We start from the raw sequence: 72,089 nt of genomic DNA, 5'->3' as shown, positions 1-72,089 counted from the left end.
TCCTGACATCTGACTCAGATGTTCAGGCACTGGGTTTAGATGAGATTTCAGGAAAGTGCAGAGTCCGAGCCTGACACATTCAATATGCCATCTCATCCAAAATAGACAGAACAGACAGCTTTAGCTTTTTGCTAAAGCTCTGTTGCAAGGGAATAGTTTGTTTGCCAGCTGTAAAATCCTGTCTCTGTGGAAGAGGAGTGTGTGCCAGGTTATTACTTAACATAGTTATTTTCCCTTCTGTTCACAAATCCGAGGTAAATGATAGAAAGGACCAACAGCCTGGGTTTATTTTGTCTTCCTTTAGCTTTTCTAATGAGCAAGACAATGAAATGTTACTTTTTAGTTTGAATTGTTTTGAAGTAAAATAGAGGGTCAGTCAGTATTGGTATGCCTTACCATTTAACAAGAGACATGAGCTATCCATGTATTCCATATGCATCTACTCCAAATGTGCAGTTGTTTATTCCACAGTTTTCCAAGTGCCTTTTTTTCAGCAATATGTTCTTGAAAGGAGATATCCCTCTTGATGCTGAAGCTAAATCTCAAGGTTATACAGAAAACAATAGATTCATTCTCCATTAAAAAGAAAATTAAAAGTTTTTAACTTGAAAAACATTAAGTTGTGTAAGCACAAAAAAATATTATTAGTTGTAGGCATATTAGAAATAACATCAGGAAACACAAGTTTAGGCTTGTTAGCATACTGGAAGATAGTTTATAGTTTAGGCTTGTTAGCATACCGGAACAGAAATATCTATGAGGATGCTTGACAATTCTGTCACATAAGAATTTACATGGTATCTCACTTAATTTCTGTCTTCATTTCTTAAGTGTCCTAACTGGCTACTTTCAGAGATGATGCCTTCCAGATTAGTGGGCTTGACTTGGCTTCTGTTTCTGATTTTGCTCTTCATTAAGTATAATCCAAAGCCAGTCTGCATCCTGTTTTGTGGTTTCAGGTGAGGTTTTATTCAAATTCATAGTCTTTACAATATAAAAATCCCCAATATCGTTGACAACAGATTCAGGAAAAAGCTCTTATATACTAACGATGTTTACTAGTGAGGCTGCAAACCACTGTGACTAGCTAGGAAAATTGGTTTTGGTTTAGGTCATATCCAGAATTGTGCTTGAGATGCCTGTTTCAACAGAAGCTGAACAGAATCTCTCTATAGCCCCTCAGCTCACAAGCTGTTATGTTCTTCCCAGTTGCTTGTCTTTCATTTGTTTCCAGATTTGGATTTTTCACATCAGCTCCTGTTAGACAAGAATTAAATCCCAGTAGATACACTGGAATGCTTTTGGCCTGATTCCTAAAAACATTGAATGGCCTATACCTGTGTTGATGCCGCAGGTTAAAATCATTTAAGTGGAATTAAGGTAGTATCCCGAGTGTTTCACATAGAATTTTACCTTTTTGCGACTAGTAGCTCATAAACCATAAGTAACAAAATATAGTGAGTGATTTCTAAACAGAAAAGAATCAATATACCCTGGGTATGAATAATGTAGGCATGAAATTCTGTATTAAATGATCTCACATGCAGAATCCAATCACTCTTTGAAAAGCTTAAAATCTCTCCCTTGAGTAAATGCCTAGCATGTGTTTAGCCTGAACTCCATCATTCTTAAGTCTTGTTATCCTTTAGTCAGTCACAACAATTCATGAGTTAGTTCTCTTGTCCCACACATCTGCATGAAGCACTGTAAGCCTGAATTTCAAGCATAACATTTAAGAGCTGCTTTCAATACCAATGGCGTATAAGGTTAGAATAAAAGTGTAAAAATACAGGATGGAAGGGTCCTTTATGTCTCTTTCTTTCTTGGTGGCAACAAACAAGCTTAGTTCACTTATTTAATGGTTAAGTAAAAGTTATTGCAAAAATACTCAAAGGGGTGGCCGCTGTGACTGTGTAGAAAACAAACGCCTTGAATCTCCTTAAAGCACTGTTCTCCTATAATCTTGAGTGGGTAACTACAGCCTTTTGTGGGAGACGGTAATCTCAAGAAGTTAGCCATTTCTGACATTAATGATCATCCTATCTTTTTTTTCTTGAAGTCTTCACTGGTTTTGTGTTTGCTTTTAAACACCTTCCATCTCAATTTAATTGTAGTTACAATTAAATGATAACAAAAGTAAGAATAGAGCAGTTATTGAGGAAAGTTAATGGAGTTTAGTTAATTGAAATGAAAATGCATGGATAAAGAAAAAGCAAACTAACATACCAATTTTGCTTAATTAATGAGATTTCCAGATGAAGGAAGCACAGTTTGAATTTAGGACATATATTTTTGCAATAAAAATATAATAGTATATTTCCTTCTTACAGATAAAATGAATCTTTATATGGAGTTGCTTAATCCAGGAGTGTTTGTGGTGATTAACTATCCATCTATTAACTTCTTCGGGACATGGTTTAGTGGTGATCATGGCAATGATAGGTTAATGCTTGAACTCAATGATTCTAGGGATCTTTTCCAACATAAAAAAATCATAGATAGTTCCGTGATAATAATGCTTGACTATGCCTTTGAATTAATTTTATGATAAGTATTTTATTTAAGAGAGAAATTAATTTTAAGCACAGGATAATATTCTCAGTACTAACTGGTTTCCTTACAGGTCTGTGAGCACACAGACAAAGGTATAAATAGGCACTTCTAATGTTTGTCATCCCCCACTGGTAAACCATATGTTTGGATTTTACACAGAGTCAGGATAAAAAAAGATAGAATGGATTTATTTATTTGCTTTCCCTTACTAATTAGAGACAGTGAATGCATCACCTCTGAACTCCATGAGAGATGAGAGACTACATTCTACATATTAGTTGAGTCCTGATCTGCTGAAGTGCTATTTCTGACAGCATTTCTGTCAACAGCTTCCAGGCAGCCTGTAGTAAATTATTGGACACCTGGCCACTGGGTTGTGTAAATTTTCTGTGCCATCATTTCACCTCAGGCTATAAGCAATTATTGGCAAACTCAAAAAAACTTTTTTTTTTTCCTTTTCTATTTGCACTACTTCTAGTTTAATTGGGCTCTAGATCTCTCTTTCACTTACGAGATGTTTGTAGGTTACATCTAAGTTGTGTTTTGAATGATGTGTTTTGGTTTATACTCAGGAGTGTAGCTCTATTACATCATCAGATGGTTAAGTATTGCTCATGTACTGGTCTTGTGTAGCATCTGTAATTTTTTGCTGAAGAGTTCACAAAAGCAGAAAGAAGTAACCATTATTCATGCCAAAGCTAATCATATTTTCAGAGTTCACACATAATTTTCTTGAACATATTTTTGATAAATGAATAATATGTCATCCTAAGAAGAGACTTTCCAGAACTTATCTCTTAGTTCACGCAAAAGCACATAATTTTCTTCTCATAAATCAGGAATTTTCATGATAGTACACTGTGCTGTGAGGAAGTGTGTGAAAGTTATATAAACTAGCACATAAAACTTCCTTGTAATCTGCCTTGAAAAACCATGCACAGCAGTTGGCATAATTCTATCAGTAGGAGGTATCAAAAACACAAAGGCCAGGAGTATGACTATAAATTTTTTTACAGAGGACTGAACTTATGTGTATTACATCACTGTTCAAACCACAATGAAAGTAGAAACATCTGAGTCACTAATAAGTTTTGAGCAAGCTGAAGAGACACGGGGGAAATTGCTGTGCTGAGGTATGAAGATAGAGCTTGGATTGTGAGGAAGGCAAATGTAGATATTGTCGGTGTTCTGGTGAGGCTGGTGAAAGGATTTGCTGTGTTATTAAAGTATTGTTAGCATATTAGACAGCAGGGATGGAATGCCAAAGCTGGACATACACTGAGGTTCTGTCAGCATTGGTTTTTCTTTGACTCCAGGCATGAGGAAAAAAGGAAAAAAATATTAGCCTGTTGTGTCCTATGAGAAGGAGAAAAGGGTGATTCATATTACCTTCTGGTTGTTGGTCTTACTCATCCCCATTATGTTTCTTATAAAGTCTAAAATTATAACCTTGAAAATATTGTAAAATAGTTACTTGGGATGACTATGGAGATAGTATTTCAGGAGATTTTACTTTACTTCATAGTAGAAGCAAGTAATACAGAATCAGCTGCATATCATAGACAGCAGGGACTCAGGTATCATGCTCTTTAGCTATAGTTTATCAAACAATTTCTCTGGAAGAAGTTAAGCCACAGAAATTTAGTATTTTTCCGATTTTCTAGAATGTGCCTTATAAAGCAGCTTAGATCACCAGAGGGTCTCTGTAGACACTCACCTCAATGACAGGGAGGGATTTTAGTATAAATATTCAAGTCTTCAAATACTATAGAAGGAAAAAAGGAGAATGCTGAGATCTGTAGGCAGCTCTCCCAGTTTCCCAGGTAGGAGGTGAAAACTTCCATCTCAGAATCAGGAGCATTCCCTGTAACACATTTCTTGATAACCTCATCAGCAGCCCAGTCTTGAACTTGAGCTCTGCTAGCTTGACAAGCATTTACACTTAATGTTGCTGCTGTTTGCATTACACAGCCATTACAGGACTCTGTTGTACTTGACACAGCCTTGTACAATTTTGGTCGATGGCCAAAATTTTCTAACAGGTCCACAGAATTAGTAAAAAATAGACCTGGTAAAAACAGTGCTTCATCTTTTCCCATCCCTTTATGGCCAGACCATCTTTAAATGATCTTTACTGGTGCTTTTTTAACCTATTTTCAGGCACTTCAGGTGATTTCTACAGCATCCAAAGCAATTTGTTCTAGTGCATTACTACCTTTATTGTTAAAAAGGTTTTCCTGACATCTAAACTGAATCTTTCTTGCTGTCATTTAGGAGCACTATTTCTTGCTCTGTGCATGATAAAGTGTAAATTGTTCCTTTCCTCTCTGCAGCAGTCTTTTATGTTTTTAAAGGCTACTGTCAGTTGCCTCTACAACCTTGTCTCCCCTTGATTTCAAATAACCATGGCAAATTTTTTTCTTGGTTTTGATGTTTTCTAAACCTTTGATCATTCACTGGATTGTGCCCAACTGGTCAATATGTTTCATGAATTGAGGTGCCTAAAACTGAGCAATGATCTTAAGATACAGCTACACTGCTGTTTGTACATACTTTTTATCAGTTTATGTGCCCTTTCTAAAAATGTCAATGTTTGAGTCATAGTCATGTTGTAATCCATTTTACCAGAAAGATTTTTTCTGTAGCACTGCTGCCAAATGAGACGTTTCATAGCTTGTAATTATTCTACAGACTGCTCATATCAAAATAAAAATATTTATATTTGTCTTTACTAAATTTAATCTTATTTTTTCAGGTCTTTTCTTTAGTTTATCAAGGTCCAGTTCACTTCTAACCATTAACCTGTTCTTTTGAAGTTTCATTTTGCTTCACTGCAGCAGCCAGTACTCGAGTCAGTAGGCACTTGTACAAGATCAATACATATGTTTTTCCATTTGATAGTGATCTCAGTTACAAGTTTTCTAGCCCGCTTCTAGGAGTTGTATCTAGAACACTTGTCCCCAAGTTGTTTACAAGAACCATCATATTAACACATGGTAATGGTAATGAATATCTGTTGCTTCTTTCCTTCTCATGTGTCCTATTTCTCTATTACAGCAAGAAATCAGATTTCTTTGATATGGTTTCTTCTCAATAAATATTTGTTGATTGATAAACATCTTTTTTTTCTTATTGACACTTGTTTGTTCCTACATTTTCCTGAAAAATTAAAGTTACGTATTTATAATTCAGTTTTCACAGACCCTACTTTGCTCCAGCGGAATCCTATTTTGTTTTCATTAGTCATCCAGTATCACCATATTCCAATAACTCTTTAGAGTAATCACTACAGTATATTGCTTAGGTCACCTCTTTAAAATTATTTTAACCGTTATCCTATATAATTTAAAGTCTCTGACTTTCATAGGTGTTCACTAAACCCTTTCCTGCTTCTAGGTTAAAGTAGTATCTTTTTTGTCATTAACAGAACTTGCATCAGTTACCCAATTGCAGATCACATTCATTCTTAGACAACATTGAGGCAAGGAATGTCATCCATCTGTTCACATTCTTTATGCCATTTACAAATAAATTTCCATCTTGGTTTAACTATGGCAAGACATTTTCCTGCAGCATATATTACCTTTCCCACATCATTTCCCCTTATCCCTTTGTTGCCTCTCTTGTTACTTTTTATGTCTCCTACTAGCTTGGTCTTTTTTGTGCCTTGTACCTCCTGATTTCGTTCCTTTGTGATATTACTCTGTCATCTTCCCCTTGAATCTGACCTTCTTGTTTCTTCTTTCTATATACTTCCCACTTAAGTCTCGAGGTCCAAGAAGAACCCATTTTTTAGCCAGGCTGATATCCTATTCTACTCCTATGCTTCCTTTTTAATAAATGGTGTTTCTGCTTCTTTGTTTGCCTCAACCTTATGTCTTAAACTTGCTCTCTATAGTATCCTAAATGCTTAATATGTAAGACAAAAGAATTCTGCCTTCTTGGAAATGTCACAACTTACAGAAGTAAAAAATGCTTTATGAGAACATCCATAATATGTTCTTGTACCTGTTGAATGAATCTTAGTCAAGGAAAATCATGTCATAAAAGCATAATTTTCAGTTCTTGTTCTTACTGGATCAGTCATAAAATTCTTTACCTCAATGATAAAACTTTAATATTACAGCCCAAATTATTGATAAAGCAGTATATATAAATATTTATATACTGAACAAAACTTAAGCACCATAAATGCAACTTTAAAATACCTCTTTAAAAGTTCTGTTTTCCTTGACAGAATTTATAGCATCTTCTTGACATGGAATACACATAGCTACTATCCCATAAATATTAAATTCAATGCTTATTCAGAGAATCCAATTGTACAGCTATGAATGTCACTACAGCATTCCCTCCAGTGTGAATCAGGTGCCACAAAGGAAGGCGCTCAGAGTCAATTATAAGACCTATACCATGGGTTTAATACATATGGAATTCTGGGTCTCTTCTTGAATATATTCAGATAGCTCAGTGGCAAATCTCTCTGTCTGTTGGATTCTGAGGATAAATTTAATAGATTTTAAATAATTAATATATATTACAGGTGACAAGAATTAAGAATTGGTAACTCACTTTCAGGAAATGTTCTGGATATCCCAAGAGCTAATAAAACATTACCTTTCTTTTTGAAGTTCTGACTCTAGGAGCTCTTAATGGAATATTTTAAGGCCATGATAAATGCATTAACAGAAATAAGGCATAAATACTGTGTGATTCTCATATTGCTGCTGTTCTCTTAGCATATTGTATATTGGCATTTAAAGGCTGTATGACCAGAATCTGAATAATTTCAACTAAAACACGATGCCCGGTAAAACCAAGTTTAGAGAGGTCTCAAAAATTATTTTTAGTGCTGTCCTTAAAAGGAGAAAATAATCTGTACCAGATGGGGTCATCTCAAGTAGCTCTCAATATACTTGCCATTAATTCTAGTAAATTAAAAAGTAATACTATATGCTTTAATATATAGTGAGCCTTGATAAGGCAGAGCTCTTTCTTGCATCTCCTTCTATCTGTTGTTAAAATGGTAAAGAATAAGTTAATGAAGCAACTAGTCACAAAACCTAGGTCTTGTCTGAAAAACAGATTTGCTGAAGAAGGTGTGCAGGAGAGATTTAGTTTCAGCTGTATAGTTTAAACAAATAGGAGGAAAGACTTAAAAATTCCACGGCATGTGGTATTTGCTTGCCTTTGAACTTAGAGTGTAACTCACAAAGGATAGGAACAGTTTTGAGACATTTCTGATAAGCAGAGCTGGTTTTAGGAAGGCAGGGCAGCTGGCTCCTGTTCACCAAAGGTGACAGATAAGGAGCCAGCCACTGGTGAGTTAGACTGAAAGACCCAGGGCTTGTGCCAACTTGTACCAGAGAAACCTAAGACACATAGACCCAATACATGACATAAAACCAAAAATAAGCTATGGAAGGTCAGGGGCATTGACAACACCCTGCAAGGGACGTGCTGCTTACCTGGAGGAGAACTGGAATCAAATCCAGGGAAATAATATTTGAGGTTGCCAGAGAAAGTCTGGGTTAAATCAAGTTTGAGTCAAGGCCCTCCAAAATTGCTGTCCTTACAGGAGTCATTCTGCAAGTCTTTGCAAATAAAAAGCTATGCTGAGGAATAATTAGCCACACTCTGCTGCCACCATATTCAATTTATAACAGTCACTGCAAAGTCAGCAACTTGGAGCACAGGAAAAATATATGTAGGAGATTTCATGTCTCTGGGTTTCAGAGAGCTGATAAAGCTTGAAATAATCTTTCACAGAAAAAAGAGCTCGGTGTTGGAGACATTCATAGGCTGTATTCAGCTAAAGGAAAGGTAAGTACAGGCCATTTCTTTTCAGAACTGCACAAATCATTTGGCAGTCATGAGGAAATTCAGTTATACACAAAATATGATTGTGATTATATTTCAATCTTTTCCTACTGTAAGGCAAAAAGAAAGGTCTTGTTTTCAGGTAAGATGTCAGAGGTTGCAGATTAAGTCACTTGTTGTGAAATAGTAAAAGGTCAAGACAGCACTTCAATTTCTTTAAGTTGTAATTCTCGCTGCCTCAATTTCACATATAACAAATCTTTTCTCCTTTCTATTACCTATTACACAGCACTTGCCATACAAGTCACCCCAAATTACTCCATCACCACAAGTTCAGATGTGTTGCACCATCGAGACAGAACAGACACAAGGCTGAGGCTGCTTGCTGGGTTGTGTTGCATGACTGATGGATGATTTTGCAAGATCTCATTGAGACTCAAGTCACTGTGGAGCTTCTGTGTCCTCTCCCACACCCTGACTGCTATGCTGCCTTAATATTTAGCTTTTTTAAATGTTCCTTATCCTTCAGCCAGAATTTAAGAAAACGCAAGATACCTGACATATGCATTTGTTACTGGTATTCTTTTACTAATAATGGTTTTTCTTGGGCATTTCTTGTTGAAAGTGAAGGGAGACGACCCATCTTTGTTGATCAGCATCGACTCCGAATTTATTGATCCAAAGGCACGTTTTTATAACCGTGTTAATTAAGATCATGCATATTGCAAAACTCGAGCTCACGATAGGCTACCGAGCAAACATTAACCCCTCCCTTTGTTTTCAATACCTGTGGTTTGTTTATTGAAACCAAGATTTTTGTTCTCACCCTGATATGAAGGGTTCTCAACCTCCATGTCTGTTCCCAAGGACAGAATGTTTACCTGTTATGAGAAGACTGTCTGAGAATCCTGCTGTTTATAAAATGTGCCTGAGAACCTAATTATTTACAGAAACGGGCTTGAGAACTGCTGCTTTACAGCTGCCTTTTACTTTTCCATCAGCTGTATATTTTCATGGCCTCTTTCTTTAAGCCATGTCTGAGCAAAATTCTCCAACAATTTCTATGTCACTTTTCTAGAAGTATTTGCTATGCAACATGGAAATATCCAGCCTTGTATTTCCTTCAGCAAGAACATAGGAATTATTTATTTAATCAGAGGGAATAGACAAAAAGATCTTCTTTTTAAGGTGGGGACAGAAAGGAAAAGATTGAATAAAGAAAGGAATTTCAGTATCGAGAAGTGCAGCTGCTCTCTGACCATATCTAATCTGTTATTCAGAAAAAGAGCTTTTTTTGTAGGTTGACAGCACTGGGACACAAATAAAAGAGGACACTTTAGAAGTAAATGACAGGAAGAGCTTAAACTGTAATAGTCCGTCACTTGGATCTTTAACTGCAGAAGGAAGCAAGTTATCCAGATTAGCTTAGTCAAGAAATTGGTGGCACTGCTAGAAAACATCTTGGATTGCATCACTGCTACTTAAGCCTGGCTGACAACAGAATATTCACTGAACAAGATGTCTTAACTTTAAGGAAATTGCAGTCTTTAACAGCCACAGACAACCTGACTGAATCACTTAAATGAAATGCCAATGAAGGGTAGTGACAGAGAAAGGTGTTTGAGTACCTAGTAATCTAATCAGTTAATACTCAATTTATTTGCAGAATCAAATAGCACGCTAATGCAGAGAGGTAGAAGCCTAGGCATTTTTTTCTCCTTTGTGACCAAAGAAATAAAGAAAGAAAGGTTTGTCATCAAAAACCCTTCAACTTTCTGGTAGAAAAATTAATCACCAGGACCTTTTCCAACTTACTGAGTACCGTACTTGAAAGTCTCACTTTATTCTGTGTTGCTGACTAATCTTGCATTCATAATAGATGACTCCTCAGGTGATGATCCTCAATATCAAGTACATCAAGAAAAATACCATCGGACCAGAAGGAATTTTTTGATCATCTAGATGTATCAAGATCACCCCAATCTAGTTGAGGCTTAAGGTCTTTCCTAAAAGGTCTTTCCTTTCCTTTTCTCCTTCTCACTGAGTTAACAACACTATATGTACTGCCATCCCGCATGTTCACATATTTGAAGCAGTGTCTCTATATAGGACACCAAGTGTATGACTGACTTTTGAAGAAAACGTGCCAATCCTTCTTGCTGAACGTGGTCTTTTGTCTTGGTTCTAGAATTCAGGCCAAGGCCCTGTATTGGACAGTATGTCCAATGTCCTTGATCCTTTACCAAGATCCATTTTATATAGCACTGACAAAACATATCCAACTTCATGTAAAAACAACCACATTTTTTCTACCTTAAATCTCTTTCCTTTGATCAGTGATGTTCCATATGTAAGTTTCAATTTATTCATAGCCAGCCTATGCTTTTTAGATTTATCATGTTCTATCTTGAATAACTTCAAAGCAAAATTTTTTTAAGACCTCAATTTTTTTCTATGGTAAAGAATGGAAAGCCAAACTATTGAGCCTATCTGCAGATTTGCTCATTTTTGTCTGGATTATAACTATGTTCATGTTCGATTTCATCAACTGTATATTCACACATAAGCAAACCTTCTTTTTCCAAAATCTCTCATTTCTGGAAATGAAAAGCAAAGAATCAATTGAGATTTTGCCAAACCCTTTAATAATTTTATATCACAAACATTTCTCTCTAAAATTGTCACTGAGTCAAATAATTTAGAGAAAGAAATTATTTTTAAAATATCTTAATATATGGGAAAGTATTATTTTTTAAAGAAAAAAATACCCAAACAAAGAAAACTTTTAAAATCTGGATATTTAGATGGATAGAAAAGTAATATTTTTGGTTGGTGTAATACATAGTAAGTAATGTGTCCTTTTAGTTCAGCCAATTAACTAGAAAATTTGAAATCTTTTGGTAAATACAAGAGATGAAGCTACATAAATCAACAGTGAATGAAAAACCTTTTAAATTTTGCTATTAAGATAACACAGTACTTGAATCTGAAATCCTGTTATTGAATTTGCTATTGAAGTCTCCATATTAATTAACCTTCAGTTATTGCTGGTCCTTTCGTGCATTATAAAAACAGGAGAATCTTGTTTTTGTCTTACTCCATTTTCAATTATGAATACTTACACAGAGGGCAATAATTTATGTTTTTCTTGTCCTCTCCTAATTTGTATTTGCATTTAGAGTTCATGTCATTGTAGGATATTCTGCACAAGGTAAGATATTTTCAGGCTGTTACTCAGGAGCATATTAATTATGAACATCTATGGTTTTATAAAATTGTCTGATAGCCTTATGATAAATGACTAGTTCTTCCTGAAAATGCACCTCCTCTAAGGTCACCAAGTTCACTTCAAATCTTTAGAAACAGAAAGGATACAGCATGCTGTTGAGAAGCAGTGGTAAAACGTGTGTATCCAAAGGACATGATTTAGAGATCTTTGTGAAAGAGTCATAAACAGTGATCTTGGTCTATGGTTTGGAGATGTACCAGCATTTCCTATCCAGTGTATGTATAAGCAGTAGCATACAGGGAGATCAGCAGCAAAAGGAATAGCCAGTGAGAGACAGCTTGGAGTGGTTTATGATATGCTGATGATACAGGTTGGCTGGAAGTCATCTAACACCAACAGGCCATGGTGCAGCTGTACTGCAGTGACTGAGAAACAGCTGAGATTGGACTGTAGCTAGAAATGTCAGGGAAAACATTGGTGTGACTCTGGAATGTGAAACCAGGGAAGTCTCTGGAGGAAGCAGCAGAGATGTAAAAGATCCTCCTTTTGAGTTTGTTACTCAAAAACTCTGGTTTGTTCGAGGCTGGTTTACAAGCTTTTGATTTTAGCAGTTAGATAGGAGCCCAAGGAATTTTTCTTGCCTGATCTTGAGTGTTGTGGTAAAAGAATCATTGTTCTTTTATCCCTTTAGGGTTAGACTTGGGAAATTAAGCACACATGAGACTTAATTAAAGTCTAGGCAGAACCTAACATTTATTTTCTTGCGACTTTTCTTATTTTTAAAGATTATGAAAGAAACTAAGAAAACCAGCAAACAAAGAAAACATTTTACAAGACCTGAGTCTTATTAAGAGCAGTTATGTCTGCTCATACTGTAGTTAGAGTCTGAAATGCATGCTGTAGCATGCCAGGACCAATTTCTTTATAATCTGCAGTAGATGATTCCTGATTCTGACCTCTAATAGGGTATGTACCTGTTAAAGGTTGTGCCCATCTCACATGCTGAGATATACTGTGCCTCCCAGAGCATTCATGCCCAAGATTTTTTTTCAATGAATACTGGGACAGAGTGTGTGATAACTGGTGGAGGTGGACAGAGAATGAAAAAGGGAACACAAAAATTAGAACATCCTTAATTAGTTAACTTCTAGCTAACATGTTCCCATTGAAGACACAGGTGAGGTAGAGGAAACCACAGACAACACAATATCCATCATGCATTGCTAAAACCTCTTCCATTGTTTGCAGTTAGATCTTGTTTTTTACCTTCCATGAACTAAACTGTTCGTGAAAAAGAGTGGATGGTCTTATCAGTGTTTCTCATTTGTGCTGACATAGAAATCCATGTATTTGGAGGATCATTGAGTACTGTAGGACAGTTTTAAGAGAAGAACTGGTAGTATAAACTCAAAGGCGACATTACTGCAGAATTCCAAAACCCCTTTGGTTGAAGGCTTGAAGTAGGACAGCCACTTAATACCAACATGTATCTAATAGCAACAGCTTTGTATTATGTCTTTGCTTCAGGTTATGGAGGCCTGGACCCAATAACCTGAGATTGCTCTTGATTTAGTGCTTGTTTTGAATTGGAAAAGTCTTTTATCTTCTGATAATTCTGCCAGTTCTTCCTGGAGGTAGAACCTGTAGAACATGGTAGCCCAAACTTCTTACATGACCCTATCCTCACAACAGACTCACTGGGAAAGGACTTGCCATGAGCTCATAAATCTCAGGTGAATTAGGTTCTTCCAATACATTCAGTATATATCCTTAATTTCTGATATTTCTGAGGTGTGCATATGTTCAGCAGAAAGTGTCTTCTTATCTGGAGTTTTCTGTGTTTTAAACAGTATTGTGCCTTTTTTTTTTTTTTTTTTTTTTTGCTGAATACTTCACCTAAATAATTAATTTGAAGCTGCATAGCAGAATATTCCTTTGTTCTTAACTTTCCAATAACCAAGTGAAAAACAGATGCCAGTCTATAAAAGGCTATTTGGTTTATTTTCTTTTTCTTAGCCTTTTTTAAAATATTTCATATGTTATATTAGAAAAACATTATATTTCCAAGAAAAATAATTAAATAGGTTAATTTAAAAGTAGTCATTTAGAGTGGAGAAAAGCAGACTACATTTTTCTGATTAATTTTCTCTGCATTTGTATTCTACAGCCAAAAATAAATTATTAAAGTACAATGTGGACCTCCTTACATCAATATACACCCTTCTTATTTTCTTTGCATATAAGGAGATGTCATAGTCTTATAACACAAACTGATTTAAGACCTTTAGGTAAGGTCTCTGTATTTCCAGTAATTGTCAAAAGTTAAAATGTTACAAATTTTTAGGAAAGCCTTTAATAAATATTAGGAAAATATTCATATATGTGCCCACATGTTGAGTACTGGATGCAGTTCTGCTCTTTCATTCTCAGTAAGGATATTCTAAACCTGAAAATGGAAGAGGAATGAAGATAAAGGAGAAGTTATGACAAGTAACAAGGAATGATATCACTTACAATGAATGACAAAGCAAAGATTTACTCTGATTAAGTAAATACTGGTTTTGTAACTTTTCTCCAATTTACTAATTTCTCTGCTTTGCTACTTTTGCATGTCTAGGAATTTTACTTTAAAAGGCTAATAATTATATATTGATAATTATATTTACTGCTTGGTTGCTCAATACTCACCTATTTAGCAGTGGCAAAATTGATGAAACATATAGTTCAGAAAAATTGGTTTGAAAGGAAAATGTATAATACAAACCCAAATCCATAATTTTATTTAATTTATTTTATATAATAAAGATATGAATAATATATTAGGGCACTGAGACATTATGATAATCTACATTGATGTCTGACTAGACTTTCAGTCAAATTCTAAATCCAAATGCAGTTGCATTTATTTATCTTCCTCTTTCCTGGAAGCCATCAAGGACTTTGTGCTTTTTGGCGTCTTTGAGAGAAGATTTCACAAAATATTAAATATCCATAATGTTAGTTTTCCACATAAAATTTTCCCAGCCTAAATGTTAGGCTCAGACATTGGAATGGGATCATCATATGGTCTTCTCAGACTGGTAAATATGGGAAAGAATTACGGAGAAAATTTTATTCTTCAGTGAAACAAGGAGATCTCTTTCCTTCTTTTCCTATATATTTATGGCACAGACATACCACATAATCAAGAGTTTGATGAGTTTCCAGGGATCTAATAAAATATAGTACAATTACATTGCAATCAAAACACCTGAATAAAAGAAAACATTCGAATATTACCCATGAAGTTGTGTTCTGTGTTTAAAGTGAAAAAAGATCTTAGAATTTCAGGGAGATTTGATTAGTTATGTTTTGGGTTGATTTGAAAAAGTTTTGTTCACCTGTCACTCTTCAAATTCATGAGATTGTTCAACTGTTTTGCACAATGAAGCATATAATTAGCACTAAAATTGACTTTACAATTGCTTTTCAGAATTCTCCTGTTTAACATAATGTGCATAAGGAAAAAGGGAAAAAAAAAGCCCCTATGAACTAAGTAAAAATAGAGGAGAAAGATCCATGAGGAAAGGAAATATACCTTTGCTAAGTTGGCTGAAACAATTGGAAGAATTAAGCTGTTTGAAAGACACGGTAGAATTCAATGAAGAAATATGCCATCATACTTGTTCAGTTTTGTTTCTTGTTTTCTTCCCCACTCTTTCATCCTTGCTTCAGGAGATAAAAATTTCTTCAGAAATGTTGCCCTCCTCACATGCCTTGCTCCTTTCTGTTACCACAGCATTACTTCTGCAAGTAACACCTGCTTCCCAATACAATGCAGAGAAACTAGGAAATTAAAGAAACAAAAGCTTATGGTTTGCATACATCCTTTTTTCCAGAATGGATCTATTTGTAAGGCATTTGAAAGGACTTCTTTAACTCATATTCTGACTCCTACCCTGGGTCTCCTCTTGCACCAACACACTTGTAGTTGTCTTTGGAATTTATCATTTTTGATGTTCCAATTCTTGACAACTCTTTTAGTGGTGACTTTTATTGTCGTGCCTTAATCCCTGATTTGTACCTGTTGACAACAGAAGCAGATTTGATTAGGAAATTCAAAATTGTGTTATTTCCTGAAAGGTGAAATCTCCTACTGTGTTCTCTGCAACATCTTATTTACTTTTTCATTTGTTTGACATTAAAGTAAACATTGTGGTATAAATAGTAATGCTTTCTTATCACAGAAGATCTGTAACAGCAGTTTAGCAACTGCTTATATAAGAAATCTGAATTGTAGCCTGAACATAGAAAAATCCCATTTTTCATGAATAACATAAATACATTTTCAGTCAAGGCTGTCTATTTATCAGTAAAATATTTTGAATTGTTTATACACTCTTTTTTGTTTCAGTACAAGCTTGAAAAAATGTTACAGAATCAGAAAGAAAACAGTATGTTATTAGTAGTGAGAATTTATTTTAAAGCAGATTATTCTAAGAAGCTTTGTCATGCTCTGTCAATGTTATTCCTGTATCCATAAAACTTTCTCTTGTCTAAACATTTATAGTACCATGAGAAAAGTAATTTTTATTGTTTTTTCTGTATGTCTTGAACAAAATCATGTTTTATTAGGGGCTGGTGGGCCTTTCTTTTTCCTTGCTCTTGTTTAAATGGTATGTAGTTTTTGATTTGCATTTTTTTCTCAGCATCATTTTTAGAACGGAGGTAGGATTTTTTTCTGCAGTACAGCATCTTGGCAAGCAAGAAGTTACACAGTTCTCACATCAAGCCATCTGGTATGAGGGAAATTTATTTATTTTATTGTCTTTGTTTAAAAAATAAAGACAGTTATTTTTTAAATAAAAACAATAAAATAAATAAAGACTGTCCAGTTGTCCAGCCCACCAGCTCCACTGTCCCCTGAAACTTTCTTTTGTACTATGGATTGGCATTTCTAAAGTTTTTATTCTTCACATCTGGAAAAAAACCTTCAAACATCATTCAGTCACCATATGCCTTGCCAGTGACAAGACTGATAGATTGGTAAGTAAATTGTGTGGTTTCCAGTTATCTAAAAGGCACAGTGCCTGGTTCTAAATCAAACCACCACACCTCAGTGCTGGCACAGTTAATGGCTGCACTGCCAATCGCTGCAGGAAGAGAATTCTGATGCGCAGAGACTGGAGAAAGTTGAGTACTCTTGAAGCTTACTTTCTCTTACTTTTATTTTATAAGTTGAAACAGCATGGGAATTTCATTACAATGCAATAAATGTACCACAATCTCAGTTTAATTATTCACATAGAATATACATGGGCTATTTTGGAGGAAAAGCCATTTGTCTATACTCTATTTTCAATGTATTTTCAAAGTTCTCTAAATAAAAAGTTATAAAGTCTCAAATGTATCTCTTTGCAAATGCAGGTGAAAATAAATCTTATGTCTGAGTACGTGATATTCCAGACCATTACTCAGACTTCTCCTTAATCCCATTCTCTGGGTGGAGGAACACTTGCTTTCCAAAATATTATCTTCAGAAGAATCACAGTTTGAGGAAGAGGTCACAGAATTGTCACATATTTTCCCTAACAGGTGGATGAAGAGGGCTTGGATCTGTTTGCACTCTGGCTTCCCATCCTGATATTGTAAACCTCCATTTCATTCATCTGTTGTTACTGAAACATGAATAATCAATGAATAAGGTGGAAACAGGTCTTCTAGAAACTGAATCATCCTAGTAAATAAAAATAACTTTTTCTCCTTCCAGCGCAGCCAATGATGTGAGCAGAACAGTGAGCATCTCCTACTATTTAGCTAAAACACATCCCATAAAACAAGTCACTTGTAAATGAAACAAATAATTATTTGTGACCAGTAGAGGCAGGTAGTTCTTTAACACATACACATTCACTGACAATTTTGTTGCTGTATCAAGTAGCACAGCAAATTAAAACTCAGCCAGCAACTACAGTATGGCCATGTATTGAGAAAACTGCCACAGAGTTTCCAACTGATAGCTTATCCAATCTAATATCCGATTTCTAGAGGTTAGTACTAAAAGCTTTATAGGAAGCCATAACCAATGATGCATGAACATATGCCCCCACATCACATTTCCTTCAAAATCTAATAAACTTGGATATAAACCTTTAGACATAAGAGTTGATATTTTTTGATGTTCTACTTTTAAATTTTGCATCTCAGTGTAATCTAGCCATCCATTGAGTGTGCCCTTTGGGAGACTAGATAAGAATCTTATCAATCACAAACTCCCTGGAAAATCTGTATTGTGAGAAATAATCAAACAAAACTCCTATGTTTTACAGAATAGTTTTCCTTTTATTCTCATACTTCTGTTAAACTCAATTGTCTTAGATATGTAAGAAGCTACTATACTGAATGTCCTTTTTCTAAGAAAATGTTCATTGCCTTTTCTTTTTTTTGTCCCCATCTATGGGATAAAACAATATTTTTGGGAAGCAAGCATTAATTCTAATTCCAACGTTGTCTTTGAAGGAAGTACATTGTCACTAACACTGTAGTGATTATGTAACAATATCATATCTTCATAACTATTAAATTTAAACTCATTTTGCTAAGGACTCCTTAATAATATAATCTATAAAACCTACAGCTGCAGCACATAAATTCAGATGTTTTTCACACTGGAGATCTCTGAATATCGTTCCACGGCCATTCAAATATAGTGCATATAGGGTACTCTTGTTTGAATTAAAGGCTATCTGAAACTCATTAACTTTTCTTGCAGAACTTTTTGCAAAATAGTTTTTTAATATGCCCAAGAATGTGGGCATCAACCACATCAAACCTGTTGTGAGCCCCAAATAACTGATTATTTTTGAGAAATAGTCAAAAGAGGTTAATTGCAAGATATTAATATAGTTCGGTTTTAATCTAACGTTGACAAAAAATATAAGGCTTGCTGAAGAAATCTATGTAGCTGCCAAAGAAGAGATCTTGATGTATTAAGGAACTTGTGATTAGGCAGTTAAGTTGAGGAGACTGCTAATACAAAGACATGTCTATTTATCACTGGCAGGGGGAGAAGACTGATTCCCCATAGGAAGAGTTTTGAGAACAAAATATTTAATAGAGCTAGAGATTGGAAGATTTTCAAGACAAATCCAGCAATAAAGCCTAATAAGCTTTTCTAAGAAATAAAATAGGGTATGTTCAAAGCCTGAACCCCATGGTTAACACCATGTAAATGAAGAATCTTAGCCACAGGAGAAGATTAAAATGTGTGAGTGAAATATGTATGTCAGGTCAAGTGTACAGATGACCAAACTGTTGAATTTCAAGTGGATCAGGAAACTGAAATACAAGGTGTTAAAACAGTGTTATAATTGATTCTTTTTAGGTAAAAATTAGTAGAACAGAACATTAACTACTGATATTACCACGAAAGCAAAATCTGTGCATTGGACAAAGTCTGAGTGATTTATAAATAAATACTGGTTTCTTGATTACTGATGTCTAGGAATTAAAATTAATCTTGATCCTCCCAATAAACTGTCCCCAAAATAATAAATTCTCAATCTTTGTCTTCACTTGTAAAATATCATAAGTGTTAGCAGAGTCTGTAACACCTCATTTAATGTTTTAAGAGCATATGAAACAGAAAATGAAATGCTGCAGGTATACCGTGTTCAAAGGGCTTGACCCCATTGCACTTACAGTAAATCAAGAGGAATGCCTTTCAAATTATCAGCTGAATTGGTTTTAAGCAATATGAGATCAGAGTCATGTCTCTCTTATTAAAAGAGAAACCTTTTTTACACTACATGATACTGGAACAAGTTCAGCAATTACCACATCTCAGCACTGTAAGCAAGGGAGAGGTAAATTAGACATTGGTTAAAATAGAATGCCACAGAAGACAGGAAAATATATCTTGAAGCACGTAGAAGGAAAGAAAATAAGAAATTGATAAAGTAACACAAAAGATGGATTATAAGGAAAAAAGAAGTCTCAGTAGAGACATATGAAAGAAAATATTGAAAGAGAGGAATAAATATCCTCTCTTGGATGGATGTGATATAAAATTAATATCAAATTGGCCTGAGGTCAGATCTAAGCATCAAAGCAGGTGTTCATTATCCACCCATAGCATCTGAAAATTTATCATCAAGGGCATCTGGTGCAGACTCTCCCTGCTACAACTGGTCTGTGATCAAATGGTTTGCTAGCTCCAAGAGCATGCCAGAGCCTTTCATCTCCATCTCGTGTCATGCTGCTTCTTGTCTTTGCATCAAAGGATGTCATGCCCAAACATCCAACTTCTCATATCTTTCTAATGCCAGGAATATCCCTGATAAAATAAAGGAATAGATAAAAATAATACTAAAATCTTTCCTGTGACAGTATTACCTGGGGTAATGGCATACTGGGAAAAATAAGAGCACTCTACTGGCATGATTAGAAAGTAGAGAGTGACTGGGGAGAAGAGAGTCTCAAAAATCACATGGAGAGCAGCACTACAAATCCTGTAGTCTTCAGAAAGAAGAGGCAGAGGGAAGGGAAAAGGAAAGCTTTGCTTGTTCTGAATTTTAGAAAAGTACCCAATTTTCTTCATGTGAGAATTCAGCAGTTATTGATTCATTGACTATAAGTGCAGAACTCAAAAAATACGAAGTGCTGAGATTATGAAATGGAAGCAGGATAAAAGCTAACAATCCCACAGCTGGAGAAGGGTGAATGGGGAAAAAGGTTCAGCAAAGAGTCACAGGATGAAGTTCAATGACAAGAGGATCAAAGAGTACTCCTAAAAAATGTAGAAAATAAATATTTTGTCAGTGAAATCATTCTTGAGTAATAGAATAAGGAATTAATGAATAAGTAAATGCAATTATGTGGAAAGAAAACAATAGAATATGATATAGAGCAGACACAAAAGGATAAACAAGAAAATGAAAATTAAAAGAAGCTGAACTGATAAAAGAAGGATATGAAAAATGGAGCTTAAATCAACCAACAGAGAGATAAAGCTCAAATGCTAAAGAAAATTTTTAATTTTTGTATCCTGTGAGGCTATCAAACTATATAATCTCTTGAAGATGATAAATCACCAATATATACATGACTCTCATAAATTCAGGTTTTATGTCTTTATGGTAACTTGCTTTGTAGCAAGACTGTCCATTATTAATGATTTTGTATGTAAGTTTTTTAAATTTAACATCAAGCTGAAGTATCTTTGCACTTTGTCTTTAAGACAATAGCAAAATCCAGACTAGTGAAGTACAAACATAGATCTACCGTATGAGTTATTTCTTTCTTAATCATTACATCTTGTAACCACTGATTTGTTTCCTTGTAAATCAAAATATGAACATTTATCTTTAAAAAAAAATACCCATTTGGGCTGCAGATGATCTGCTTATCAAATGCAAGTTCTTTATTTTCAAACATTGCTGCCACATATCCAAAAAAGAATTGAAATGAATACCTGTGAAATGCTTTGGGAAACAATTAAGGGATGTACAAACATAAACAAATAGATCCCAAGATTAGTCCACCGATCAGTATTTAATTTTTAACATCTAATCATCATATAATCAGATGACATAATTAGAATGAATCTTTCTGACGTTAAAATCCTGTCCAAATACATAATTGATAATCATGCAATCATATGTCTGTGGGGAGTATTTCTTTCTATTCTGTTAAATGGGTAATTTTATATTTTATTGCACATCTTGACTATTGACGTCCATTCTACATTTCCAGCCTAGATAATGCAGTTAGGTACAATATTAGTCATATATCCTATTGTTTTCATACTATTAGGCAATTATCCACAGTATTTTCTGACAAGCAGTTTCACTAATTATCTGTGGTACAAACAGCATACATATTTTTATTTTTATTAAATTGAATGTGATTTTATTTAGTTTGGACTAGTTCTATTCTAGTATTCAATGCCAATGCAACATAGGTAACAAGAATCCTATGTAAATTAAACCACAAAATGTCTAGAAATTCTCTAATTATACATATTCTACATACATCTTTAAATATTATATATATTTATAAATTTCTATGTATTTTCTAATTTATATATATTCTATATACTATATTTAGACATAGACTATCAATTTTATAATTTATTAAATCTGCAAATTTTTAATAACTAAAAGCTTTGCAAAAGTTAGAGAATATAGCAGTCTGCAGCAATGGTGTTCTCATAACATATATACACATATGTGAACACACACAGATAGAATACATGTATAAAGAGATATAGTTGGCACATATATGCATATATAGTATCTATAATACTATATATTATGTATACATGATATGCAATTGGAGGGGTTAGCAGACACACTCCTCTGTTTTCAAATGGCTCCTGGGAAATTACTATGGCTATTATAATAGCTTGCCCCTAGAAAATGAAAAGCAGATAGAAATCTTCTACCATTTTATGGTAACATTACATATACACATGTGTATAGATGTATGCACAAGTATACAATGCATGAATATAAACTTGGACCTCTTAAACACATACTATGCATGAAAAAATAAATAGGCTACTGGATATGATCATCATTTCCAGTTATCTCATCCTCCTTGCTTTGATAGAACTTACCCAGTCAGTGCTGTGCTCATAAATTTTAGTTATAAAGCAGCTCCCACAGCAAACGTATTAGAAGAAAAGATCAAAATTCAGAATGTTACAATTAGGCTTGATTTAAACATCTCAGTTTAACGGGATCATAGCTCAAAACAACTAAACCATTTAATGAAGCCTACAGGGAATTTGCACTATGCATTGCATGTAAAACCTTTCTATCTGACATACATGCAGTAAATGATATATAAAAGGAAAAAACATTCAATAAAAATATATAATCTCTATTTTATTCTCCCTCAGAGTCCAAGGCCTTACAAGTTAATCCTGGTTTCATTCTGTCCATTTTACACTTTTCTCCATCTGACATCCAGATATAAAGGTTTTGCTAAGTGTTAATCGTGAGATCCACAGAATAATAAAGGAAACTCCTGGATCATTCTCCAAGTCTAAGTGTGCAGTGCCATGGATGTGCTGTGTCAATTTTATTCCTATATCCCCTGCGTACCACAAAAAATTTTGCTAGAGAAAAAACCTTGCCACATGAGGAAAGCGAAGGGAGAATGAGCACACATCCGACTGATGAGCATTAATCTCAGATTTATTGATCCAGCTTACACACTTTTATAGTAGTGTCAATTAAGCTCATACATATTGCAAAACCCGAGCTCATCGTTGGTTACAGATTACACACCAACCCCTCCTTTGTTGTTAATACCTGTGGTTTCTTGTTGACACTAATACTTGTTTTCCTCATCCTGCTGTTGACTTGTTATTGAGCACTCTCAAGGACTCCATGTTTTCCACCATGTTTTTCTCATCACTTAGCCAAGGACACAGTGTTTATTGTTTTTAAGGAAAAAGCCTGAGAACTTGCTGCTTACAGCTGCCTTTTACTTCTTAACCAGCTGTATATGATAATGGCCTTTTTCTATAAGCCACGTCTGAACAAAACTCTCCAACAGCCACACACACTGAACGTTCATTCTCATTCTGAACGTCCTCATATGACCTTAAGTAACAAGTACTGATGAAAAAATTATTTTAAATATGTTTCCTTTCAAAGTCTAAAGAAACCCACCAGAGGGTAATAAAGAATGGAAATGAGAATTCAAATATTTTTTAATAATAAAAGCCTTATTTGATCACTGAAATTATGTCCAAATAATACCTTCAAGCATTACTTCACCTGTGGGAAATATAGCAAACATTATTTTGAAAGCAGTTAATTTTGTGACAAAACCAGCTTGCATAAAACTGTACTCATGCCAGTACTGCTGCATCTGCTTATCCTTGAAAGTACACTTTTCAAATTAATCCCCAGCAAAGGACTTGGATTTCCTCTTTTGTTTTCTTCAAATCAAGCATTTAGCTTGATTTTTTTGGGTTCTGCTTTATTGCATTCTATACAACAGTATTGTAATATTGCTGCTTTTCTGCAAGAACTAATGTGCTTTTTCTTTTTTTCCTTCTTTTGTTTTTTATTCAAAACCAGCTTGTATAAAGTGTAACGTAGTTATAAGTTACATGTCCTGTTTTATCTAAGTGGAATAGATTTATTAGTTACATGAACATGGATTCAATAATGTCACTGGTAAATGAGCCCTGGCAGAGGTTGCCTGGACAGGCTGTAGAGTCTCTGTCCTTGGAGATACTCAAAACCAGATGGGATGTCCTTCTCTGGGTGAGCAAAGGGACTGGAGCAATCTCCAGAGGTGCCTTCCCACCTCAGCCCTTCTGTGATACTGTGAACTCTACCCCAGCTTTCCTTTTGTGCCAAAAAACCCGCAGGCTCCCTGCTGCAGCAGGCTCACTGGGCAGCTCTTGTGTGGCTGTTACAAACACAACTGAGAACCATCCAAAACCATCAGCAATATGAAAATGGTAGGAAGAAAAAAGGCAATGAGAGGGAGTGAAAGCATGCATATATTGATTTTACAGCTGAAATCCTCAGTACAAAGTATTCATACTTTTCAAAATTCTACAGAACTATGCTTACTATAACAGCAGCCTGTGCTCAATATCCAGACACCTGATTTGAGAGGGTGAATACTCCTCTGCTACTTTACACAGGGCTTCTTAGCCTTCTGGAGACTGTGCTATCGTGCAGATAAAACAAATTCATTCTTTTCAGATGAAGAAATTCCCTTTGTGCCCCCTTTTCTAGCAAGAGAAAGGCTGAATGAGAAAACACTGCAGCAAATTAGAGAAGAGGCAGCCCTGCAGCCCACTGACATCAACATTAAGTGGAGGCTGAGTGTGAAAAATAAACAGCAGCCTTCCCAAGAGATATAAAGAAAAAGTACGGAGACATGGAGACACAGCTAAAAGAATTTTAAATAATTACAGCATAATAGTTCAGAGTCCTCAGTGAAAGTGAAAAGCCTGTTTTGCTGGGTGGTATATGAACTTGTACAAATATACATCTCCTACTTCAAAGTGTCCTGTTTATGAAAAGCACTGCACTTATGACAAGTACCAGATCTGAAATACGTTCTTTCTCCTCTTATCTTTTCTCAGTCTTTTTCTGGAATAAATGGACAGATCTCTGAAGAAGAAAGAAAAGTACACCTATAAACCAAGCACCCTGGTAAAAAATCACGTTGTACAGAAAACCATTTTCCCCTTTTATGATGTCTGGGATGGCTGCATGTATAGTACAAAATCACTTATCTTCTGCTTGGCTTCATTTGAATTGAAAGGTAGAAGGAGAGATTTTTCCCACTCTGTTGGGTTTAGCTGCCTCTAAGAGTGCAAGTGCTGGAAATGGGCATGGTAATTTAAATACATCAGAAATAAGAGGCTAATGTTTTCTTAGCATATTTCTTGTAAGGACAGTATGTTTACATCAGAACACAGTTCTCTGCCCATGTGTGTGCATATATCCTGACAAGTAGCATTGCAGATATGGAATGCTCAGCGAATCCTTAGAACATAAAGGAAGTAGTCTAGGTGTGTGATTTTAATCTGTAACAGAATTTGTCTGAGTGTACAAGCATTGCCCAAAAAGACATGAGAGAATTATTGAGTCTCTAAAATAACTGGCTTCAAGAGAGCACATAACCCACACAAGTGTAGGGTGAGAGGAAATCTGAGATCATAGAGACCACTCTTTGCCCTGCTCTCCATCACACCTCCATAGGAAGTGCTGTTGGATGATCCCTGACAGGCATTTCTCTAAACTGTTCTTGACAACCCTCACTTCGCTACATACCCACATACATTTTCTTACAGCCAAAACAAATCCAATGCCAGTGAATTATGACTCCATCTATGGGGGAGATAAGGATCTCCCAGTTTTGATTACAATGCCTTCTTAATCCCAGAATTAAAAATTAAAATCTAAATGCTAAGAAAATTCAGCAAAGATCTTGTTAAGCTGTAGTGAGAATGGTTTAACAGGACTAAAAGGTATCCAGGATGCCGCTGTATGATGCAGAAACAGCAGTAACATGCACAGATGTGTCAATTGTGCCAGAAGCAATGTCAGCGAATGTGAGAATTAAACAATTTCCTTCTAAGGACATACAAGGCAGGAGGCCGATGAGGCCACTTTGCTTAGAGAAATGGAGACAGAACACAATTTCCACTTGAATTCTTTACTAAGAGAATAAAGTGCCCTTTCTACTCTTATTGACAGGCAAGTTTCTCCCAGAAGGTAGCTGCCACATCATCTTTCCTGGGCTTTGGCTTAGGTCTTAGTTGCCAGGTGTCTCAAAACTGAAGGCTATCCCTAAGATAACAACATGAAAATCAGATTCTCTTGGCTTACTTTGGTTTATTTTGCACTACTACAGTAAGCCAAAGAGTGCTTCAGAAATCTTCCCAAAAGAAAGGACTCCTTCAATAATATGAAATAATCAGAGAATACTCATTACTAAATACTTTCCTGAAAAGGAAAGATCCTCAACAAATTCCATACTCCAATCTTTTCATTAAATAAGAAAAGACAGCTTTTTGTCACACTTACTGATAAAGGAGAGCTTTGAAGATGAAATAGTAAAGTAGTAAAAGTTCTACTACTAAAGTAATTATGTAGGACAGATCTCACAACCACAAGAAGATCCAGAGCACATTCATTGCCTATGCAGATCATTCTTATTTCAGTGAGTTGATTCAGCACTGGAAATTAATTATTTTAGGTATTAAGTTATTGTAAATCCTTTAGGTGAATGAAAAATTAAGATTAATCCCTTACAATGAAAGAAAACATTTTATCTGATCTACCTATATTGGACTGGTTTTTAGTTTTGAAGATATTTTCACTCGACCTTTGTAGCTCATATTTTGTCTTACAGGATAAGTATAGGTACAGTCAGATGGAACCTTTAAATGTTCAGCAAACCAAGACTAGACTACAATACTGCAGTACAGAATTTTCAGCTTGTTTAACTGCAGTGAGCAAGTGAACAGGATGTACCACTCATTAACATGCATGGAAAATCCCAGTTTTGGAGCTGAGTAAAATTAATTTCACAATTTTATCAGATTACTTTGTGTGAAGTTCACATTTTCTAAACTCACCAAGGATAACCATATGCATGTTTTGGTTAGCACAATTACACCAGAAGAAGGATGCTTTACCAATTTTTAATATTCGTGCACCAAATATTAGGTATAAAATTTAGATTTTATTCCTATGTATTACCAACAACTGTAGTTGTTAGCTAACAATATGCCTCACAACAGAACCAGTATGTTAATGAAATATATCTCTAGACCTGTGGTGACAAGATCTCTTGTCACCACAGTTTATTTTTCCAAATGAACAGTCTAGTTGGTAATCAAAACACTAGAAAGTAATAAGAATACTTTTAGTATATGCCCTCCATGGGATCATCAAAAATGGGATAATTTTTCTTATTACAGCATTAGTGTAATTATTACAGATCTGTCCATTCGTCCTTATGCTGTGAAAATGAACATCTATGTCCTTGAAAACTTGAGATTAAGGCCCTGACAAACAGGAATTGCCCTTTCATAGGCCTAAGCAATAGATCCTCCCTTAAACTAAGGAGCATTAAGGTACTTTGTCAAGGTAAGGGATGGATTCCTTCCTAGTGCACACATTTTACAGGCCTTTCACTTTGCTGGAGTGGATTAACTGTGAAGAAAAATGCAGTCAGCTGAAGTCATTGGGTGTGAGCAATTTTGTGTGAATAAATATTTCTTGTCAAAAAATAAGCACTGATACTTTTTCTTTCACAGCATATAAAGGTGGTGAAATTATTATATCCATTTCCCTGACCATGCAGTTACACTATTGATTTTCTTGTTTTCTATCAAAGAATTGGTCAAATTTATTATGAAGCAATATTTCCTTTGAAGAAATGGACTACATAAGCCAGCAAGTTTTTCCAGTGTGGGATTTGCACTAAAAATACTGGTTAACACAAAAGCTCTGAAAATAGTGGGGGTGAGGAGCACTTTGTCAGAAGAGAGCTGAGAACACCATGACACAGAGCTCCTTTATGTTTCCATCTGGCTCCAATGACATGCCTTTGCTCATTATTTTCTGCACGTGAGCACAGCAAATTAGGCAATACACAGAAAGTATGAACCTTACCTCAAACATTGTGCAGCTCAGAAGAGAAATATCAAATACATAATAATAATTTTCCATTTAAGTTGATGCTTTAGGTGCTAGAATATATCCAAGTTATTATTAAGATCATTACGTTATTTTTAAGACTACTTTGAGATATCTATATTGCTATTAATATCCATGTCCATACTTCGCTATTCCAGGGGCTGTTGCAGAGCTATATAGCAAATACCTCAATACTATTTAGCAAAAGAAGACAAAATGAGTGATTATGTATGCATTTTCCTGTTATCATTATATTGGAAAGGTTCCATATTGCTAGAGCTTTGTACCTCCTTAATGTTTCTTGCAGACAGCTCCTCTAGGCACTGATTCATCCTCACAGCAGCCACTGACTCCAGCTCTCCTCAGTCAACCAATCCACTCTGTTATAACACTCTTATTGGCTTCAGGTGTGACCATTTAACATCAGGCCTGCTCCTAATCTTTAGTCAGTGGCTCAGCTGCAGCTCTTTAAGGGATAAGATTACTTTCCTTACTACCTTTATTTACCTATATTCTATTCCCCTACATTTTCCAACTGTGAATGGTTCAAAGTGCTTAATACTGGCAAGATGGCAATATAGTTTTTCAGCAGTTAAATATTATTGTTCTTACTTCAAAACTGGTGCAATCCAGGGCACACTAACTCTCCCCCTCCAAAAGAGGCTATGCAAAGAAATTAGTGAGACATCACATTATAATCAAAGAAATCAAGCTATTGTAAGAACTTAAACTTAGTTGTTTTAAAAGAGAAGTAGAAACATAAACAAACAAGACACAAGCACAAGATCATGTTGACAAGGGGTATGGGAGAACCTCAACTCCTATAAACTGCTGTCATTTATTCTGATCAGCTGAACTGAAAATCTGGGGTCAGTAGATCTTGTGCCAGAATTTTGTGGCTTTTGCTCTAACACAAGAAGCAAAGAGGAGGCAGAATGGGGTTTTTTACTGTAGCTTCACAGTTCCTTAAAGAGCACCAGAAAAAAATCCAAAACGTTTCAGCTGTTGTCCTTCCCCTTAAATATGGCATAATTCGATAAGGGGAGCCACTTAATTGTGTTCGGTTCTTTGCTTTGACAACCAATGCTGAAAAGATTTCAGCATTTTAGAAGTAAGATTTACTCTTACTTCTAAGTCTTCTCCCCTTTTACTTTGGTTTATCATTGCTGGTTTTAATATCTATAATTGCATTATTCCATAAAAAAAAAAAACAAACTGGAGCTTACTTTTCACAAAGCCTTTTGGTTGTTTTATATAGACAACACTGCAGTAGGCTACACCTTTTAGAGTGAGTGTATTTTTGATTTACTTGTATACCTGCTTGGTCTTCCCTACTAAACTTTCTTTAGCTCTTACTTTTCTGCATTTCAAAGTGCAGCAAACACTGACCAGCTGGTATATCTATAATACACATAAAATATATATACACTTCTCTAAATTTCTAATACTAAATTCATAAACATCTTGAAATGCTTTTGTATATATATGTATATATAATTATTATATTTATGAGTCTCAAAATTCGCTCTATGTTTTAATCTTATATGATTAAATTCATTATTATTCCAATGGCCTGAGTCACATTTAATTTACACACAGATTTTCCTCTTTCCTTCCAAAAAAGGAAGATAATTCTGTCAGCAATGTCCATTAAAATATATCTGATGAAATTGTCTCAAATTATATTTACTTTATTATTCACTCTCAGCCTCCTGAAATTAATATTTTAATTTATTTATTCAAGGCACTCAAACCTCACCATGAATTATTCATTACCTGAAGTAGAAATAAAACTATTTTTTTTGCCTTCTACTCTGTAACTCAAAGGTCACATGGTCCAAATGGCTTAAAATCTCAATTGGTTTAAATATTAAATATGAGCAGCTTCAATCTGCTTGCAAGTTGAGATCAGGCTTTCTATAGTACAATCTAGAGGTAATATTATTTCATAATTATTAATTATTATTTGATAATTCCATGATGGCAAATCAGATAAACCCCAAAGTGGTATTTCCATTAAAATTAGTTAAGGCTCACATCTTTAAAATATTAAACTTTCAGAATAGTTCTTACTTTTCTCTTTTGTTTCCTTTTTCTTCCCTCAATCTTCTTGCCTTTTTTTTTGTTTTTCTATCTCATGTTTGCAAGGTGAACAGAGTAACAGAAATTAAAAAGGAAAGGAAAAACACTAAACCTTTGGAAAAAAAAGCGTGTTGGCTGATTTTGTTAAACATCGGGTTCACTGGGGGAAGGAGGTTTGTTTTTCTCAGCTTTTATTGACAAAACTCTTTGATTCCTTAAAACGCAATCATTCTTTAAAAATCATTTTTATAATAAAACCATCAGTGTCCCTATTTGTCTTGTATCTTGGAAAAATGGTTGTTGATACCCTCAGACAGAGGTGCTTTTAAGAGTGCCTTGGTAGACATTGTCAGCAGGCACAGAAGAATATTTATTATTAGAGGCATGGGCACAGCATCTCGGATATAAGAGCTCATCATGAATGCAGAGGAGGACACACTATTTTCATCAAAGAGATATGAGCAACCTTATACTGAATTACTGCAGCATGTCTAACTTGTGAACAGAAATCCACATGTACAGCAGATGTTCTTGGGGATAAAAGGATGTATTTACATACATTTACACATCCATTAAAGGAGAAGCTGTTTCCACATGCTGAGATATCTGATTTGTGTCCTTTTAATTGTTCTTGCCAAATGAGAAAAGTTGTGAGAAGAATAAATATGGAGAGCTCACTCTAATTAAATGTTTTTGTCTATATATCTACAAAAGAGTAGATTTTTTTAAGTGTTACACTTTTTCTTATTATTTTGGATCCAATAGCCTCCAGATGCCCATATTTGAAAGGATGAACTTCATTAAAAAAGCATCTTTAGAAGGGCCATTTAGGTCCCTGTTATGGACCAGGACACTTTGCACTAGACCAGACTGCTCAGATCTCTACCGAACCTGGCTTTAAACACTTCCAGGGATGTGGCATCCACAACTTCTCTAATCAACAGGTTCCTGTACCTCAGCACTCTCACAGTAAAGAATTTTTCCATAATACCTGCATAATTCTTGCTGCATATAACAGACTGAAATGGGTTATGGCTTAAACGTTGTTAAGATTACTGAAGGACTTTGCCCTTTATGGCAAAACTATATAAAGAAGCTGTGACCACTAAAGCCCACAGTACAGTAGCTTGATAACCAAAGGTATATTTGCTGAGGGCAAATGAGATTCATTTGCTCATTTGACTGCATTTGCACTCAGTCCACATCAGCTGAGGGGGAAGAAAGTGAGTTTCTGAGGGTGTGATGCCATGACCTCTGATCAGCTCAAGACAGAGGGAGTAAACACCCATTTTCACTTACACAAACTATCTCAGTTGTACAACTTCCCCCCACCCTGTGAAGGCCACCTACATGTGGGACAATTACATGAGAGACTTATGTGAGACTCACTTATGTGAGCTGAGGAGGTGTCATAAACCATCAAAGACTCCCAAAGCACCACTCAGACTGATTCCTGAGGCCCTGCATCAGACAAAACTGCATGTGATCCAAGCATAGCAACAGATCCAGAGTCTATTACAAGAGACTGTAATATTTCCCACACACACCACAGGGGAGGTATCTGGGTGCTCCCATCTGTCCTGAACATATATTAATCCATTGAAATCTATGTTTCATGGGACCCTCACCATTGAGAGGAGCAGAAGAAGAGGACTAAATTGACTCCATCAGAACCTGTGGAGTGGTAGTGATGTTGTGCTTTGCCTCTCTGTCACTTTCCCTCCTCACTCCCTGTTTTCTATTTCCTTTTTTTCTATTTCTTTCTCTCTCCCTCACATTTACTGTTAAGTAAAATCCGAACTATTAACTTCAGTATGTGGCCTCATTTGTCCTTAATTTGGGCAGAGGCATCTCTCCAATAGTTGTAATAACCTTACCTTAACACTGACTGCATTTTTTTCCCTTTGGAAACAGGCTGGCAGTGGCTGTTTGGAATCAAAGCTTTTTAAGTCAGAGTATTGCTGATCACACTTGCTGCTGCTGCTCCACAAGTTTTCCACGCAAGTTGTGCTGAAAGCAGTTTGACAGCTCCCACTGAGTTTTCCAGTAGCTTCATTATGGTAATTGGAATCAGGAGCTATTTATTGCTGCCCACATTGATTTTGTATAGCACACAGATAAATGATACTGCTGGAGAAAGTCGTTCTCTGGCAAATCAATTGAACTGTGCAACAAAAAGTCATCTGACTTTGCACTATAAAATGCTGGGCCATTGTTGTTCAGACTGCAGATATTGTAATGTTTTTGGATGCCCAAATAATTCCAGGCTGATTCATACCATCCTTCTTTACCAATTGCTGCATGTGAGGATTAGATATTGCACATGTTAATTCTTTTCACATACCAACTGTGTTTTTTGCCAATCTGAATGAACTGAAATGGTTGAAGTAATATATCTTTGGTTATCAAGATACTGTACTGGAATTGGGATATCAAGAATATTTAGGAACCATATTGCTGCCCTGTATATCATTCTGGTGACCAAAACATTGTGTAGAAAGTACTAAGAAGCAAAATGCCAAGAGCTATGAAGAGATAATAAGGATTTGGTGCTTTTACAAGGGAGTCAGTCAGTGTTATACTACTCCTCAGGTTGACCATGAAGCCCATCTTGCCTCTTCCACAGCAACACTAGTACTTAGGGAAAACTTTCTGAGATTAACACAAAACCATGAGTCTCCTTTAGCCAAAATTTTATGCTTTTGATTACTTGTGATTATTCAGAATGGGAGGATAAAATGGCTTGGAAAAAGAGAAGAACGGATAAATTTTTGACTAAAATAGGAGTGACGTAATTAACATCTCAGGAAGAGGTTTTCTCACTCTGATGCAGTCCTGAGGTTGAAGCTGGTCAATTGTCATTTCAGGAAAGATAAATGAGGTACAGTATGACTTCACTGTTCCTGTATGAGACTATCCATTCCATACCCTGTTAGTGTGTTCTATTTATTCTTGATTCATTGCATCCTGGATATGACCCTGTAAAATAATTTTATTTTTCTAAAATTTATCAACTTCCTTAGTGTTTTGACATTATTCTGCAATCTCTCTAGGGCTTCTGTGGAGGCAGAAATCCCTTGACCTTTTGCATGAATATTTTTTATTTATTTTTATTATTTGAAACCAGAAACCCCTTAAAAGTTTAATTACACAAATTTTAAAAAAATAATTTTAATTCATTATTCTGTCTGAATTTTATATTTGAATTTTTCACAGAAATAGTTTATTCTAGAGCGATGAGGCAAACTGGGCTGAGTGGGATTTTTTCTTCACAGCTTTCTGCAACCTACACAGGCCAGAGCAATATGTTTAAGCACCAACTGGGGTAAAATGGACTTTAATTAATTTCTGAGAAAATATTCATATTTTTCTCAGCCTTATCAAACCAAAACCTCATATTTTAAGCCTGGTCCCCTAAACGTGCATTCTTATTCTAGTCTTCCTCAGACTTCTAAGAACGAAGTGTCTGCTGTTGCTGCTATGGGCCTTTTTATGGTGCTGCAGCTGGGTGAAATACCTGCAAATTTTCCTGCTGTTCATTCAATAATGAATCATTTGGAGTGGGATGGAATTTAGACATTCAAATACAAATTGGTTACTTGGAAAAACATTCTGCTTTCAACTGGTAGTAAGCAAAATCCATCAGTGCTTTGTTGTTCTTCAGATCTATCAGCTTAAATTGCACTTAAATTGCCTTAACTAGCAGAGAATCCCAAATCCCAATAGCACAGTAGGATCCAGAAACAAGACATACCACTGCCAAAATAATTTTTGGGACCTCAATCCAGCAAGAAAGTGTCCAGTTACATTCAATGTACCACAGACAGCTGTTCCAGTTCTCACTTTTGAAATGTTACCTGAAGGAAGGAGCGGTGGGTAGGAGTGTAACACTTCTTTTTCTGTGATAGCCTCATGGCTGGAGTGCTCCTCGAGGGAGGACAAGTGCTTGCTTCCCTTTTCTTCCTGTGGAATTCAGTTCACACACACAGACATGGTCCAGGAGCCAAACAGGGAGGTTCTGCCTTGCCATCATTCTGACAACATATTGTAGGAAGTTGTAATAGAAGTAGAATGTCGGGAGTTTAGTTCAAGCATGGCTTAAAGAAAAAGGCCATGAAGCCATGCAATTAAAAGAAAAGTAAAAGGTAGTTGCAAAGCAGTTCCAAAAGCAGTTCCCAGCCTGATTTCTATAAACAATTAGACTCTCTCAGGCATCACTTTATAAACAATAAGGTTCTCAGGCAGTCTTCCCATAACAAGCAAAACACCCTCTCTGGGAAAAGATGGCACCCTGGGAACAGATGTGGAAGTTTTGGGAACCTTTCATATCACAGTGGGAACACTGGTTTTGTTTTGTGTAAACAATTGTCGGTATTGTAAAACAAAAGGAGTGGTTAGAGTTTTCTCTGTTAGCCTATCATAAACCTGGATTTTGGAATATGCATGAAGTTAATTAACACTGTTATTTAAAGTGACTGATCAATCAATAAATCGGAGTTCGATGCATTAAAGGATGGTCGTCTCCCCCTCACTTCAACAAGTAGAATAAGTAGATCAGACTTGATTCAAGCACTTTTCCAAATAAATACTAAGATATAAAACCAAGATGTTTTAAAACTAGATAAGCTGTAATAAAATACAAAGTTGGGCCACCATGTACTGAAATCCCTCTTTAGAAGAGAAAAACATGAGCAGTTTTCCTAGATTTAAAAAATGCCCATGTATTATCATCTGTCCCAAGGAGATGGCAAAAGCAATTGAGTTGCATCTATTTATTTAAACACCTGACTTCCAATTCCAGCCAAGGTTGGAAAGGAACAAGAAAATATCCCCTAAGCCTAATACCATCCCAACAGTTTAGGGGTCTGTCAAAGCAGCGATTGGCAAATGGCTGAGTGGCACCTGGAAACCTTGCAGAACTTCCATCCAGTGCTACAGGGAAGAGCTCAGGGGACAATGACCGCAATTAATTTCTTTGCCGTCTTATATTCACACTCTGCAGTCAGCTATGGTAATGTTTTGTTTTGATGGCTGCTTGGATTTTTTTCTGTTCATGTTCTATTTACCAACTGTAGTGTCAGAATATGTCCTACATAACTGACACTAAAATTATTTGTCTTGGGATTTGAATTGGCAAGTACCAAAATCCCTGGGCCAGAAATGCCTATTCTTTGCCCAATAAATAGTAACAGATGCTCATCTGCAATAAAGTAACTAGAGCATCACACTATACAAAATATATTGAACAACACAAAATATGAGAAATTTTTAGCACTTTATTAGGCCAGTTACCTCCTCTTTGCAAAATAAATATACTCAGGAATTAAAATTTTTAGAAGAAATATTTACATTATTGGGTAACTAGATTATTCTATTCCTATACTTTTAAGCCTATAATTTTTCTTAAACTCATTTAACATTAGTTGAATAATCTCCATAAGACTTTGCTAATGCAGCATGGTCCCAAATTTACAAATCAACTATTCCAAGGTCAGAGACTTTTAAACCAACTTTTCCTAAATTTTCATCCTAAAATCAGGTAACTAACACATGGTTTTGAGGAGTTCCGGACTCATTTCAATATTTTCTGAACACATATTAAGTGATATTCAAATCAATTAGAACTTCTGACATTCATCTACAGTAAAACTCAGGACACATTTTGCAGTGAAGGATCAAGGAAATTTCCTTTTTTCACATGAGAATAGTTGTTACCAAATACCTTCCTCTTGTGACATCATAAGGCTTTGTTCCTTGCCTAAGCCTTGTAACTAAATATAGCATTCAAACTGGGTATAATATAACCTGTAATAATAAAAATAAACTGTATATAAAAATAAAACTGTATATAAACAGAAAAATAAAAATGTATATTTGTTGGTTTCTTTTTGTGTGAAATTTAATTGTACTGACCTTCAAATGTCACAAGATTTCCACCAGAATCAGATTATCAAACAGCTTTTAGGTTTTTTGGTTGAGTTTTCTTGCTATGTTATCAGAGAAGCAACAAGTCTTACATAACAGACCTATTTCACCTTTTTGTGAAAACAAATTCAATATGCCAGAGTAAAGAAATCATAGAGGTAGGAAAAAAATACAAATACTAACATGGCAGAGTTAGATCTCGGGCAAGATGTCTTGCAAGTCCTTACTCAGCCACCCCAGGCAGTTTTGTTATGATTGATAGGACTGTCAGACCTGAGAAAAAAAATCAGAGCAACATCACTAGGCATTAATGAAAGACAGAACATTATTTCATCAGAGCACAGGCATTTCTAGAGTCAATCAAATTTCTAGGGGAAACCACAGGTGATTCCTTACAGTTCACAACGTGAAGTAGCAAACTCAGCTTCACTGTGTAAGTTTCAAGTGAGGGCAGATTTTTGAAAGCCAGGAGAATGTTTCATGTGAGAATCAATCACTTCTCACATGCAACAATTCCCAGATGATCCAATGCTTCATTTTATGTAGTGTAAACTGGCCTCACACTTTTGGTTAGCTCTCCTAAAAACAGCAAACTGTAACATTTCTCTGTGCCTTACGTTAATGATGTGCAACAGGATCAGAGTCAGAAAGAAACACAGTCAGGAGTCAGAACAAGAGACAGGGCCTGTAGTGTTCTGAATGCCTTTGCAGCTCTGTGAAAACTTTCTTTAAATAGATATTAGATACCAGTTGATATGTTTCCTTCTTTCTTTTTCTTGGAGTGTTTTTTGTTGTTTTGATTTTGGTGGGTTTTCTCTGTTTGTCTTGTTTTGTTTGATTTTGATTGGGGTTTCCTTGGGGTTGTTTTGTTTGGGGTTTTTTTTTTTTGATTGGGTTGGTTGGGTTGTTTTGTTTAAATATAAAATTGTCCATAATGATTCCAGTAACTGGGACTCGCTTTGACTTAGAAAGTCCAAGGGAAATAGACAAAAATCTATTCAATTTTTTATAGAATATCTGTCATATCTTCTGCACTGAAATGATTTACGGGAAATACAGGCTTTGGATTTCTTCAGAAAATGTCCTGAGTTTTTAGAGAAAAAGTGGGATAAAGGAACAGGAAGGAAGGAAACAGGCACTATAGGAGGATGGACTATATACTACCCTAGCCCATATGGAGAAAGAAACTCATGTTGTTCTGAAAGAAATTATCAACTGCCCAACAATTCAACCTGGATTCTCTTTGGATGTTCTCTGCAGCACTCCCTGCTGTCAGATGGTAGGAGTCTTACAGTGCAGAGAAGGATACTCTTCATACATGAAGTTCTTTTATTCCATGCTGCAGATGTCGTGAATTTTTGCTCTTCAAACCAGAAAAAACAGAACAATGAAATTTAACAAAACAATTTTCTTGATATCCATTGAACATAGGCCAGCATCAAGACTAAGTCTTGAAAGAACTTTCCTCATCATAAAAGAGTTGGTAAGGGGTATAAGATTAGTTCTGGTGTTGATCCCTCCAAAAGTCTCCTTTAGAAGACTGAACATTTTTCTTCTCTGTTTTTAATGAAGAAAGCTAGCAAACTAACCAATAATTCATGAAAAAAATACATTAAATAAATCACAGCCTCAGTGAAAGCAAAACTCTCAAAAAGTAGATAATATAGAAGTACTGAATCAAAGATAGGGAAAAAAAGGGAAAGAAAATTTTCAAGTTAAAACTAAAACTACCATAGCACTAGTGCATTTCTATCTGAGTGTTTAACATTCATTTTGTGTCTGAGAACAAAAAAACCCCTAGTTATTAGAAGAGCCTTGGTAGTCTCAAGAATCACACAAAGAATAACTATACCACAGTAAATGATTCAAAGATCAAAATCCATACATGACTATGTCAAATCTTGAAACAAGTTAAAGGTTATTTCCACAAAGCAGGAGGCGGCAATAAAATTATTCTCCTGCTTATGAGTCAAATATGCCTTTTGCAGTTTCCACTGCATAACATGTAATGCAAAACATACACTTTAGCATTACCCACCTTAGGATGCTCAATAGGATCTCACCTGCTGATTTTCCATGTACGAATCACAGGTCTTTAGAAAAACTGCAGGTATAAGACACAAATCATTAAAAACATCAGTTTAGAGTTCACATCTCTGCTTGAAATACTTGACAGAAAAAGAAACAAGCAACGAAAAGATCAAAAGATAAAAACCTGAACTAATCTGCTTTAAATTTAGGGGAAAAGAAATATGTTTTAATTCTTTGCTTTGCCTTCAAGAGACTGCAATGCTACTGTCACACACTGTCAAGGTGAAATGGTACTTCAACAAATTAAGTAAATCATCAATAAATACAAGAAGCTCCTGAAAATTGTTTTTTCCTTCCCTCTTCCTGTCTTCTGCTGAAGAAGAAAGAAAAACAGAGCAGCAGTCCTTTAGGCCAGTTAAAGAATTCTGTGTGCAACTAGAGTAATAATCTCCGTGTTTCTGCTCTAGTCAATACACTCACCATATGCTATTTTCTCTCATTTTGGCTTTTGTGTTTCAGAAGCCATTCCTCCCTAGCCTTTTGCCATGAGCCAGACAGGAGTGACTCATATGTTCTGAGATTTAAAAGGCACATTCTGTAAGCTCAGTTAGTGAGTCTTACCCACCAAAAATAAAGCTCACCTAAGTTTCTTCAGAGATTTGCCCAATCTCCCTTAATACCCTGACTTCAAGCACAGAATTGGGATTTGCAAGTGTTTTATCTTTCTTTTGTTTGAAATTTATTGTTTTGAACTTCTTGAACTTCTGAACTTATGTCAAAGTGAAACAGCTGTGTTGGGCCCGACACCAACTCCACAGAAGGAGGAAAACTAGGAAGGGGTCAATGTCAATGGCACTCAGGATGTGAAAAAATAAATTTATAGTTGTTCACTTTTATTGACGCTGGGAGGGAAGTATGTTTTAAGGCCTTGAATACTATGGTCCCTGTACAGTTTCCATAAGAAACTGAGAATTAGGTAATTGCTCCTTACTGCTCACTCAGAAAAAAAAAGACATCAGGATTTCCCTTAATGCAACATCAAGAAAGAGAAAACACTGGGCCTGTCCCAGGATTTTTAATTTCCTCTGTCCTGAGCCTCAAAACTCCTCTAAAAATGAACAGAAATATTTTTTGTTATGCACTGTTTTGTAGCTCTCAAAAATGTGTCAGCTGAGATAGGTGGAATATAATCTTTTCTGGGCACACCGAATTTTACCCCATGTAAGTCGGCACCCACTTCAGAGTAGGCAAATGGGTTGTGTGAGAGAAGAAACATGTAAGCCTGAGTACAATCTAAAGGGGACCACAAAAGGTGCTACTTGGCAAAGGAGCACAGAAAGGAAAGCCTTTTATAGGATCAAAATTAATAAATGTTTGCAGTGGGCAAAAAGGTAAAGTAGCTGAAAGCTCCACTTTGTGACAATATTGCCACATGTTTATATTTCAGCCAATTTGCTTAAAGTCATGTGAAGTCTTATCCACTTTCTTCTGGGGAAGAAATTCTATCATGAGCTGAATGATTGCAACATCATTAAAATTATTAAGACTGTTATCATACACCATTACTTATGTGGAGGATTCTTTCTAATAGTTATATATGCATATACTCCTACTAAGGAGAAATATGTTCTTGTACTAGGGGAAGTGCGAAGAAATATTATATATAAGAATAGCACCTGGCATTTTTAAGATAGAGTCAGTACAAATTTATTTCTCTTGCTCTCCTGAGATCCTTTTCCCTTCAAAGCTGACCTGAATACTAAGTTCAGCAACTGGAAAAGTTCAGGAACTGTAGGTGTTTCCTTAATTGAACTCTGGTGAGTACTCACAGCTCACTACACAAGCAGTTATTTAATGACTTATTTTTCTAATTATTTTTCTCAAGTAAACATTATTTTAGTAACTTCCAAAGATCATTTTCTCCCAGAAAAGTTGCTTCTGCATAGTGGTTTGTGCAAAGATGCTGCCATACAGAAATTAGCAAATGATAATACTTGACTCTTTTTGCTTACCATTCTCTGGGCATCCAGAAATGGAAGAGGTGCCAACAGAGGAGAACACTGGCACTACTCTCAGTGGCAATCTCATTGCTTTGGATACCACATGGGAAGATGCTACTGTTGAATCATATCTTTTGTGTATGAGAAATATTGAGTCATGTCCATCCCATTTCTCCAGTCTCTCACAGGCAGCTTTACAAAGAGAGCAGGAAAGTTGCCTTTCTGTAGGTAGAGAAAAAGCCCATTGAACTGGCACCTAAGCCCATGCTGGGGCTCAGCATTATTGCATAAATGCTGAATCACTTCACTTCAAAGTCTGAGCACACTGGACCTCATTTCAGTTTTGGTACCCATTTACATTAATTTGGAACAGGTATTTGTGATTGTAAGTTCAGGCATTGCCATACATCATCTTTTAAGTCTCAGGATTAATCCAGCTGACCTCAGTACCACTTGGCTGGAAACCTGACATAGCAAGATACATAAACTGCCTTTGCTCAGATTTCGATTTGGATTCATGTCTCGGCATTTCTAAGTTTAAAAGCATATGTCAAGTATGTAATAATAGCATACAATCTAACTATAAGTTAACATTTTGACAATGCCTTCAGTGTGAGAACTAATGCAGTTAAATTGAGTATGCTAACAAAAGCCAAGAGAACAAAAAAAGCAAAGAAAAGGCAGCCTTATAGAGATTCATCATTCTGTTGCAAGATAAAGGAATTTAGGGCTTTGGATTTGAGGTGATAGTTCAAAGTACATTTTTTACATGCTATTGCAAAACTCACAAATATTCCTGGGATTTTGCATAGCATTTGAAGAAATATTTTTCAAATGTCAAGTATATTCACATAAAAAATGTCACAGGACTTCTGAGAACCAATGATACTCTGTATTATTGTATTATTGCCTGCTTTTTTTTGGCCAGCATTTAAACATTCTTAGACCATGTCTATTCATGGTAGAAAACAAGCATGATCTTAAATTTTGAGTGATGCAAGGTGTCACAATGGAAATTAAGGACAATGCTTTGTTTCTGAGCATTAACCCTCCTGAGAACATCATGCAATTCTCTGAAAAGACCAGAGCCAATACCTTTTTCAGATGTACTGTAAAACATATTTAAGCTTAGATTTGTATGTCAGCAGCTTTGGAAGTCCCAGTAAACAGAACTTTCCAATAATTCCATTTTCCTGTCCCACACTAAAGACACCTGCTAACACAGCTGTACCTCATTCTCTCAGCTACAGGACATAGGATGCCATCACATTGGACTACCGCATCTTAGCATCACATCAAAGAAATCATCTAAGACAAAAAAACAAACAAGCAAACAAACAAACAAACAAAAAAGTGTGATTTCTTTTACCTCCTTACCGTGTGTGGAATCCTTGCTGAAATGAGATTTTCCAGACATGTGGTACATCTCAGGGCCTGTAAATTTATGGCAGTGTTTCCCAAAAATTTTATTATCCACTAAATACTTCAAAATATTGCTAAATTATGTCAGCTTCTTCACCAAAGATAATGTGTTTTATGCCTATTTAAGATAACATATTCCCAAGGTGACCTGGCATGCATATGAAAATTTTCCATAACTGATTCAGTTATGGAAAATTTTCCATAACTGAAGCACACCTTCCCACAGATATTTGCTGTCTGCTCGTCTTGTCACCACAGACTTTAAAAACTATCCCTAGTTTTATATTATGTTCTTAAGCTTGCACTCTTTTTTCTTCCTTGTTAAATTTTTCAGTATATTTTCCTCACTGGTAGCATTGCTGGCACTAACTGTCATCAATTTCCTTATCCTTAGGGCCTTGCCATGCCCATTGCTAATAATTCAACCAGTATGGCCTGATAAGAAAATACTGTTAGCAAACAAAATAGCACTGCAGAAGGATGCAGGCATTAAAATTACAACTTGCAAACAAATCTACAAGACAAGTATTCCTGCCTTTTCTCTGTTTCTTCCTGGTATTTTAGGAAAATAAAAGTGGCAGAAATAGTAGCACAAATAGTGTTTTAACCCCATATTAGGCTAGCCACAATCTGAAACTCGTATTTGTTATCATGGTTATTTACACTACAGTCTGCTAACAGAATGGAAACAAAATCCTGTGAGTTATATGTCCAATGAAAACTACATAACCCAGCTCAGATACTTGCAACTCTCTCCTCTCCTTTGGTTTACAGTCCACATCTCCATCTCCCAAAGGTAATAAGCTGATTTTTTTGCTTTGTTTTTTTCTGACTGAGGAGTGCTGTGGATCACATTATTATTGCCTGATAACAACGAAAATTGTGAAATTTATAAATTTCAGGTATGAATTTAAGCAATTAACATTGTATTAGCAGCCTACAAATGTGATTTGAAAAGAATCCCTAAAGATATTCTCTGCTATCAAAAGTCATTTCTTTACTCTTTCTTTTAGCTGTCTGTAATAACCTAACCAAAAAGAGGGGATTTAATGCCTCAGTCCCAAAAGGATAAGTTAGGACACCCCATTCCTAAAATAAAGCAAAATAAATGCACAGTGACAACACTTATAGAACCTCCAGAAATGGGAAATTAGCTCTCATCATTTTGGTGATGACAGCTTATATTTGAAGTACTCCCAAGACAATTCCTTTTTATCCTTATTCTCAGCTAATCACAGGGAAAAGTTCCTGGGTATTCACTTTAAAATTCTGCAATAACTCCATAACATTAATTCTTCTCTTTAGAAGGACACAAGAAATATTTTTTCCTTTCCATAGAAAAAGTTGAGTTACTGTTAGAAAACCTCTGAAAGCTCATATACTTTTCCCCAAAAATTATAATACTTTAGCTGAAAATTGCTACCATTAACAGCTCCTGCTCCTTTGTCTGGACAGGCCTTTGTGGTACCTGCTGCTGCTGCTCAGTGTTTCTGCCCTTTTGGTCAGCAAAGTGACACACCAGAAACAGTGAAGTTTTGGCTTTAGACAAGGGTACACTGAGGAATAGCTGACCTCTGTTACACAGATGCCCACATGATTGCATGAGGGTCTAGCTCTGGGCTTTTTTGTTTTCTCTTTAAGAAAGAAAATTGAAGTTATTTACAGAGCTGTAATACAAAAAAAAAAAAAAAAAAAAAAAAACCTCAAAACAACAAACCACAAACAAACCCCAAAATAAAAATAACATAAAATAAATAGAGCTTTTTTCCCTAATCCAATACCTCCCAGCTCTAATCGGTTTGGAACCTCCATGGGTTGCAGGGAGATAGCCTGAATGACTGTGGTCTTCTCCACTGGACTGCAAGGGAATCCCTACTCCAGCACCAGGAGCCCCTGCACTGCCTCCTCCTACTTTAACCTTGGTGTCTGCAGGGGTTTTTTGTTCATATATTCTCTCATTCCTTCATTAAAGATGCTGTGCAGCATGTCCTTACCCTCTCTCAAATACGTTATCACAGTGTCCAGTGGCACATCCATTTTGGAGCCATTTCAAACTGCCATTGGCCTCTACAGGGGCAGCCCTTTGTGTCTTACAGGACCCGCCCCTATTATTACCCCACTACATCCCAAAAAAACCCTTTCAATGTAAACTAAATATTATATCTCTGAATTTATTAAAAAAACACTCTTACCCCATTCTACATGCTGGCTATGGATTTACACAAAATCACATGCAGAAAAGGTGCCAAAAGCCATCAAATGGGCTCAGAATATCATGTCTGGGAATAGAGGGGCTGCCAGAACCCAAATATTTGCAGAAATACTTTGTCTTCCTGAGAACTCCAAGACAAAAACTCAGAAAAAAAAAAAAAACAAGTTACTCCTGCATTTTGTTCTATTGGCACATATTCCTTGAGTAAATACAAAATGTTCTGCTTACCATTTTTATATTTACCTAACCTGATTTGCTTAAAATCTTTCCCATTATATATTTACGTATCTGTCATTTCTTTGTTTTTCTGCTCCTTTGCCAGTTGCCAGTGTTATATTAAGCTGATGGTGTGGAAATTTCTGGATAATTAGCTTTGGGCAACATCACATTTGCTGCTGAGTGATGATGGATGTGTAAAGAGGCTTCAAAAACAGAAGGAAGAAACACAGACATAGTCCGGGTGTCTTCAAAGGAGAGACTTGGACTGCTCTCCTTGAGGCAAGGGAAGCTGGGCTGCAGGCTGGGAAACTTTCTGATTTAAAAATGGCAAAAAAGGAGTTGGTGGGTTTGTGCTGCTTGCATCCATGCTTTCTCTCACAGAGAGGCTTGGATGCATTGGATGGGAATGGGCTCCTGGCTAGCTTTTATGTCTGGTCACTTAAAACCCATGTTATGCAGCAAAGTGAACAGCCTTCCAAGGAGGACTCTGTTAGCATTCCCCTTGTCCCCAGAACAGCATATTCTAAATCCTCACCAGCATAGGCACAAATGCACATTCTGTGGATTACACAGCCATTAGATTGGGACACTGTATGGTTTATAATTAGAGCTGTATATTTAGGAGAGGTTTATATGAGCATGTATAAACCGCTTATGTGTAAGACTTATGCTGCTGTATCACTCTATTAAACTTTGGAATTTTGTTCTTGATATTCTATAAAATAACTTTGAATAAAATTCTTCCAATGCAGATTTCCTTGTCAATTTTGATAATAACCATAAGTAGATTGAAATATTTGGTATAGCTTTGGAATTTCCCTACTAAAAATGAAAAATATTTAATATACTTTTCAGCAAGAAGTGGATGAACGTTAATAATTTTACTGTTGTTTGAAAGATCTGTTGAAAATAAATAGAATGTGAGATAAATGTCAATCCAGGTAACTGCCTAATTTACTCTTCTGCTATTTCCCTAAAATCAGTTGTAGAGCAGTACTATCTTTGTTTCTCAGTTTCTGCATTCCTGCTGCTTTATCTTCATCTGTAATCATGAAATCTCCATTTTCAGCAAGAAAGTACATTGTGAAAAATGTAAGGCAATGGTTTAAAGGAAAGGACAAAAGAAATACCTTTAAAAAGAGCTGTTTTTAGCAGAAAAAGAAAATAGTTGTTAATAACACAGCTGAAAGACAAAAATCTCAGTAGAGTATTCAGACACAGTTCAAAACCTTCAAAAAGCAAATTATTCCACTGTGACTGAATGACGTCTATTGATCTAATCTGGGTTTCCCTCATAATGATGGAGATGGGTACAGGTTTGACTGTTTGTATGAAATAAATTTTTTCTTCAATTTCTGCAGGAGGATTTTGCACTAGAAGGAAAAATCTTTTGTCTGTATCCTAGGAAAGGAACATACTTTCTAACATTTTAATGTCTTTTTCACTGTGTCTTTAATAATTTGCACTTTAGCATTTTGAACCTGCATCCCTTGTTCACCTGTGACCTGCCCAGTACTCTGTGATTGACCTCCTTATCTCTCCAAATTCAGGTCTTCCACAGACTTTTGAAGACTAAAAGAGAAAGAAAGCAGCAGAGCACTGCAGGGTCGGGGGCAGCATTCCAGAGGTCAGCAGAATTTCTCACATCTATAGCCTGGAATAGTTGAAAACTCTAGGGACTGTTTTAGCAGTAATGTGAATATTAATTTACAGCCAAAAAGATCACCTCCTCGACATCCTTTTGTAAACTCAGGTGAAAGAAATTTCAGTGCCTACAGAGACAAGCATTTCTGTGAGACCGCAGTGGTAACTGCAAAATGGTTTCAGTACTGCCATGAGGCCCCTTCACACACCTGCTTTGCAATCCACCTTTGAGCAGGGGCACACCCAGCCTGGTCCAGGTCTAACACTGCTTAGAGGAAATCTCTCTGTTTACCACATGAATTCTCCTTCAAAATAACTTTGTAAGAGGTACTCAGGGCAGGTTGGAGAATACCAGAAAGGAAGAATTACAAAAGCAATCTTTAATAGGGTCTGCTAAATATGTTTCATGTACAGACATAGCAGTTTCAGATAATTCATCATCCCATATTCCTAATGCATGAACTGTTCTGCTTAAGACCCTCTTTTGGCTGAGCACTCCATTGAATTGGGAGCGCTGGTTCGTACTAGGTAACAGCAGCTCTTATGCTTCCTCCTCAACCCTTACTGGGTTTAACAGGAACTGACTCTTTACTTAAACTAGGACTGGTCTCAGAGTGTAAAACATACAGGTGAGCCCTACCTTGCAATTTCATTGTGGTTCCTTAGGAGTTCATCCTTGTTCTTGATCTGACAGTTCCTGTCAGTAAGGACAAGGATGGCAGTTTTCCCAGACATTTGACATGATGAAGATCAGCTCACAAGAGGCATACAGATTTTAGTCTTCCATCAGAAATACCGTCACTTAAAGTACACCCAACAGTCTAAAAGCTTTTTTTTTTTTTTGGTTCATTAAAATATACTGTGAAAACCAGCATTTTTAAAGGAAATAAAAAAGAAACATGCCTTCACCCCTGTAATTGAGCATGCCAACTTTTAAAGTTTCACAAAAAATTGGAGTGAGATCTTCAACATAGACAAAAATGGTAATTTTTGGTATCTGAATCACACTCTATCTGCTAGTCCATTATGAGAATGTAAAATAACTAACTCCATGATATGACATCTTTCTTGTGGATTTCACCCCCCCCCCCCCATTTCTGGTATACCTACCTTCTCATACATATCTATAGGATCAAGAGTTTCCTATCTCATTACCTATGTAATTCAGTGAGGAAACTTGACTTTTCTTTCAGTATTTTTCTTCAGTAATCAGATCAGAAAACAGAAGACCCTTAGGCAGGCAGAAAATCAAATTACTCTTGGAGGGTTTCAGAAAGTAACTTCTCAGAGGATAATCCTCTACACAAAGGCTTTATGGCATCTATGTATAAAAGCAAACTGAAAGTTCATAAAAGCCCCAAACCAAAACAAAAAGAATTCCCTGACCAAACCTTGAGTTTACTGAATAAAATTTTGCTGTTTAAGGATGCTTCACCAAATTGAATGAGAGAGTGGTATCTTCCTTTTCAATTCTAGGACCGCTAGATCTACCTCTGTGTATAAAGTATAGATTTGATTATCAGCACTAAAATATTTTATGTAAAGGTTAACAATGAATCTATAAACAGTCCCTGAATAAACTTCACAATTTTGTTAAGTATTTTTCATGGTCAGTCCTTCTCTTGGTTAGCATCTTGTCTCATTTGCTGCTGGCTTTCCATTGTTCACGTGTTTTTAAACTTTTTTCTCAAGTTGTCTTCCTCAACTACATTTAAAAAATTATCAGGAAAACATGAATCTGTGCCTGTTCACCTTATCACAAACATCTGCCTCTGTAGCCCCAGATAGCTCATAGCTTTGAAGGTCACGGTCTTGTCAGACAAAAGATAGTTTGAAAAGCAGTACAAGAATAAGTACTTCAGAACAACCTATTTAATAATGCTTTTTATGTGAAAGATGGATATGCATAATTCTTAATAGGAAAAAATAGATCCTTTTAAATATTCTTGTAGAAGTTCTAAACTGCATCCCCACAATAATATTGATCTTATTTAGGTATTTTAGATCTTGGCTAAGGTAAACTACCATCTGCCCTTATGAACTTGTGGATCTTGGACTTCATCCCTGATAACTCTGGTTCACTTTGCTACAGAGGATAAGGCATATGGTTTTACTATTCTTACCTGATCAAACAAAAACGGAGGCAATTCAGAATAACTAGTAACCTTTGCCTTTTTAACTCTATAGCTTTTCTATTCTGTACCTCTTTCAAGTGAAGATCTGACCATTGCTTCAAACCGAAAACATCTTTTCAGATGCATTTACTGCAAGGCAGGTACAGCATTTCCCTGAAAAATTCAATTTAATCTCTTATAATCTTTTAAGAAAAGCTCCTTTCACTGATATTTTTATTTTATTTTTGGTACAGAGGTTAAAAAAGTCACAATTATTACGCAGCTAATAATTAGCTCCTATTTCCTTTCCTTGATAGCAGTCATCTGCTCTATTTTCAAGGTTCTCATTTGCCACATAGCTTTAAAGGTACATGTCTAAGAAACTTTCCCATGAGAAAAAATTGCAGTTTTGAAAGCAAACAAACAGTCAAAAAAAGCAAAATTCATCAAAAGCCTATAGGGTTTTTTTTTCTCCCCAAGCAAAATCTTGCTCTGCTTCCCAACATATCTCACACTACCTGACAGAAACCTTTCCAGAGGTATCTAGTCCCACTTGGAGTATAACAGAGCACCATGAGAAGAGGAAGGAGTTTACTAAAAGTGCATAAATGACAAACTAAATCACAAACTGCTTTAGGCTTCAGCAGATAGGCTTAATTATTTCTTTGCTGTTTATTTCAAAATTTAAACACTTTGTTCTGGCTGAAAGACTGATATGGATTTTCGCCATTATACTTCCGTCTTCAGTCAGAACAATCCCACCTGGGAGCTCAAGCACCCCACTTTCAAACAGCCATTGTGTGATGGTTAAATAGGGTTCAGCTTGTAGCAATAATATCATTTATTGACTGTGATCTAGGCAATCTGCTCAGTTGTTATAGTTCTGTAAAAATATTTGTTGCAGGCATCACACAACAACTGAACTAGTGTCAGAAACTCCTGATCAGTAACTAGGGTTAGTAACTAGTTAGTACAATAGCAGCATAAAATAACACCACTGATGATATGTTATTTTACACTGAGTGCAAGTGTTGGCAGGGTAAAACAGACACAGAACATTTTGAATTAATGCTCATTTCTAGAGATAGCAATTGTGGTCAAAAGGATTAAAAGCCTACTCAGTGTCCCACTAGGTAACAATACAAACCAGTCTGTAATGAAAAGCATCTAATTTTACAGTTGGTCCTGAGCTGAACTCAGTACTTTCAGTGTGCCTGTAATTCACTTTTTGCAGGGATAAGAAGACATTTGAAAAAAAGTTGCTCTAATGCAAGGATGCAGATTTCCTAAATTCCAATCCAAGGACATTGAGAAGTACCATTATGTTTTCTAAAATGATTTAGTCAACAAAAGTAACAGTGAAAGCTTTCATTAACTCACAACTACAAAGCTAATTGCCCCCATGACTGCTGGAGTCAAACTACCTCTTTTTCTGGTGCCAAGCACAGGGTTGGAAGAGTAGTCTCATATTTACAAATTTTCATCTTGTCAGGCGACCATTACTTCTCCTTTCATTCCAGATAAATCTCCAAAATGTTCAGCATATTTTGCCATTCCAAATTTTTTCATGCATAAATTGATCTGAATTCTGGTCTCTGTCTTTTTGTTGTTTCTGCTGCTGTCATTTTCACTTTTTTTTCCTCCCAGAAGTGCTTGGCTCATGGCTTGAAACCCTAGAGTCTATAAATGGCCTTGAAAAACAAGCTTCAGTGAACTGCTTTGGCTTTTTCCATGTAGTGTGACAGGTCACTTAAATTATGGAGCATTAACTAGTCTTCCTCACTAGATGATTAAAGCTTTTTAGGTAACTACAAAGAATGAATCATATAGAGATGAATATCCATGAAGTTTGTGAAAAGTTAAGCCTGTTTCCACTGTTGGAAGCAAAAGCCTATTTATTTGCATGGCAGCTCACAGTGAGAGCAAGGGTGACCTTCTGTTCCCTGAGTGATGTTAAATAACAACCTCTTTTACTGCTAACTCATGCAGGGGTCAATTTCAGCTTTCCTATGCTGCTAACTTTGCACTTCTCTTTAAATTTGTCCTGCTTTTTGCATTGGGTCAAAATACATCTAACTCCACAACTCTTCCTATTTGAGAAGTCGCATGAGTCTTGAGAATAGGGAGTCTAGGTCCAGCTACAGGCTTTACAGATTATTGATACCAAAAGGACACATAACTTTGTAGCACATAACCAATTATGCTATTTTCTGGAATAGTGAAGTACAGTATTAAATGTATAGAAATTCCTGTTGTCTGAAAATCAGCTACTGGTTCTACTTTTTTTATAGTATTGACCTAATAAAAACTCCAAAGAAAATCCACATGGATCTCATAGTTTAAGGTTATACAAGCCTTTGTTGGAATATTAGGTAGATAAAAGAAAGTTAATATTTATATAAATTATTTTATATCTTCTACTGCATATATAATAACTGAGCATTAGTTGCAACTATTTACACCTTAACCATGCAGAAGGATTTTTTGCAAAGAAGCCACTTCATGAAGGAAACACATGAAGAAAACATTTTCTCTGGCAAAATGGGATCATTTAGCCTGAGGAATAGGACAGAGTTTATTAGTCTCCTTATGTCTGACGGCTGTTATTTGGTTTTGGCCCATTTACTCAATGTATATTGCTTCTCTCTTGCAACCAGGAATTTCTATTTCCTCCTCTTCAATATGAGATTACTGATGCATTTGAGACACCACTTCATGACAGTGCTGCCTGAACCTCAAAACAAGTCCTGTTCCTTCCTTCTCAGAGACTTAGAGAAACCTCAGTAAACAGTGTTTGAACTTCCACTGTCCAGCTCCAGCAAACCCTGGCCTTGAAACCAGCAAGTGTGACAGAGATGGAGATGAGGGCATTTAACCCTCCCCCAAGGCACTGTTCCCCACAGCCTCCCTGTCCAGCAGCACCCATCCCATGGCAGAAGAGCCCCCGCATCACTGGACTCCCAGCCTCCAGACACACACCAACACTGGACCCCAAACAATGAGCTGCTTCTCTCCTATCCAGAGCGCAGATTATCATTGCAAAACCAATCAGTTTTCCACCTACTTGCTTGCAGCAGGTGTTTCCCCTCCCACCAGCTAATGTGGACTTCTGTGGAAACAGTCCATCAGGCTCAGTGTCACACCAGCAGACAATCCCTCTGGACCCTCTGTGACTGGAGTTGAGGAGGATCCCCTTCCCCTGCCTTCAGCATCACCTTTCTGGGATAGTTGCTCTCATCTAAGGATGAGAACCTCCCAGGTGGAACTTAAGGCGAATGTACTGGTACATTATTCACCAAGCAAAATGACATTTATAATGAGGATAAATTCTCAAACTGTCAAAATTTATTGAGAAAAGCACTGTTACACTTCTTTAGGTGGGTGAGATGAATTCTAGCATCTGGGGAATATCCCAGTGAAACAGAATGACAGTTCCTATTGTATTTTAGAAAACTTTAGTTCCTCCTCCTGCCCCTCTCCAGGTGGTGGTCCTGCCCTCTGCTGATTCTTCTGCCTGGGAATTATACTGGTATAATACTGCCTGAGACCTAAATGCAGGCACCTTTCACTTACTTTTCTTACAGCAGGATAGGGCTTTATAGCGAACTTCAGTATCAACTGGGAGAAATAAATATCTTGCCTTGACAAGCTAATATCAAATACCCTGACAGGTACAGCTTTAAAGACATAATTTGATGGGCAAGTACTAAGGATGAAATTCTACCCTGCTTGCCTTTAGTAATGCCTTACTTTAGACTCCTTGCTTGCATTGCTGGAGGACAATCTCTGCCTGGCTTGATCTACTAATTTCATCTGTGAATAAGTAACTGATATTTTCTAGGACTCAAACTTGGCAAACATATATACGTAGATACGTATATATGTCAAACACACTTTTCTTTATATCTAAAAACAGTTTTCACCATATTCTCCAACACATTTTGTTTAAAACTTTCTATCACATGATCCACTTCACTTAAAATAAAGCTAACCTGCAATAATTCCAAACACAGAAAAGTATACCCACAGCAAAAAAAGACTAAGCATGTGATTGAATACTGTCCCAATCAGTGCTTTTATGGAGCACAGACCACCATCCCAGAGAATCTAGGAAGCCTGAACAGTACAACAGCAGGGTCCTTGCTCTGTCTTGCTAAGCACATGAAAAACACCAAGGTCTTGCCAGTCTCCCATTCCACAAGCTCCCTCCAAATAGTAGCTGAACAGAAGCCAGACTTCAGGATAGAGTAAGACAGCATTATTGCCATCAGATCCAACTTTCTTTCATTGTGTTTGCTTTCATATTGTTTGATTAGTGGCTTCAGAAGAGAGAGAAATGAGAGAAATACAGTCCTTTTTGTACTCTAGAGCAGAGATGGAGGAAAGTCACTTGATCTTCTCATTTTATCTCTCTCATTCCTTATTATATCACCCCAATTCTCACATCTCAGGGAATCACACCTCACCCATAAGCCAGCAGTGTGCCCTTGTGGCCAATGGTATCCTGGGGTACATCAGGAAAAGTACTGCCAGCAGGTCAAGGAAGGTGATCCTGTCCCTCTCTTCAGCCCTGGTGAGGTCATATTTGGATTGTTTTGTCCAGTTTTGGACTCCTCACTTCAGAAGAGACATGGAGCTTCTGGAGCAGATCCAGCAGAGGGCTGCAGAGCTCATCAAGGGACTCAATCTTCTCTCTTTTGAAGAGAGGCCAAGGGAGCTGAGCCAAATCAGTCTTGAGTAGAGATGACTGAGAGGGGACTTGATCAATGTCTAATAGTATCTAAAGGGAGGGTGCCAAGAAGATGAATCCAGGTTCTTTTTGGTGATACCAACCAATAGGACAAGAGGCAGTGGGCAGAAACCGATGCACAGGAAGTTCTACCTGAATATGAGGAAAAACAACTTTATTGCATGAGCAACTGCACACTGAACAAATTTTCAAGGGAGGTTTTGGAGTATCCCTCCTGGAGAAGTTCAAGAACTGTCTGGATAGAATCCTGTGCCAGGTGCTCTAGGATGACCCTGTTTGAGGGAGGTTGGGCCAGATGACCCACTGCAGTCCCTTCCAACCTGACCCATTCTGAGAGATACCATGATGCCTTCTGCAACTATTCCCATTGATATAAATTAAACATTTTAGAGAAATATTAAAGGAGGGAAAAAAGAAAAAGAACTGCAGCTAATAGATGTTAATATAGAAGGCACTGATATTTTATTAATAATCAGTAAGGTACAAGAATCATATGCAAGAGAATAGTTTTTCAAGATGGGAGAATGATGATTTGCAAGACTTTGTTCCTCCGGCAGGTGATTGAGGATATAAACAGAAGATGTCCTCAAATAATCTTAAAAGCCGGGTTATGTAATAGTACCAGTTATGGAGGGTTTCTTACAGAAAGCAAAGAATTAAGGCATAAAAGAACCACAGACGCAATATTCACAAACTCATACCCTTCCAAAAATGGACATTGGGGGCATCCTTTAGAGGGGAAAATGGGTTACATTCCCAGAGAAGCTGCCAGCTATCATTGAAGCCACCCACAATCTGTCAACATGCTGCTAGCAATTTTTTCTTCAAACTAATTAACACCTTAGTCAAGATGTATTCACTTTTGTCTCTTGACTTACCTGACTTTTTTTTATGATTTAGGTCAGAAGTTTGAAGAAATTCTGCAGTGAAAAATTATATGTGCAAGATGATCACCATGTGGAACAGGACCATTCTTTCCAAAAAAGGCATTCTTTTTTTCTCACAGCTGAATTTACTGAGGAAACAATGACAGCCACATGACTCTGAATCTTGTTTAGATTCCCTATTTCAGTGCTGCCTTCTCACAACATTTTCAGATGAAACTGTTCACGCCTAAAACGCTGCAGCTACTACTGTTTAATCAGGCAGAGTGTGCAGTGTATTTTTGTATAAGTATCATAGTTACTGAAGGCTGCTCCTTCTAACTTTGGTCCTTTTCTGACAAATACTACTCATACAGGATTTATGACTACTAGTTAGTATAATATCTCTGGAGTAAAGCATTGAAAGAGTCCAAGCCCTAATGCCCTCCCCCTGACTCTGGGTTGATTTTCTTAAGAGAATCCACCAACTCCTCTTAGCTGCTTTTCAGGTCAGAAAACTAAAACTTACAGAGGGAGGGTTTGAAAATTCAGCTCTGATAAATAGCACATGTAACATATTCCTAGGCCAGCTCCTTTAGAATATAAAACAAGAGAGCTGTCAGACCTAAATAATGTAGCAATCATGTTAAGTCTTGTAGTTCTCCAGTTTTACAGATTTTAAAAAAGGTCTCATTTAAACATTGTTTAAATACCAGCAACGCAATAGGGAAGGGAGTAAATTCCATCTATTTTTCGTTCATTGAGCAAGCAACAGTTCCTGCATTCTGCAGTGGGTAGAAAGAAGTCACTAAGAAGCAGAGAAACCTCTCACTCTGTCAGACAATTGCATATATCAACAAGTCTCAATAGCAAAATCAGAGTATAACCAGCATAAAGACAAGACTAAGAAAACCAGAAAGATGACTCCTCAAACATCTGGAGTCTTCATGTGGATGTTCAGTCAGTTCACTTCAGTTCTCCAAAGCCTGTGCCTCATTTTATGAAGTGGGAAAGTTGCAGCCATTCACCAGGATGGGGAAAACAAAGTGTATTTCCCCAAAAGACTGCACTTCACAAGCTTCAGGAGGTACTGCTGAGGCCGTATTCCACTCTTGCTTGACAGTGATATGGTCTCCAGCACTACATCTATCAAACATTAATGAACTCCCCTTCACAAACCTTTTGCAAGGCAGGGAAACATCTCCCTCTCACAGATTTCCCTTTACAGGAGAACTGAGCCACAGCAAGATGTGAGTGATTTGCCTAGAGGAAATCTGTAGCCAAGCCAGAAACTGAACCCAGACCTTTCAAATTTCAGAGCACCATTCTCAGAGTATGCAGCTCCAGTCTGATATACTGGCAGTTTTCGGATTTGCAACAGATTTCTGTAGAATTATTTTTTCCCTTTTTTAATTGGATCCTGCCTGCATCAGAACAGTCTTTCCCTAGGTTCATAATGCTTCCTGGTGTCCATATAAATGAAATAGTTATAGCAGAGAAAAACATTTGGAATGTCACTCTTGCTTACAAATTTTGAGTCCCATCATCATTGTATGTCTACTTTGGAGCCATTAGTTTGGCATTATCATTGTCATTATTTCTAACACAATGTCTAAATGGGAAATTCTGTTTTGATAAAATCTCTGCATCTCCTTTTATGACTCCTGAAATAAAAATGGTTCCAATGGTGATATCACATGATGTGTTGAGCACAGAAAACCTTGCCAATGGGAGTAAACTTTGATTTATAAGCTTTAGAGATGCAGCCTATATGACTTCAAACCTTTCAGTTTAGCATGCCAAATTACACATTTTTTTTCCCCCATTACACATTTTTTTCCCCCCACAATTTGACCTGGATACTCAGCCAAATAGCAAGTACAAGTAACATTGGTATATTTTTTGGTCATGCCCAAGACATTGTCAGGCAGAGTAATCAGACTCCTCCGAAGCTGCTAGTGTCACCTTTCCATGAAACAGTCCTTCCACTTCTCAACAGAGAGATCCAAATCACCACGCCAAATGAAACAGATACTCACATTTGGTGTTTTATTATCCCCAGGACAGCAATGAGTTCTTTCTGTCTCAAAGAATTCCCTTCTTCATAATGTTATGGTCACCATTTGTGACTAAAAATCCAGGCTGGACAAACCAAAGGGCTCAGTGCAGGCTCTTGGAGATATTTGTGGGCCTGGTAGGAACGAAAGAACACTGGTTATTGCTTTGCATGGTAACTTTTAAAATCAGAAAGGAAGGTGGTTACACTGATACAACCTAAAACTTAAGGATTCCTTTCTTAAAGATCAAAGTTCAATGTGTTGACTTGAGCCATCTAAGATAATAGGGGAATACCAAATTTTCACCTAAGTTGGTAATACAGGTAAAAGAAGTGTGTGAGTTATCAGCTGACCCCGAAATCCGCCCATGGTAAACCAGAATACTCGAAAAAGAACAGCAAAATATGTAACAAAGGTTGTAAAAATGTACCTCTTTTAATAGAAAAGGCAGTAAGATTTCACATTTTCCTTTGATATTTAGGATGTAATAGTAAAGACATTCCTATAGTTGCAACAGCACATACAAAACCCAAAGGCTATAATTCTAATTAATTAAATCACTCCATCTGCACTTGCTGCTGCTGCTTTTCAGCTACCACTGCTAAGTTATGTGCATTTCAAATGAATATTTCATTTTCTGAACTGCTTGTTGGCACAAGGTATGTAGTAGCTATTAGCAATATTACTGAATATGAGACAGTTAACGAGGTAGCAGCCTTAGCAAAACACAGCTTGATGGCAGCAACAGGAAAAGAGACTTCAACTAAGAATTGCTGCCAAATGAGTGATGTTTCCAAATTCAATTTCATTTGAAAGATTAAAGGAAGAATGCAGTATAAAGTACTCAATGGATACCATTTGAAGTCATCTTAATATTAGCCTACAATCAATGATTAAAAACCATATAATCAGGCTAAAAATCCTGCTACTCCACTTCTGCTGTTGTTGATATTTTTCAGAAAAAAGTAAAAAGAGTTCCTTCCTTCCAGGAAAGAGAAAAGAAGGAAAATTAGCCTATTTGCCAATTTGAAGTATGAATAAATGGGTAGAATCAGCAGAGTCATTAGCTTAGAATTGACATAGGTGGAGCAATCAGTTCCCTGAAGCCTCTAATGCCAAACACATACCAGGCTGACCACAATTAGTAAAGTTATTAATATAAAGTAATACTCAAATACCTCAAATTATATATAGCTACAGCCTATACACCATCTATAACTATCTAAGTTCAAAGATCATTTTTACTGATGTACATTTCATAGTTTCATAAGCCTCAAAACTGGTTCTAATATTTGATACATATACATGTATATGATTCTCTTGAAGCTACAGCTCTTGGCTTGGTATAATACTGGGTTCAAAAAGGGATTTTCATCATAGCAACATCCAGTAAGGGCAAATCAATACAAACTCCAGTACACATAAGGGCAAATTTAAAACTGCTCAAATTAATATATTGTGTGGCTGCTATAAATGATAAACTAACATATGTGCATCCTTATCAGAGACAGTAGTCCAGGGTGAGGGACACAGTAACTATAGCTAGAATTTTGGAAAACCAAATGGTCCCTGACCTTGACTATCCAATCAGCCACTCAAACTTTCTTTCAAGAAAATTTGAGCCTACTCTTAACAACAATTGTAATTATAAGGTTTCTCAATTGTAATTTTAAGGTTTAACTGATTATCAACTTCTCAGAAATTGCAGATTTTGACTCAGGAAAATCTGCCTTAATTTTTGCAATATGTGTAGTCCAATGCTCACTCTGAAGCACACACCATGAAGAAATGTATATCACCTGAAAGAAATTTCAGTCACGTTTAAATGACATGGGATACAGTGAGCAATACAGGAGGAAATGCTCCTGTTATTCTCAGCACACTGTTAAGAAGCACTGACAACCTGCCTTGTTTACGTATGGCATTTCTTTAATGTATTTTTCATTCTCTGGATTCACTGGCAGGAACTTGGGCTGAAGTTACGATACTTTGCATATATAAACACAGGAAAAATTATTTTTATAATGCTTCTTTCTGAATGTTTTTGTGTCAAAAGTATGGGTTTATTCACTGTGTTTTCAACAGCAAGCTCATTGTGGATGTCATTCAAAAAAAACAAAACTGCTTTCTTCTTTTACCGTGTTTGTGTCTCCAGTGTTTCCTCCTATAAACTGCATCGAAAGATTATATTCTGCAAGGAAACCAAGGTAATGCAAATATCTCCTCTATGCATGAGCATTGCATTATCTAACAGAGGAATATTACTGACATATAAAAACTAAGCAGTCAAAAGTGGAGAAAAACCTAGATTAAGGATGCATATTTCATAGCAAATGAGTTCATTTTTTCTTGCAGCAAAGATTAATTACACTGATTAATTACAGTATCACACAATGCCCAAGTCTTGCTTTGCACTGCCATGCATAAGAAGACAAGTGCAAAATCATTCATTTATAGAGTTATCGAAAGTTCAGGATAAATTTGTGAGTTAATTTAACCAGAAACTAAATTTAGTAATCCAACTCATCACTGAAATATTCTGATTTTAATATACAAAGGGCATATGTTATTTGTAAGTCATGACAAAATATGAATTTTCCTCCCAAAGCATTTCTCAAGCTTATCAAGTCATTGAAAGCACAGACACAAAGACAGTCAAATAGAGCATTTGAAACCACCAGCTCCTGCATCATTTTTCTTTCTTCATATATGTAGGAGGTGCAATTAGAAGACCAAAGGGAGAAAGGAGGGACAGCTGGGTACTACTTTATTTCATTGCTGTCAGCTATCAAAATGGCCTGTCATGCTCTGATTTCTATAAATGCAAGATTTACCATCTGGACATGCAGTGCAGGCTACAATAAATGGGCCCAGCCCTTATGCTTTTCAGAAATGGGAAGCAATCAGGATGGTATAAGATGTAAGTGGGCCCAAAAATCACAAAATAAAAATTCACTGTTTTCTCACCTGTTGTCTGAATTGAAGCAGAATGCTGACAGCTGGGTGTGTTTGCTATTTTTAGACATGAAAAAATTATAAAAGGATATTTCTGCTCTGTTGAGGTCATGTCATGCTGGGTCTCTAAAGCAAGTATTTGGCAAGGTACAAATCAAGTAATTAATTTAAACCAAAATTTTATCTAAATGGAGTCAAGCACAGACATAAGAGCCAAAACTCCTGGACTCTCTCTTTGATACCTGTTAGGCATGGATTGTGTTAGCTTTTCCTTGAATGAAAATCACAGTGTTGGTCTTTTTTGCACTGACATTGGGCTTGTTCTAAGAAGAAAGTTGAGCGCATGAATGAGCATGTGAAAAATGGTAAATTGAAGTTATTAGGCCTTGCATGTTTCTGTCTGTTGGCCTGGCCTTATTAAACTGCTGTCGCTTTCATCAAATCAAAGTGCTTGACAAATTTTACAGAAGACTCCTAAATGCAGAAGGTTCTGGACATAGAATTTTAATTTCTGGTAAATTTTGAGCAAATATTTTCGACAAATTAAAGAGCTCTGAAAAATGCTCTTTTCTCACACATTCATGTCTTCTGAGACACCATAAAATCAGTTGCAAAACCAAATGATTGAGCACTCTGGAACAATTTCAGAATGGGGACTGAATTAATTTCAGCAATGATAATACATAAAAGAAAAAATGAGAGATGTTACTGAAAACATTGAAGAATAGGGAATGCTTTGCTTCAGAAGCTTTTTTGATGTAACGTACTAAGCAAACAAATATTACATTACCCATGCATTTGGAAACATCCAGTAGGATGAATCATCCAATACATCCAAAACATCCAATAGGAAAAATCTGTCTTCAAAAGAGTCATTTATATCACAGTAAGCCTACTTGAATCATCTGGTACTGAAAACTGTCTACACCCACATGTTCTGTCCTCCCCAGACCTTGATTTATTACATATATATTGAGATGGTATGGTTTGTCAACTTCTGTTCAGCGTGGGGAAAGAGAATTCTTTGGGGAGACCTCATTGCGGCCTTCCAGTACGTTAAGGGGGCTCATAAAAAGGAGGTCAAAGGACTTTTACACAAGAAAATAGTGACAGGAAAAGGGGCAATGGTTTTGAATAGAGAGAGGACAGGTTTACTTTAGATGTCAGGAAGAAATTGTTTACTCAGAGGGTGGTAGGTGCTGGAACAGTTTGCTCAGCAAAGCTGTAGGTGCTCTACCCGTCAAAGTGCTCAAGATCTGGATGGGGCCCTGAGCAACCTCATCTGGTGACTGGCAGCCCTTTCCACGGCAGAGGGTTGGAACTCGATCTTTAAGGTCCTTCCAACCCTAAACACTCCAGGCATACTCTATGATTCTAGGGTATTTTCAATTTTAGCTGATGCTTGTGAATCAAGATTTCCTGGACTTAAAAGTCATAAAATCTTCGAGGTTTGAAAGGGACCATCAGGTCCAACCAACAATATAACTACCATGTTCACCATTAAACCATTTCCTCAAGTGACACAGCCACACATGTTTTGAATACTTACAGGGACGGTGACTCCATCACTTCCCTGGACAGTCTGTTCCATTGCTTTACAACCTTTTCTGTGAAAAAACAAACAAACAAAAAAAAAATCCTACTGCTCAGTCTGGACCTCTCCTGGTACAACTTGAGGCCACTTTTCCTCATCCTGTCACTTGTTACTTGAGAAAAGAGACTGACACCCACCTGGCTAGAGTCTCCTTCCAGGGAGTTGTAGGGAGCCATATGGTCACCCCTGAGCCTCTTTCTTATGGCTAAACAACCCCAGATTCCTCAGTGACTCCTCATCAGACCTGTGCCCAGACCCTTCCCCAGCTCTGCTGCCCTTCTCTGGACTCACTCTAGCACCTCAATGTCCTTCTTGTAGTGAGGGGCCAAAAACTGGACATGGGATTGAGATGCAGTATCATCAACTGTTCTAATTAATACAGTGAAAAGTATTTCCCCTTAGATACATATGCTTGTTCTATCTTGACCCTGCAGACACAGAAGTAGTCTGAGTTTACCCTCTGTAGATGGTTTTGCACTTTAAACACCACCTGTGACATGTGGTCAGAACGGTCAAGGAAGATGTATTGGCCAGTCTTTACCACATTTTCAACATTACTGTGTTTTAATTTTCTAAAGTTGGATTTGAGATTCACTGAGATGTATAGTCTCTCTATGCAGTCTGTTACTATTATTATAAATTAATAATAATGATAATGATAGTAATAATACATAAGTATAGGCCTACATTCTTGTCTATATAAAATCCTGACACTTTTATAGAGTACGAGAGTTTGAAATCCTGCATTAGTCTGCCTCCAGGACATACCCCTTCGCTCTCAGTCCTGCTGATCCCTGGGTTGCACAGCTCTACAAGCTTGGCAGGGAAGCACAGAGCAGTTCCTGCACCTCTGCTGCCTTGCACTGGCCCACCTTGCCTGTCCTCACTGCTGCTTCTGAAAAGCACAACCCCAACATTACCTGGGGTTTTTAATGTATCCTTAGCCTGTCTTCCTTCACTTCCAACTGACAGATATTTAGAAATCTGATACCTATTTCCCTGGTTAATTTATGTGTCAGTTTTCCACTCAGTGTCTTGCTCCAAGGACTGTTTCACAGTGGCCATAGATTTCGTGACAAGAACAGCTTGCCTTACCACAGGTTAACCCATTCCTGCATCCCTGCACTGAATACCTTCTAGTCTTTACCTCATCACAGGCTATTTTTCAGCCTTTTTAGTAACCCACATTAGCACAGACACAGTTTATCTATACCTGTCATTCCACCTTTTGTCTCACACCTGTAAATTTGCTCTAGTTGCTTTCCCTGGAGACTTTATTTTCCAGTTTCATTTTAGGCACTTTCCAATTACAATTCATAACGGTCAAAAGCCTTTTTTTGGTTTTTTTTTTTTATTCAAATCTGCATGGATTTCTCTTCACCAAACCACAGAACCTGATCAGTTGCACCCATCTGGACCTCTCAGCTGCCTTAGTACTACCCAGAAACACCATTTCCCAAAATATTACTCTCTATTGGTGCCCATGACACCATCTTCTAATTTTCATTCCCTTTTTCTCTCTCCAACTGTTTCTTTGGCACAGCCTTTAGAAATCCTCCTCTGTCTTCCCATCATTTTCATTGACAGTTTGGTTTTTCATCTCTTCTTTTTATAATTTAGTTTTGTAATGTCCAATTACAAAAAAACCAAAAAACAAAATCAAGACCAAAGAACAAACCACAAACAACAACAACAAAAAGACTTTAGAATCCCACTCTAAATCCATGACACATGATCTTGGATTTTTATCACTTATCTTAAACTTCCCATTGCAAAAGCAGACCTCTGTGTTGGCCCCATCAAACTGTGTACTGAAGGAAGTTCTTCAATTTGACAATCATCAAAATAAGATGACAGAAAAATTAGGTCATGTGTCTATGATAAACAGGCCAGCTAGGCTTCCCTTTTGCAGAGTAGTTTAAATCAAACAGCTTAGAAAAACAAGTAATTTATATCTGGTTGCAACACATATTGATGACTGCCAGTAGGAGGAGAAGATGGAAAAGTAATCAGCTGCATCCTGTGCAGAGTATTTTGAACTTCTGAGTGATCTCAAGCCATGTATTCCACTAGTAATCACAGTCATGGGGTGCTGCAAATTTAGAAAGGGCAGTACAGGAGGTTGCTGTCCCATCTGTCCACACAGTGTTCCTGCCAAGCACCCTTGCCATAACAGTGGCAGAAAAAAATGAAAATATGCAAGCAGTTGCCATGTGATTTTAACCACAAGGAAGGCTGGAATCATACCAGTACAACAGGCTGAACTGCAGTGAGCAGGGCACACTAACACATCTGCTTCTGCCTTACTATTCAGAATATCCCTAACAGCCAGTGAGGAGGAAAGTGAGCTACTAGGGGGAAAAGATGGTTTTAAGTTACAGTAGCTTTTTGCCCTCCTGAGCCTGAGTCAGAATATCACCACTTCTTCCTTTCACACTCTTCCCTGCTACCCTCAAGGCACCAGTGCAGCAACCTGGGTCAGTGCCAGAAAATGCACATCAAAAGGGGAGCCCACACATACAAATTTACAGAATTTTTCACTGCCTGGTGTCCATCTAGGGGAGGAAAGAGTCTCTACTCAAATACCTTAGTGATACACAGCACTTGGAGTCGGTTCTGTATTCTCTGACCCAAGACAGCCCAGGCAAATCTGCACCCTGGCTGATGTACCAGGAGCAAGATGCTCTGCTGCCAGCCCTCCCAACACTCACAGACACCACTAGACTATTAGTACATAAACTAATTATTAAAGATGTATCTCTTACGCAGCTTAAAAATGGCAATGACTTGTACACAGTGCTAATTAAACCTAATTTCTTCATGTGTTTGCAGGCATTAGCACTCATTGCTGAGGAATCCATTATTTATCTACTAAAACAGTCGTCCTGTTCTTGGCACAGAGTAGCACCAGATGAAACATTAATTGTTGCACGTTTAAAGTTCGGTGAGGGCAGCATAAGCATGAAAATTAATTTCAGCAAGGCAGCAAAACAATAGGCAATACACCTGCATAGCAATGTCCTTTGCTCTTTTGACTAATAAGATTTCATCATTTCATGGAATGAAATTCATGGTTGGAGTCATTCCTGGTAAGTTATTTGGTAAAAGCTCATCTGCAAGCCCAGAAAGAAGCACAGAAGCACAACTGTGAAAAAGTCCCTGGACTCTTTTGTTAAGCATTTGGCTATGCAGCAAGCTCTTCCCTGCCCTGCTGACACAGTAGTTCAGCTTGGTAGAAATATCTTGAGCTTCTTGAGTGCTGATGGGAGACACAGACTTCCCAGGGAAGGATAGAAGAGCCTCAGACAGAGCAGTGAGCCAGTAGAAGGAAAATAGGATGGCCTTGCTTCAGATCCTGCATCTCCTACAAGACACAGTGGTTGATCCCTTGGAAGCCTTTGGGTTGGGACTTCCAAAAGAGTGTGAAGACTGATCACAAATGCAGAGAAAAAAAAAATATCTCTGAATGAAGCATGGCCATGTTTAGGTATTTGCTAACCTGGCTATTCCTTCATTTAAGCCAGTGGAATACACCAATCACTCAGCATGAGTGCAAAGTCAAGTGTCAAGAGCAGTACACAAAGGCAACTGATAAATGATGTGTTGGAAGAAGGAAGCCACTCCTGTGGAGAACAAGGCCAGCAACGTGGCTGAAAAGGAGAGCTTAAAGCTGATGCTGGTTTTGAATGATATTTGCATTTGCTTTCTCCAAACATGTGTCATCTTGAGAAATTGAAGTGCACTGTTTATACCCAGCATTCCCCTTTGGTTCATTTTCATTGTATCACATGGTAATAATTTCATATTGCAGAGCTCCTCAAAGAGATCACACAATTCAAATTATGAATGCGAAAGCAGAAGGCTGACACTGAAATCTGTTTGCTGCACTTGCTGGAACTTAAAGAACTTTACAGAATTGTTTTAGTATTTCAATTTTTTTTCTAGCGAGGAACTTGAAGCATTTAAGTGCCAATGCAAATGAAAGCATTTTGAAGTTCAAGGGCTTTTTGATAGATGACAAAAGATATAAATGACTTAAAGCAATTATTGCATTTCCCCTGCAGTCCAATGCTGTTTATATAAAGAGATAATTGTCACTAGGAATGCATAGAACCCACTGTTTGATTCTCAGTGAGAGAAATCGAACATGCCTAAAAAACAGCATTACAAGAAACCTGATCAATTGTATTTGCAAAACAAATGCTTGGCAGCTATTTCACTTGCAAATAATCTAATGCATGATGCCTTTAAAAGGCTGAAAGGAGTTTCTTATACAATCATGCAGTAAAAGACAGAAATAAAAAAACCACAATTATTGTTAAAAGACACTGAGGAATCAAACAACCCAACACTCAAGTGGCCATGCTATGACTGCATTTCTTGTTGAGACACAAGACATGGCATGTGAGTTTTGACTTCTTTCAAGTATCAAATATTCTCTTTGTAACAAATGTTTGTTAAGCTTCTCTAGTATCAAAGAAAAAAGTTCTGACATATTACAACTCATTTCTTTTCCCCACAAAGCATCCTGAGAAAGATCCTGTCATTTTTGCCTTGAAACTGATGAATAATATCATGATATTTCTGTGGGACAGGACTATTAAGAGATTTTCTTAGTACATGATAAAGATTTTGAACTATGAATGGGAGTCTACAGAAATTAACCTAAATGAGAATTATTAAAGAAAATTAATAATCCTAAAGAAAAAAACTTAAAAACAGCAAGTAGAGTAATTTACTCACACATATGATTGGCATTTTTATGCCTTTTTTTTTAATTTGGGAAGCAACATACAAACCATAAGTTTTTCTACATAACAAGGATTGATGTGTTACTTAAAGAAATAAAATTGTTAGCTGAGATTTTGTTCAGACAAGAATACTGCAACTTCTTGGTCAATCTGTGCTAAAAGTTACATATTTTATGTCAAGATAAATTTTCTAGAGGTTTTGTTTCTAAATTAGCTTTTAATCCTTCCTTTTGGAAATGTCTTCCTCAGCTTTTTTCAAATGAAATGAATACTAATGAAGATAAGGAGAAGAATAAGTCTAAATATACTAAAATAGTTCAGTACCTGAATTCTGAGGAATTTGCGCATCATGTCATTCCTCTTTAACAGTCAAACCTTCTGGATGACTTAGCATTTAAAAAAAAAATCAAATTAATGCAAAAGCCTATACATTAATGAAAAAGCAGCTTTATGATCCCTCATACAGACACTTGGACACGAGGTGAAAGAACGCTATTAAAATTTTTATGAGTATTGTACAGTCGTGCAGTAGGTTGGACAAGAATGAAACAAACTCCCAAAGGAAATGCATCATTACCAGTGTTGAGGGGTATCTGAAAGAGTTATAAAACTTTCTTCTTTCCTTTTATACTTTCATCAATAACTCAGATTAAAATGCCATGCCCTGATGCAGTCCCAGCAATATATCTAAATGCTGTCTTTATGTGTAATAACTTATTTCCATATTTGGCAGAAACTCTCAGAAGTGTTCTTGTCTGCAGCTTCAGATCTCAGTGCAGTAGCGCCATGAGAGTTCAGCTGCAAAATTTAAACTTCCATCTTTGTACATAGATCTTGAACAAGAGTTTACTTCATCCTTCAAATGTCAGAGTTCTGACTGTAGAATGCATTCAGGAAAGGATATGCTAGATGGTTCCCTAAACCAGCAGAGGTTCGTGCATCCTAGGAGCTGATCCAGTCCAACAAGTTCCAGAATTGTTCCCACCTCTGAGAGTTACTGAGGCACACAAGTCTGAGTAACTGATTTATGGAGAGTTGGAGGATTTCCTCTACTTAAGGAAAAGGAGGAATAGTGAAAGGTGGAGTGAAGGAAGTCTCATACTTGAGAAATGTGTAACAGGAAGAACAACTTAAAAGTGAAATAGGAATATTTTTTCCCTACAGCTTCTAAGCCTTGCCAGTCTCTTTCTACTATTTGACAGGAAGCACAAAAAGCAGCATGGCCAATGAACTATTGGCTCACATCACCTCTCCCTTACAACCTTTTTAGCTGCCCTTTTTGCTCCCACCTATTTCTCTCAGCTGTCCTGTCTCACTGCTTTACAGAGAGCAAACTGCAAGGAGTCCAAGACAAAAAAATTCCATAGCATCTATATTTCTGCTGAACTCTAAGGTAGCTCTGACTGCTGACAAAACAGTTTTGCATGAGGAACAGGAAAATAAAGCAAGCTAGTGCATTTTATTTTTCTTTCCTATAATCCTTGTGAAATAGAGAAATTATCTTTGAGTTTAAAACAACAACAACAAAAAAAAAAGATGGATTGCTTTTATACTCATTTTAAGAGGGCAAGGACAAAAAAAAAGTATCCACATGGATTGAAGCCATAAAACTTTACAGAAACTTCCTGTCAAATGAAGAAAAATTGCCTTATTTGGCATAAGATAAACAAATTTCTAACAAAGAGAAAACTCACAGTAAAAACCTAGGAAGGTTAAGACATTAAGAAATGCCAATAGTTCTTTGAATATTCTTGCCTGGTTCTGTTCCACTTTTCCTGTGGCTTAAGTCTGTTTAATTTAAGCAACAAAATAATCAGCTTATTTTCTTTGTAATTTTGAGTTGAGGAAACCAGGTGAGATTTTCCCTCCCCAGCAGAAGCATTCACAAGCTTTCTGAACCCTCACATGTTCCTCCTACTGAAAAAAAAAAACATCATCTGCAAAGAATGAGCCTCTTACAAGGTTACAGCCAAAAACAGACTTGAAAATGTTGCTGACAGAGTGAGAATTAAGTATTTCTGACCTTCAGGCTGCCTGTCATGAGAAGTCCAGCAATACTTTTAAGCATCAGATATGACCCATCAGAAATATCATTTGTTCTGTGAGAGGTATTTCTGCTAGTCCCTTAAATTAATACCAAATACTGCATTGACTGTAAAGCAATTTTTTTCATGGAACACATTAATTACTTTAGGTTTAATATTGTCCTTCAGGATCTTGATAGAGCATTGTAATACTGCGGGACTAATTTTTGTTTCCTTCCAGCTGACTAGAACACAAATTTAAAGTACCTTCTAGCTACATGAAAGAGTGTTTTACTGCAAAAGTACGTGTTTATAAGAGTAACAGTTATTAAATGTCTGAAAGATTTTTTTCCTTCCCTTGCCTTTTCTGCATAAACCCCCTCCATGAGACAAGTGCATTCTTTAAACAACTCTGTTCTGGTAGAACCATTTATGCATTTTCACTTTTTCAAGCAGTATAAAAAAGTTAGATACCCTCAACAGCTTTAACATCAACATTTTTTCTGTAAGTTCTAAATTTTCTTTTATCATTCTTTTACTCCTTAGATTGATTTTATCAATAAAGAATGTGGGATAGTCCCAGATACTTGTCAAAAGCAGAAATCTATTAAAAATTATTTTGAATAGCAGACATGGGGAATATTAATACATTGTCATCTTAGTCCGAAAGTTCCATACCATCTTGGTGATTCCTCATGGTCAGCTCCTGCACAGCACGGCCAACAAGCACCAGCCCTCCCCACCAGCTAACCCACTCTTTTGTAGCACTCCTTATTGGACACAGCTGTGGCCTGTTAAGGGCAGGCCTGTTCCTAATCTTTGGTGATTGGTACAGCTGCAACTCCTCAGGTGTGAGACCACCTTCTGCACTATCTTTATTTTCTTACATTCTATTCTTCCACATTAATACAGCTTTATTATATTTTAAATGTTTGGGGTTTGTCCACCTGACTACTATGCCATACAATATCTGCAAACTGAAGTGTCATAGCTTCATTAAGGTTTGATTTTTGCCTATAATGCCTTCCTTTCCTTCTTGGGTTATTTATTAATAAATCTCTCAATATCTACCCTCTTCAGGGATACTGTAGACATAGAACAGTTGCAGCTGAGTTTGAAACACAGAATCAAATTTAGGCCTTCAGGAGACAAGATGATGTTCCAGGTCAGGTCTGATCTAGATTTAAACCTTTTATTGCAAGTCACAATGAGAACACTTATCTTTAAAAATAGCAGACTTTGAAACTGAATGTGTTTCAAATAAACCATACTTAAGATACAAGACAGTGAGAAAGTATTTCTTCTCTTCTTTTTAAGACTTTCCAAATTCCAAGTGGAAAGTCTAATGTTTCTTTAGCAAATATGATTTAAAATATGTATAGGAGCAAAAGAAAAAGGAGTGTATGATTAAATAAAGAATAGAACTGCTTTGTCCCACTTTCCAATGTCCCTGGTACAGTTACTTCATAAGATCTGCACCTACCCAATTACCTTTCCACTTTGGCCCTATCTCCCCATCTTACTCTTGAGAGCATTGGGGAAGACAAAACACCAAAACTTTTACAAAGGTTAAGAGGCAGGTTAAACCTCCTTCTGTGATTCAAAAACAGAGGCTCAGCAGAGTCATAGATGGAAACTACATCAGCCCTAGAGAACTTTTCTTGTTTTTCTCACTTTGGCTTTTAGATGTCTCCTATTTTTTTTTCTACCTCTGTCTCATAAAAAAATTATTCAGGCTCATTCAGCTTACCATGTAACAGCTGAAGAGTGAACCTGTTCAGAGGAGTGTTTGCAAAGACAGCTTACTGCTGGATAACAAATTCCAAATGTTTCATATACCATATTCTAAAGCAACTGTAACAGTCCACAAATTCAGTGAAGCCATTGTCTAGTAAAAAAACCCCACATTTAAATTTGCTGTAACTATTTGCAAGAGTATGACATGCCTTTTGGTTGCAGTTTCATGCTGAGAAATCCAGTAAACAACAAGTAAACAACACAGTGTCTTCCAACCAGAAAAGTGTTTCCACTTAGTTAAAAACCACAGATCAAAGTTCCAGCTTGAAAGAAGGACATGTCTATTAGATCAGCTTCTGACAACAACACGGCATTTCTTTGAATAAATGAATTTCTAAAAGTATCAGTGGCATCTATCAGTCAGACAGGTTGGTTAGTTAAATATTCATGGGAACTTTGCAATAATCCTTAAACTCCTTAAGCCTTTTGAATTTTCAGTAGGTCAGCTACTCCAGTCAGATACGCTGGCAGCACTGATTTCTTCTGAAAAGGGGCTACAGGAAATGGTAATGAATCATGCCATTTGTATGTTTTCGTTTTTCATCTTAAACATGGCAAATTTTCACTTTAACCTAAAACATGTAATGAATTAATTACTGTCTGGTAAGCTTGCACAGAGTATACTGGCCGTGTTTTGACTTCTACATTAATTCACTCAAGCAGCGCCAGATACATCTATTTCAGACCAGAAAATAATAATTTAGATTATTAATAAAATTGCAATACAACAAAGAGTCTTAATGTTAGTAGAAAAATAACTCCTAAGATTTTAAAGAAAAATCTTAATATTCTTAGTTTTTGTATATATTATAACACCTCAGAAAGCTCTATGCCATCCTGCTGGAACCCAAATAATTGTATTACAAATTAGTTATTTGATTAGTAGAGCATTAGAACAGAAAATACAAAGGCCTGAGTAGTTTATTTCTAAAAGTGGACCTGAAAGACATCAATGATTGACAGATTTTCATTGGAGAACTGTATCTTGTTAAATAGGTGCAACAGTTTATATTAGGAAGTCTGGTTTTAATTTGCTTATAATGTCTCCATAATTTAGTTATAGGTTTTACTTTCATGTGATGGAGTCTGAATTTGTCTGAAAGCTTTCAGCATGAAAAACCCCACACAGAAAATAACACTATGGCAAATGTTGAGTTTTGTGTTATCTTAAAAATTGAAACATAACAGTTCTGATATTTGCTTCATTTACAATTTAAAGCAGCCTATTTAAACTTGTCAGAAGAGCTATTTGACATTGCAGGTATGTGTGCTGTTTTTCCTTCTGTTCCAGTAGCCTTTTCAAATTAAAGAAAAGTACAGATCCCTGAGGATGTGGGTTACTGTACAGTCAGGAGATGAGCCTCATGTCCCCACCTAACATAGTTTCTCTATGCTCTTGCTAGCTATGACTGGTAAATTAAACATGCTCCTAAACCATTTTCTGCCACTGAATTATTCTGCCAATGAATGTATGTCACGGAAGTGCAGAACAGATGAGCAAAACATCATTTAGATGATCAGACACTGTCCTTGAATCAATAGAAAGGAATTACACCTGATTAAATTTTTCTATCACTTCCTGTGCCATGATGGAGACTCTCCCAGACACACGGCTTCCATTCTGGCAGGACCTAAAGGAGGTTAATTGGCCCATAGAAAGAACCGGGGATGTACAAGACTCCAAATGTTCTCAAAACACTTTTCTCCTGCCTTGTTACACCCTAAGTTCACCCAGAGTGTTTTAAAGGGGCTTAAGTTCTTTGACACTGCTGGGTGGAGTGCAGGAGAAGACAACAAACTTCTCAGGAGGTTGAACTGTAAACTTTTACTTGCCAGCTTCAGAGAGCAAAGGTCTTAGCAAATTTTAAATCAACATCCAGTAAAGTAAGGCACTCCACAAGGCACTGACTTAGCAAACTCTAACTCATCCAACTTTAGGTTACACAGATTTTGAGAAAAGAACGTTAGAAGAAAGAGAGAGAGAGGGAGAGAGAAAAGAGAAGGTAAGTCCTGGGAAGGGAAGTTCCAGGATAGGAAGGAAAGCTCTGGAAAGAGAAGGGAAGCTCCAGGAAGGGAATTTTGCCTTTGTAGGGATTTTCATTCTAGCAAAGGAAAAAGTTGTGTCACTATTCACTCGGCAGTTTGCTGGATGTGTTAACTTTAATTAATTAATTTAATGCTCTGGCATTTAAATGACAGGATCAAATATTTGAAAAGGACATTGAGAATGGCCTGCCATGTGTAGAGGCCTGAACTAACTGCTGGCCATGCCATAAGAGTGCACCGTTAGTACCAGCAGAGCAACTGGTTTTGAAGATGTGGAACCTCTTTTCCATACTGGAGAAGGAGAGGAGGGAAATTGCAGCTCGGATGAGGATCATGGTTGTCCGCTTTTGTGATTGTGACAGGGGCTGGTTCAGAGAAACAAACCAAACCAAGATGACACCCAGAGTTACGAAGGCAGAACAGAAATTTTAGTGTGCAACAGTTCTGTGGGTCCCAACTCAGGAAGAGGTCAGATGCCATTTGGTCTGAAGAGGACATAGACAAAAACCTGAGTAACTGGAACATGATGAAGACTTAAAATTTGTATTTGAGGCAAGAAAACAATCAGATTCTGAGATCATGAAGAAAATCTAGTTCATCCCAAGTCTAATATAACTGAAAAAAAATAACAATACTTTAAAATGCATTATAATTCAAAATTATATTTTTAATGGAGAATGTTGTCAATATTTGTATTTAAACATCTCACTGTAGCTTTCAGGAAATAATGTGTAATTTTTAAATGTTTGGAATCATTTTCAATCTCTTCCACATTGACTGAAGTATTTCTTAAGCAAAAGTTTGCATATGTAATTAGAAAACTGAATTCCTGAATATGTGCAGGAATTATATTTGCAGCACTGTACATTTTTGGACATTTATACCATGGAATTAGTTGTCTCAAATATTTATAATTATTTCATTTTAAAATGTTATCAGAGACACTTCGGTTATACTAGAAATCCATGCTATGTTATTAGCTCATACACGTACAGTATGACATTTCCTTTTTTTGTCCATCTGCTTTTACATCATTTTTACCCTCTGAAGGCAGGGTGATCAAAAATTTCATAATATTTCATTTTATAACAGATTTTTTCCATGTGTGTAGGATGATGAGGAAAAACTTCATTGCTTTGAGTGACATATCTTTTATTTCTGTTTCGAAAAGAACTCTACTCACATGTTCAAAGACTAATCTGAATTCCAGGAATATTTTAGCTTCAAGATATGCACAACTGTCTTCCAGGTCATGACTAACAATTATGTTAATAGAAAAGTATATTGATATGTAACTTGGACAACATTTGTGAGTTTCTCAATCTAACCAAGGAATGTCTTATATTTTCTAAAGTTCTATGGAATTCTTATGCATTTCTCAATGAATTATTGCAACTTTGAAACATACTGTTTTGGAAGAATAGGTTTGGGTGTATTGTTAATATGACATTTTTGGAGTTTTTTAAATTTGTATATCTAATGAACTGAAAGCTTACTTTGATGAAGCAATGATTTCTGCTCTGATCCCATATTCGTTAAAAATAAAATATGAGAGTTCTTCATGCTGAACTGGTTTTTGTTTTCCTGGCTGAAGTACCTTTGGTTGTTGAGCAGGGCTCATGGGGCATATTTTCTGTTTGTGCTTTGCTCACTCAAGCTTCAAACACAACTACTAAAATTTATAACAGACCCCAAATCAATGACAAAGTTACACTTTCCACGAACCCTAATTGTGTGCAAATCTCTTAAAATTTTATTTTTAATATGCCATTTATTGACTTAACCAGTTATTCGCTTTTCTCTAGTAATAGGAAAGTGGTTCTAAAATTTGT

At 36.5% G+C, this 72,089-nt stretch overlaps 1 long non-coding RNA gene across 1 annotated transcript; it reads right to left on the bottom strand.

Moving 5' to 3' along the window:
* Nucleotides 1-37,009: 37,009 nt before the first annotated feature.
* On the bottom strand, nucleotides 37,010-59,641 carry LOC132071675 (uncharacterized). Its single transcript, XR_009418170.1, has 4 exons — nucleotides 59,595-59,641; nucleotides 55,073-55,224; nucleotides 37,817-37,882; nucleotides 37,010-37,141 (listed from the first exon to the last, which is right to left on the bottom strand). It is a non-coding gene; the product is annotated as an uncharacterized LOC132071675 (long non-coding RNA).
* Nucleotides 59,642-72,089: the final 12,448 nt, after the last annotated feature.

The sequence above is a fragment of the Ammospiza nelsoni genome, chromosome 3 (genome assembly GCF_027579445.1).
Source record: "Ammospiza nelsoni isolate bAmmNel1 chromosome 3, bAmmNel1.pri, whole genome shotgun sequence".
In the NCBI taxonomy this organism is placed as follows: Eukaryota; Metazoa; Chordata; class Aves; order Passeriformes; family Passerellidae; genus Ammospiza; species Ammospiza nelsoni.
This window is presented reverse-complemented; position numbering and strand designations above follow the sequence as displayed.